Source organism: Marmota marmota, unplaced genomic scaffold, assembly GCF_001458135.2.
Source record: "Marmota marmota marmota unplaced genomic scaffold, marMar, whole genome shotgun sequence".
NCBI classification, from domain to species: Eukaryota; Metazoa; Chordata; class Mammalia; order Rodentia; family Sciuridae; genus Marmota; species Marmota marmota.
The window spans coordinates 9,391,968-9,463,306 of record NW_025999991.1 but is presented as its reverse complement, the minus strand read 5'-3'; the positions used below and the strand labels follow the sequence as shown (position 1 = coordinate 9,463,306).

Below are 71,339 nucleotides of genomic sequence, written 5' to 3'. Positions count from 1 at the left end.
GTGAAAATCACATTTGGAACTCTAGTGTGAAGATCTTAACTCCAAATCAACATTACCAGAGGGAATGATATTTGGTGAAAAATACATTAAACATTGGTACAAATTTGATGAAAAAGCCTATTCTCGTATAAGACGGAATGTTTCTGGTATTTTCTTTCATGAGATTTGTTTTCATCTAATGATATTTATCAAACAATGGGCATGCCTTGTCCATGTGGCAAGACCACTGCTCGTGGGACTTACTGATCCAACCTTTGCCCCAATAACCTACTGTCTCCACATCATCCTCACCAACTTTCTAAGCCCTCATGGTGGCTCCGCTGCAGGCCCAGCTCTGGGCTTCGCCAGCTGCACACGCCAAACCTCAGCACCAGCCTGCAATACGTCCTGTGCAGCTCCCATATGCAGGGCACAGCAGCTCCTTCCTCTGGTCCACACAGTGAACCACAAGAGCCCAAGTTCAGGGACAGAGCTCCTGACACAGCCTACACTGTCCTCTTGAGGTGGACTTGATGGCCTCGGGGTCACAGACAGGTGCAGCCTATCTGCAGAAGGTCTGCATGCGGCTTACCAGGGGAGCAGAGGCCACCCACTCCACAGACTCCAGGGGGCCTCTCTCCACAGTGCAGACGTGTGTAAACAGCTGAAGGATGACAGTCATCACTCTACGTGCACAACCATACTTTAAAACACATAGCTTCTAATATGACTTCTCTTAAAACTGAGGATTAAAACATCAAAGTTTTTTTTTTCTAAATAAATCTACTTTAAAATGTAGATTGCAGATATTCTTCACTATATTTATGGGGCCTGTTCTTATTTCATGAAGAATTGAACACATTATAGAACTCTACTGACCTCTTTAAGAGGTCTAGAACTGGTTGGCCTTTTTGTTTTGTTTCTGAATTACAATTTAGGAAGAAAATAAGACTGAAGAACGCTCTTCACTGAACCTGGGAGTTCCTAAGTGGGTCAGAGTTACTCTTGAACACGCATCTGAAAGGTGGGAACCGCAGAGGCCGCCCAGGGCCTGGGTGGGCTGGCACCGGGAGAGCTGGGCCTGGGCTCACACGTGAGTGCAGTTGGTGGACGGAGGGGTGTCCACTCGACTTCTGGTCTCTCTATTGTCACTGGGCGGTGATTCGTTGTGGACGTGGCACTTGAACACTTGCTTGTAGGCCTTCCTGAAGTTCTCGGAGAGAAACGCGTATATGATGGGGTTCACCGAGGAGTTGCTGTAGGCCAGGCAGTGGGCCGTGATCCTGAAGAAGAAGGAGGCCGGGGTCAGCGGGAAGACCCCGAACTCGGCCCAGAGATGGATGACGTGGTGGGGCAGCCAAGATATCCCAAACACCACCACCACCACCAGGACCGTCTGCGCCGTCTGGGGGAGAGAGGGGAGGGGAAAGAGAAAGAAAACTGTCTTTTACAACAGAAAGAACCCAGCGTTCTAAAGAGAAAGGAGGAATTCTGTACGCGCTTCCCTGGGATCAGGGAAAAGGCATCCAGACTGCTGTCGGGGTCAGCCTCCACTTCCTGTAGAATCTGTGTTTGAAACTGCATCGGACCTGCCAGTACCTTCCACAGCAATTCTGTGATTGGTGTGAAATACACAAGGATTGAACCGAACGTGCTCCGTGGTGTGGGGCAGAGAGGGACAGAGGCTAAGGACCTCGGCTCGCAGACGTGCAGGACGCGGCCAGTGCCTCTGAGCTGCTCTGGCCATGAAGCTTGGACGAGTGTGAACTTTGCTCCTGTGCTCACCTCCATGACACACCTGAAGACGCTCACTTCTCCTCATGAGCCTCGGGGACTCAGGAGCACAGTGACTGGTGCGCTGACCTTTCGCCAGGTTTGACTGCTGGACCACCTGCTCACTGGCGGGCGCCCACCTTCCCTCCCTGCTGCTAATTCAGAACTAATTCAGCGGAGTGGAGGCAGGGTCTGCGTTGTCCTTTGCGAATGACCGGAGGAGGTCGTCCCTCAGCGGTGCCCTGACACAGCGGACTGCACCTTGGTCCCTGGCGCCCATGTGCGTGGACGTGGACCATACCTTGCCAACTGGTTGCACTCTGAGAGGGCTGGGACGAAGCCCCAGGAGGACTCGGGCCTTAGGAGGACTTTACTGCTCACCACATGTTGAAAGGCAGCTCTAGATAGCTCACTTGTGACTGACTGAAAACCACCGCTAGAATTCAAACAGGAAACAAAGTTCCATTTTATTTCAGTGCCTGAATTAAGAGAATATTTTAAAGGCACCTACTGTATGGCACTCATACTACAGGATATGAGGAGCCACTGGGGCTCTTCCTTAAGAATGCAGCTCCAGCACCACGCAGGGCCTCCAGGCCCTTGAAGGTGGCGGCAGAACCAAGAGAGTCCTCCTGCCGACCAACCCTGACCATGGCTGGCTGCCTGCACCTTCCACCAAGTCCCTGCCACCGCCCTGTGAAGCGACCCTAAAGGATCCATAGGTTGTTGATGGGGAAACTGAGGCTCAGAAGATTGAGGCAAGTGCCCAATGCCCCTCATGGGATGCAGAGTCAGAGCTAAACCAGGCCTGTGTGTTCCCAAATCCACGTGCAGAGGCTGGCAGGAGGGGCCCACAGATCTCCCCAGGCACTTCAGCCCCTCTGCGGTCACCTGGGCTGTTTCTCAAGGACAGCAGGTGGCAGTTATGCGGTGGACAGAGAAGACAGGAATCACCTGTGCTCTGTGAGTTCATCAGACAAGGACACTCCTGGCCTCCCCATGTGACCACTTCCGGCCCCAGCCCTGTACCACGGTCCTCACTCTTGGTAAAGACAGGGAGCAGCAAAACATTGAGACACATTCTTGCCTCCCCTTGTCCAAGGGGCAGAAACCAATTGACCTGTCCTTTCTCACATACAGCCAGGGTTGTGCACCTCACATGTGGAGTGGTTAAAGGACCGCTAGATCTCAAGTCAAACTGCAAACGTCAGAGTCAGAAGGCAGAAGTGAGCTCACTATCAAGAGGCAAGGTTCTGGGACTGACAGCAGGTCTGTGCCAAAAGCCAGTGGTTCATGGCCTTTCGAATATGATATGACCTTGCTGGATGTGCAGGAGGATCACAAGTTGAGGGCCAGCCTCAGCAACTTGGCAAGACCTCATCTCAAAATAAAATAAAGACTGTAAATCAGTTCAGCGGTAGAGTGACCCTGGGTTCAATCCCCCATGTGAGATATATGTTTATACTGTACACACACATACATATATTATTACATATACCTATTTTATATATCTAGATCTCCTCCCTGAGCCTCAACTTACTCATTTGTGAAGATGATGAACCAAGGAAATGGTTCTTCGACTGTGCCTAGTCCATTTAAGCAGTAAAACAACTCAACTATAAAAAGCTGTGGACAGGTGTTACCGGGTGAAGGCTTGTTAAAGGCACTTACTGTATGGCACACAAGGCAAACGGAAGGTTTGCTCGCCTATGTAAGGGGTGTTTGCTGTCAGTCCATTTATCCATTAGACTAAGAGAAACGCCGTCCTCAGATGACTTAACCGAACAATCCAGATATGATTATAGCCACAAATTGATCGGAAAACATCCCCTTTGCTCCCCGAAGACAATCAGATTATCTCTTCACTTCGAAAAATAACAGCCCTTATCGATACTCTATCCATTTCATTGCTTCTCTTCAGAAATGTTTACTAAGAGCAAAGCTTAGGGCAGAAACAGATCCCAGCACCTTATGAAGATCCATATCTTATCAAGATCCACAGGGCAGATGACAGTGTGTCCTGAGTACGGAATATTTTTTACGACACTGTTTGTTTCCTTGTTTGCAAGTTCATAAAAATTTTGCCTTTAGATTTTTAGTAATTCCACTAGTTTTCTCATAAACATGAAAGAAAGCCACTTTTTTCTTGGTTAACGGTAGTTTTGAAATGTGACTGAATTATGACCTGCAATATAAATATTGGAAAGGATACCAAATAGGTATTTGCATAAATGATCATTTATCTAAGGCTCCTAAAAGCCTGTGATCGTGTACTGGTCCCACTAACTGCTCTCAGTGGAGGCTCTTCAGCACTTGACTGCTGCTGGGACCCTCATCCAGCACCACACCCGCTGGGCTGGTGTTCCCTGGCAGCTCACACGTCACCCTGCACATAGGCCCTGTGTGCCTGGTCCTCCAGAGCTCGGGCTGACTCCACCTCAGCATGGCTGGGGACAGTAGATGGTTTGGGTGCTCTTTGTCCCTTGAGCGGGTGCTGGTAGACCTGAAGGACAGGACATGGGGCAGGAAGAAGTGCCACACTGGTAGGAAACCACCTTTCTCGATTCACAGCTTCTTCCAATATGTCAAACTCCGAAAACTGAGTGTCTGGAATGTACTAGCTCAAAAGTCAAGATCTAGTCAGAATAATGCCTGTGTGCTAAAGCCATCCCTGGGACTTCAGTAGATCAGCATGCCATCAGGACCCAGCCCAAGGGCCTTGGAAATTCAGAAGTCTCCACCGGGGTCTCCATGGCTGATTCGGTCAGTAGTGGTTAGCGGACAGTTACCTGGGAACCGGTCTTTTTCATAAGCTCCACCAGGAGCTTGATGAATTACAATAAAAGTGAATCATCTCACCCACCTCAAGTCAAAGACAACCCAAGACGTTTCACTGAACACCCGCGGCCCCGAGGCTGGAGCAGCCTCCTTGTCAGAACAAGCAAGAAGAGCTGCTTCCCTTCTTTCCCTCTGAAATACCAGGGCAGAGGCTCCCCTGGTGGAAAAGAAGACTGACTGTTTTTCTTTTCTAACATGATATTTTTTCTTACAGAATCATTTTGCCTCTCCCAGAGACAGAGTTACGCCCAATGTATGTGCCACTGAGCTAACTTGCCAATTTAGAGAACAGAGTCCCGAGATTCTGATAGAAAAGTCATGGAAGTTGTACCAAGTTTCTGTACTAATCTCACCATCCTTGAAACTGGGTCATTAGTGTGGCTTCCTTTTGTTCCTTAAGCTAACAGGAGAAAAGCTGGTCTCTCTTGACTGCGGGACCCTCTTTTCGAGTCATCTGAGACATCTGTCCTTCTTCAAGCAGCCTCACGCACACTGTGCCTCCCGGAATTCAACTGGGGAGAAAATAACTAACATGAAAAGCATCGCCTCAGTCGCATAGATAAGGCCAACACTGCAGGAACACTTCAAATCGGAAAAACAGAAGAGAAAGGAGGAAAAAAAGCAGCTGGTGACGACCCCAGCCGTTGGAGGGACCTGAGACGCCTGTGCCCGACCTCAACCTGGGGCACCCACCCAGCACACTTGCACCCTGCTCTGAAGCATTGCTTAAGAATTTATTCTAGAATCCAGTCAGTCTCATGCCAGAAAGACATCTTCACGTCTAACCGACCGTAAACAAGTAATTCATCAATTACAGGCTCTACACTATTGCTTCTGCAAAAGAATCACATCTTCCCTTGTATTTTCCTCCAAATATGGAGAATAACTGCTTAGCATGTCTTTCTTGCTTCAAAATAATGATCAAATCCTTCTCAGCAAACTTGTGAACATAGAGATGGCCTGAACACTTGTGCCCTCCCCTCTGAGACTCATGCTGGACCCTGTCACCGTAGGAGGAATCAGCAGGCAGGGCCTTTGGGAGGCCACTGGGTCATGGAGTGCAGCCCTGCTAAGTGGGATTAGTGCCCTTTCAACACAGCCCAGAGCTGCTCCACCTCGGGAGTGGGCACAGAAAGCGCATCTATGAACAGGAAACAGGCCCTCACCGGATGCCAGAGCTGATGGCACTTGACCTTGGACTTGCTGCCTCCAGAAACGTAAGAAATACATGACTGTTGTCTGTAAGCCCCCAGGGTGTGGTATTTTGTTGTGTCATCCTCAACCAAATAAGAAAAACAGACAGAGCCCAGAGAAAGGAAATTTTACTCAGCCACTGAGAAGAAGGCCTAGAAAGAAAGGAGTTGAAAAGAGTGAAATACCAAATCTTTATCTTTTGGTCCACATGTATCGGAACCTGTGGCCATTGGTCCGCTCCCCACAGTCTGCATCACCTCCATCCGTGTCCACCTGCCTGCACCACTTCCATCCGTTCTCCCCGAAATGTGGAGGACGTGTGCACAGTAGCAGTGCTTTGCACTGAGACCCAGGAAAACACCACCGTGGGTCAGCTGTCCACGGCCAGGGGACAGGCCTCCTGTCCTATCTCTGGTCTCTCTTCTCCCTCCTCTGTCTCCCCTCTCTGCACCTCTTCTTTTCTCTGCCCTTCCTCTCTTCTTCCTCCCACCCCCTCCCCACGCCCCTCCCCTGCACCTCTCCTATCTCTTTCTCAGACACCCTCACCCCCACTCCACCACATCTATTTGTTCTATGCAAACAAAAGTCAATTAAATAGATCAGAAGAGATCTGACATCTGTTCAGAGGCTGCAAGGGGTCAGAGGCTGGGAGAAAGAAGATGAATTTTCTCCCCTTCATTCTTATACGGTAAAAATGAACAAAAGAAGACTATATATAAATATGTATTTATGTATATATATATAAATATATACACACATACATATGTGTGTATATATACATTTATATAAAATAATTGTTAAACTAACCATTCATCTTTCTGTTTTTATCATAAAATAGCACAGAAGGCTTCTAGTCATTTCTTACATTTTTTCTTTCTTTTAAGCACTTTGCTCTGCAACCCTTAAAGCTTTTCTCCAACACCTTTTCAAATACACAGAATAAAACTAACCTCAGACACTAATAAAATCTATAGACTACTAAGGAAATGTCTTATTTCATTCTAGTAACCATAAAATTTTTGAATCGATAATAAACATTTAGCATATGTTGTCCTCTCTATTAAAGTCTGATGAGCCCCTTCCTCCTGAAGGAAATCAACATCCCCCCACCCAGGATCTTGAAATGCTCATCACATTGAGCAAGACCTTGGGCTGACACGTCTGTTCTCTGGCACTCCAATTCGGCTCCCAAGGTCCGGTCCTCCAGCAGGTGGTCAGCTATAGATGACTATCCAAGGGGAAGTTATAAACCATCTTTCATTATTTTTAAAGAACTGTTTTCAAAAGTTAACTCAGAATGGATCAAGGAGCTTGATATCAAACAGAGACACAGCGTCTGATAGAAGAAAAAGTTGGCTACGATCTACATACGGTGGGGTCGGGCTCCAAATTCCTCAATAGGACACCCATAGCACAAGAGTTAATAACTAGAATCAACAAATNAAATGAATGACAGTAGAGGGGGTAGAGAGAGAAGAGGGGAGGGGAGGGGAGGGGAGGGGGGATAGTAGAGGATAGGAAAGGCAGCAGAATACAACAGACACAAGTATGGCAATATGTAAATCAATGGATGTGTAACTGATGTGATTCTGCAATCTGTATACGGGGTAAAAATGGGAGTTCATAACCCACTTGAATCAAAGTGTGAAATATGATATGTCAAGAACTCTGTAATGTTTTGAACAACCAACAATAAAAATTTAAAAAAAATTAAAAAATAAAGAACTGTTTTCTTGGGAGATGAGAAATGGGGTTCAGAGGAAACTAAAAGACTGGAAAAATGTAAAAACCCCGACATAACACAGTATATCATTAAAAACAGAGGAGGATGAATGGGATGGAGCTGCGTTAGGGGGTGCTATGGTTTTGATATTGAGTGTCCCCAAAAAGCTCATGTGTGAGACAATGAAAGAAAGTTTAGAGGTGAAACGATTGGGTTATAAAAGCCTTAACCTGATCAGTGCATTAATCCACTGATAGGGGTTAACTGGGTGGTAACTGTGGGCAGGTAGGGTGTTTAGAAGAGGCGGGTTGTTCAAGGCGTGCCTTTGGGGCAAATATTTGTCAGTGGTGAGGGGAGTCTCTCTGCTCCCGGGGGCCATACCCCCAGCTGCTTTCCTCCACCACACCCCACACACCCGAGCCATGATGTTCTGCCTCACCTCAAGCCCCAAGGAATGACATTGACCATTGATAGACGGAGAGCTCTGGAACCATAAGCACCAATAAACTTTTCTTCCTCAAAAGAGAGAGAGAGAGAGAGAGAGAGAAGAAGAAGAAGAAGAAGGAGGAGGAGGAGGAGGAGGAGGAGGAGGAGGAGGAGGACACCATTTTTTTAGTTTATTGTATTCATGTAACTTACCACTATATAGCACTTATAACTTTATAAGAACTTGTCAGATCTTAAAGAGGGGCCTAGAGGTTTAGAATTAAGCCCACATATTCCCCTGTTTAAACATAAAGAAGAATGAATGAAAAGAAGCCATGAGATGTCCTATTCCGTATGTTGACTTTTATTCTTAGGCACTTAGCTGAGAAAAGGCGTGGTGGCATTCCTAATGTAAGCTGATTTTGCTTCCCAAAAAATGTCTCAATGTTTTGTACTTTTTAACCAATTTTATGCCATTAGTTGTCAGCTCTAGGAACAGGTGGGTTTTAGCCACGTGGCTGTACGTGAACCGGGAAATCAGGAAGAAGTCTTCCTATAAGTTAGTAGATCTTCTTAGAGAAAATATGAATTATCTAAAAAATATATAACTTAATCAATATTTTTTTAAAAAGCAAAGCATTTTAAGATATTACTACTGAGTTGTGGGTTAGAAAGCCTGTATAAATTGTCCCGAATCAGATTGCCTGATAATCTCAGTCCACTGTCCAAAGTCATAATTGCATAGATGTTATCTGAGTAAGAGTTAAATCAACCTAGTGTGTGACATGGTTTTTCCTCAACATGCAAACATCATGAATCCTAGGGAGCTGGTGCTTCAGTGTCCTCGGTGAAGGCTCTTAGGCTGGCGGGGCTCTGGGGAGGGGAGGATGTGGGGAGTGGCATGGTCCCCAGCCTTCAGCTCTGAGCCAGCGCCAGCACAGGGATAGGGAAGAGAAGGCCAGGAAGGAGCTCTTGGGCTCTCGGGGCACTTACTCTCCCAAATGAGAAGCACCAGGGCTTTCAGAATCTCACCGGGAAGGTAGACAGAATAAAACACTCCACTTCCTCGCAAAAACATCCATCAGCACCCATGCACTCACCAGGTCAGCCTGCAGGTGCCCCCCAGGGGACCCCTGCCTCCTGCCATGGTTTGGATATGGAATGGCCACCAGAGGCTGGCGTGTTGAAGGCTTGGACACGGGCACAGCCGTGTTCAGAGGAGGGAAGTGATTGGATCGTGAGTTAATAGCTGAATGGACCTCTGGGAGGTGCTGGGAATGTGGGGGGCATGGTTGGAGGAGGTAGGTCACTGGGGGCATGCCCTGGAAGAGAGCTTCTTGTTCCTGCACCCACCCCACCCTGCTCTGGCCGCCATGTGCCAGCAACTTCCTTCCTCCATGATGTACTTCCTCACTCGGGCCCTGAGCAATGGAGCCCGCTACCCACAGACTGAAGCCTCTGAAATTGTGAGTCAGAAGGATCTCTGCCCTGTAAGTCGTCCAGATCAGGTGTTGGGGTCACAGCATGGAAAGTCGCCGAGCACACCTCCCCGACGCCCTGTAAGTTTGGATGTGATGGTCCCCTCACCAGCCTGACCTTCAAGCCACCTTCACAGTAAGAGCTCATGCCAGTGTCTGTTCCAAGGGGCCAGCACCCACCAGGTTTGGGGAGGGTGTAAGTATAATTAAAAACCAAAGTGAACGAAGCTTGCACAAGTGAAAGTTGCAGTATTTGTTGTGTTACCTTTTTCTTGGACGTTTCTGACTTCTTTGACATGTTCTTCAGCTTTTTATGCAAATGAGTAAGGACCTGCAAAACACAGACCAGTGAACTCAGTTTGCTCCACATTCAAAACACGTTGCCTGCCTGGTACTAACGATTACTGACATTGCAAAATGGCAGTACCATTGCTCATAAAATTGTTAAAACAGAAATACATGTTGGGCAGCAAAACAGCAAGTCTGAATTGCAGAGTGCACCTGTTTCTCCAGCATGTAGGAAGGACTGTCTGGGAAGACTGGTGCGCCCAGGCACGGTTTGTACCCACAGAGTCTTCGTGCAAACAGACCTGGAATTTCCTCCAGACAGAGCCACCCCAGGGCCCGCTCGTGCATGCTATTGGTCTATCTTCTGCCTCGGTTTCCTGGTCCATGTGTCAACCATCACCTGGGCCCTGCTGTATGTTGGGCACAATATCAGGTCATAAATACACTGAAACCTAGAGATGCACATGTGGGAGGTCATCAGCCAATGTGGACAAGCAGGTGATGTGACCAGCTGTCTCTTCAGTGCGGCCACACCAGATCACACTGGCATTCACTTCAGCTTATTTATTCTGTTTTCCCGTGAAGACCTCTTTCCACTGCAAACCTCAAAGCAAAACCCTGCCCACCAGGCCTCCTTTCATTGGCTGTGTGCTTTTAGACAACTTCATCTCAGGAACCCAGCATCACTGATGGCGGACAGCACATTGTGCAGGGCTTTGCAATGGATGTCCCTGTCGGGGAGCACCCTGGAGACACATTGGCTTCATTAAATTAAAAAACCATTTGTGTCTTCTCTTGCCAGTGTAATATTCAGAAGACGTGAAAAGCTTTGGTTATGTATAGGAACTTCCAAACTGAACTTGACCAACAGAGCCAACCCTGCAGAACTGACGCTGGAGTTCATTTTTCAGTCTCCTCCTGGGGACAACCTGCAGCAAGCGTTGTCTGGATGACTAAGGGCTTTAGACTGACTGTGGGTTGCTGACATGTCTCTCAAGAAGTAAAAGCAGCTTCCTGCCACTGTTGTGTCTCCCTCTAGCACCGCAGCATGGAAATAATATAAAGAAGTGGGCTTCCTGCAGCATCCTGCTCCCTAGCTACAAGGAGCACATATGGAGCCATCAGCCAGGTCCTCTTTGGGAAACCACAGGATCTGCCTACCAACCCTCCAAACCCTGCTCAGCTTGAGCAGCCGTCACTGGGGTGTGCATTTTTGGTTTCACATTCTCCACGATGCTAAAACATGTCTCTCCTCCTGAGCTGGCTCAGAATCGTTGATAGCAAAACAAGCCCTACTGTACAGGGGCATTAGGGATAAACGCAGTACATTGACAACGGGTAACTGTCCTGCCAATGGAAGTGGGTCCACAAGCTAGATAAAGGTGAAGACAGAAGGGAGCCTTCGCTACAGCATCAAGGAAGAAAGTCTCCAGGAGGAAGGAGAGGGCTAAGGCAGAGCCTGCCCCAGAAGACAGTCCTGGCCAGCAGGTCAGCAGCAGCCTAGCCACATGAGCTCACAGGGCAACAAAGGGCACTGAGGGCAAGGGACACAGGAGCAACCAGAACAGAAGCCACCCACCTGAAATCAGAGGGGCACACCCGCACAAGCAGCAAGCTTCACCAGGCTAGTGAGGGTCCACGCACACCATCAACAACAAAGGGCGAGTCACCGCTGAGCAACTTCAACACACCTAACACTGAATGCCGTTGAATGTTCAAAGGAGAAGAGTCTCGAATATACTGTGTAGCTGTTTCTCCTCAATAGCTCATGCTGTGAGTGCACATGACACATTATGATGCACCCTCACCAAGACTTGCATCAAAAGAGAAAGAAAGTAAGTGGCAATGGTTGCATTCTCTGGAAGATAATGCTGGCATGGTGTCATTTCTCCACATGCATGGCCCAGTATGGGGGAAGGTGCCCACCCAAATACCAGCCAAAGTCACACTGGGCACACCCTGGGATGTGGAGAAACCAAGGAGGGCTCCAGACAGCAATTCATGCTCAGTGAAGCACGTTTAGGAGGCGATGGGTCTATAGCAGCAGGAACAAAGCAATCCAAGGGGACAAAGGGCCCACCACCAAGATCCCTCTTCAGTCCACACACCCTGTGCCCTTCCCAGGACTTTCAGGCAAAGAGCTGCTCCACAAAGCACTTACCAAAGGTGATTCTGGAATCCACTTCTGTCACTATGTTAGACACACACACACACACACACACACACTGTAACCCAGGTGCCCTTCTGGCCGATGTGTGGGCATCAGACCTGCTCCTCCAGCAAACAGCCATCCTGATCTGAACACTCAAGCACCAAAATTCTTCATCGGCTAGTACACACTTAGGGCCTAAATCAAGGAAAGGCAGCCCAAAATAACTGATCTCCGGCAATTTAGCTCCTAAAGTGAATTTGCAAATATTATCTTGGATGTAAAAGATATTTTTATTTATTCTTGGAAGCAAACTATTTCCATATAAAAAATATCCAAATGATCATGCATCAATTATTGTTTTTATTTTTTTCAATTAAATTTTAAAACTTTGTGTTTAGTGTGACCTTTATAAATTCTAAAATGATAGTCCAATTTAGTCCCAAAATTTACCTTATCATTCATTTCTATGAAAATAATAAGTGATTTTTCTAAAGACTTTGGGGAATTGAAGAAAGCATGTCTTCAGTTCAAATATAGGGAATTGGGAAATTAAGAGCCAGATATTTTAAGAATCCCTTTGGCCCAAGCTTTTTGTCCTCCAGCAACCACCTATCGTCCCTTCCTAAAAAGTCTTTCTGAATGCCAGATATTTGTATCCAAGTGGCTTTGGCTTGTCTAATGGTGAAGGTACTCTGAGGGGAGGATGCAGAGCATTCTAGGGTTCACTCCCCAGTACTGCTATCATGGGACTATTAAATCTACACTTGACTTAGTTACTCAAACAGAAACAAGTTGTGCCAAAGAAGTTTGCTTCACACTTCCAACACTCCTTTGCCTTAATAAAATAGGGATGATAGCTCCTCCATAGAGATGTAAATTAAGTGAGATAATGCACATTTCAGATAACTGTGCTGTTCACAACTGTTTTTGTTTTTTTGTTTTGTTGTGTTTTTTTGTTGTTTTTCCAGAAAACTAAATAAATAAAATAGCCAATAGCTAATAGCTAAGCTCCACTTAATTTCCAAATACTACCTCGACTGTTTTTCCTTATGTATGCCTTTTGGTGCAAGCTATTTTTTCAAATAATATCCAAAAATATTATCATTCAAAGTAGACATAATCTACATAGATGGTTCAAATGGGGGATTCGGGTGATTCATATTAAACATGTTTCCTGGGGAAAATACCTTATGATTGAATATTAAAAGTGGCTATTGTTCTATCTTCCGTAGTTACTTATGGTCCTGTAGCCAGCCTTATATGTCAGAGTCAGAGAGGCTGGGAGAGATGAGTTAGTTGGGAACTTCAGAATTTGCTTCCCAAGGGTTTTTTTTTCTGATGATGATGGCACTTCCCTGGGAAGATACTGGGGACCCGGGAGTTCACCCTAAGTACTGCTGTCAGACGACGATTACACATACTCTTGGTTACTCAAACATAAACAGGTTGTGCCACAGAAGTTTCTGACTTTTTGATCCATGTCAACTCTTCACCCTGAGTAATTCAAGACGGAGGAGGGGAGCGTGGATCTCTGTGGGATCTGTAAGGCAGGATAAGTACTACCCCCCCCCAAGGGAAGAGAGGCAGAAACTGCGCCAGCAGCGAGTCCTCGCTGCTCCTCTCCAGCATGGGGATTTTAGAGGACCACCTGAAGCCCTCAGCACTGTCCACACCTTTCTAAAACCTGATGGACATGGGGAAGTAGCACTCCCCGCCCCTTCCACCAGGGCCCTCTGGAGACTCCATCGCGCCTCTGAAGAAAACTGCTTCCCCCTGGGGTTTGTAAAGCTAAACTTCTGTGTAAAGCAAAATCCGAAGCGCTGTCCCTAAGAGCAGCGGCCTCAGAGAGCGCGCGGGGAAGAGCGCCCCGCCGTGAGCCTCCCAGCCGGTCCCAGGTGAAAACTACCAGAGGGTGACTGCGACCCCATCTGCGCAACTAGCCTGCGCTCACAGGCACTGAGCTCTAGCGGTGGGTCCCACCACGGCGCCCAAATTACTGCCTCGCGCTGGCGGTTTTTGTTTGAGTTGCTGCAACACCCGGGGTTTCTAAACAGCAGAAGTGCAAGCGCGCTCCGGCCACAGTGGGCTTTACAGGCCATAGTGCCCAAGAAGCAGCGAAGGGTGGACAAAGCCGTTCTACCCAAAGTCTAGAGAGCAAACCCTCCCAGCCCCTGCAGAGGAGAAGGCAAACTGGAGTGGGGAAGGCCCCCCGTATAAATCAGTCTGCACCCGACCTGGGAGAGGGCAGGGGGCGGGGATGCAGAGAGGGGTGCGGAGACCAGAGGAGCTACAGGGCCCCACTGCCCCTCCATCCATCCTCTCCCTCCAAGTCGCCGCTCCCACCTTGGCGTAGCAGAAGCAGATCAGCAGCAGGGGCAGCAGGTAGCCGAAGACGAAGGTGCACACCACGTAGGCCCTCTTGTGGCTCTTGTTGGTCCAGTCTTCCCAGCAGAAGGTCTGATTGCTGACGTCCCGGTGGAAGAGGCCCTGGTGGTAGGCCACAGGTGAGGCCATGGCAATCGACAGTGTCCAGATGAAGCCCACGCCCAGCAGCGCATTGCGGGACACCCTCAGGGAGGAGGAGCGCCGAGAGTGCACAATGGCCACATAGCGGTCCACCGACATCGCGGCCAGAGTGAAGATGCTGACCAACATGGACACCGTGAAGAAGTAGTGGATGAACTTGCAGATGAAGGCGCCCAGCACCCAGGTGGGCAGCACGTACACGGTGGCCTGGAAAGGAATACAGAAGAGCAGGTAGGCCAGGTCGGCGATGCTCAGGTTGAGGATGAACAGGTTGGTGGTGCTGCGCGGCTTGCCGGGCTTGCTCCGCGCCAGCACCGTGATCACCAGGCTGTTGCCCAGCACGCCCAGCGCGAAGATCAGGCTGAACACCACCAGCGTGACGAAGTTCTCCACGCCGATGCCGAAGAGCGGCGGTGCCTCCGAGGAGGGAGGTTCGGGCCCGCTCGCGTTCCCCTCACTGAAGTTCGCAGTCGCCAACTCCATTACCCGCTGGGGAGCAGGGTGGCGGGGCGCACAGAAAGGAGCGCTTGCCTGGGAAAGCAGGCGCTGGGAGCCGCCGGGGATTCCAGCCCAGAGCCCTGAGCGCGACTTTCCTAGGGATCCTCCCGGATGAACAGGACTAGGGGCGCTTCGATCTCGAGCAGTGTATGGCGTGCCTTTGTGCCGGGTCTTGCGGACAGGAGGCGCGGACCCAAACCGGAGATGGTCGAGATCCCAGAGGTCCCCCAGACTCCTGGGTGCCTCCGACCGACCGCTGCGCGGTCACCAAGCTGGAGAGGAGGGAACGCGCCTGCTGCAGTCTGCAAGTGGAGAGAGCCCTCTCTGCGCCTTACGGGCTCTGGGTACCTGATGGCTGTGCTCCTTTGCCCCTGGAGTGGCTCCAGACCATACTTGTTGCTCTGAGCCTCTCCCTCCCGCCGCGCTGCACTTAGCTGTTAGGGGTGAGGGCTCCACGCGCACCCACGCGCTCCATGCCACCTCTCCAAGGCGCTGGCTCTTCCGACTCACTCCCAGTGTCTGCCTGGCGAGTTGTCCACCGGGCGAGCGCTCTCTAGTTTCCTCCCGGTGGTGGGCAGAGTCGGGTGCTCTGGGCTCTGCTGCCCTGAAGGGAGTGAAGGTCAACCCAGTTGAAGTCTGCGTGCCCTGTGTCTCTCCCTTGTCCCCCCAGAAGTCACGGTGCTCGGTGCTCGGCAGAGACTGGAGGATCCTCACGGGATGGATCACCGCCCACCTCCACAGTCGGGCAAGGTACTGACCCGCCTGGAGAGCGCGAAGGCGGCGGCTCGGGATACTGAGCAGCCAGGGAGGGCAGCAGAGCGCGCTCCTGTGCGCGCAGACAGGAGGCGTGGGCTGCGCGGGCGGAGGGTCAGTACCACTCCTTTCTCTGTGAGGGAGAGCGCTTGCGCCCCGGGAATGCACCCCAGAAAATCGAGATTTGCCACCGCTTCGTGAAATTTTGTAAAACACGAATGGCCTGAGATCTTCATAAACGAGTATGAGATTAGAGCGGAGTCTATGTGTATATACGACTCCACCACCGGCGTGTTTCCACATCATGGACAATCAGAAGAAGGAGAAGGTTATACCCCATTTATAGTGTGTCAAAATGCATTCTACTGTCATGTGTAACTAATTAGAACAAATTTTAAAAAATTAAAAAGGAGAGGGTGTGCTGTGTACACTTTACAATGCCCATTTGAGTGACATAAATAGAAGTATTGACAGGTGAAGTATTTGTAAAGTGACATAGCGTGTTTAGTGTGGAGCCACTGCTGTGAAATGTGCCTACACCAACGAGAAATTGAGCTGTTTAAGGACGGTAGGGGTAGCTAGCATGATTCTTCTTTGTACTCTTGGTAGCTCCCAAGGAGAAAGCTAAAATTGATTCACTAGGTACAGTGTTTATATGATTTATCTAGGTTTCCTTTCAAAAAGGGGGTGTTTCCAGTGTTCTCCAAACAGAATGAGTGTCCATTGTGTGCTTGACACAGGGCTGGAAAGGATGGGTCCTACAGAGACTCGCAGGGCACAGCATTCCTGGAGAGGCTCCCTATGCAGGAGACATGAGATTTGGGTTTGGAACCAACAAGTGCTGTGAGAAAAGTGTACACAAAGATGAGACAGGAGCGTCTTTGGCTGCAGGTGTTTGGAAGTAAGTACCATCTCATTTCTGCCTCACTGGCTGCCCTCTGCCTCGTTTCAGAAAGATGTTAGAGCAGTTCATTAAACATCTATTCTGTACTCCACCTGTATTCTCTCCACCCAAACAAGGGATTCCTTTGCAAGGAAAATTATACCATTCACACATTTTTTCAGAGGACAAAATTGAGCATGGGAAACTTGCTTCTGTGAGTGTCCTACTGAACCCAAGGACTCTCTCAGCTGACCTGAGAGGGCGCTTCCTTGGGCTGTTGTGTTGCCCGCCAACATTGCCTTCCTTTCTCAGGTACACGCTAAGATTCTCATGTTGCCTGCTGCATTGGATGGCTCTGCTGCATGAAAAGCTACATGTAATGTGACTTGAGGGAAAGCATTTTTATTATTATGAACTATTCCAACAAGGAACACATACAATGGAATGATAGCAACTCACGGAATGATGAACTCACGGACCAGCTTAAAAACTTTAAAACTTATGGAAAGCCTTGCAAATCACTTTTATATTCCCCACTCACAGTCTCCACCCAACCACCATCCCACATAACCAGATGTGCTGTCCACCAGTCACCGTCTTCCACGTTTGTGGCCCACACATGCTCTTAAATGGTATGTGAGGGTGGATTGGGGCTTTCAGGTTTCACTTCATGTAGTTACATTATGATCAATGCTTTGTTCTGGTTTTTCCTACAACAGGTAATTTGCCTGTTTTTATCCTAGACACATCATCATTTCTTGCATTGTATTTGCACTTTATGTCTTTTGTATACTTCCTACATCCAGCAAACTCTTCAAAACAGCACATAAATTTATTCACTTTATTTATTTTTATGTGGTGTTGAGGATCAAACCTAGGGCCTCACATGTGCTAGGCGAGTGCTCTACTGCTGAGCCACAACCCTAGCCCTGACTTTTGTGTTTTTAATATCTTCTCTTTATTCACTTGTGTTTTATAATTTCACTTCAAGATTTATGATGATTTTCACTTTCTATCCCCCCCACCTTTTTAAGCTTCTGAAGCGCGGATATTTTTCATCAATTCTGGAAATTTTTCAGTGCTTGTCTCTGCATATTGAGTTCCCCTTTTCTGATACTCTCCTCTCCTGACTCTGACAGACATGTCACTCTCTTCTCTTGATCACTTGCCACACTGCTCATCTCTTTATCTGTGCCAATTTACTGGTATTTCTCCAGCTGTGCACCCTCCAATTCGCTGCTGCTCCTGAAATCTAACAGGGGCCTCTCTTCCACTGTGCCAGGTCTATTTGAAGTTCCTCCTTCTCACTTAACTTTTCCGGTTACCTCTCCCACTTATTCACACACTTTGAATGTGCCTCTTCATATTCTCAGATTCTCATGCCCCAACTCCTTGGAGCCTAATTGTGCTTTCTCTTCTATGCTCAATCCTGTTCTTGTGTCTTATTTATAATTTTTGGTTTTGTCTTTTAAATTTTGCCCTATAGATTTCTGTTTAGCCAGAATGTATCTGTGAGGATTTTTTGAGCCCTAACTTAAGAGAACATGTCTACAGTCAGGAGTGGTGGCCATACCTATAGTCCCAGTAACTTGGGATCAAGAGGCAAGAGGATCGATTGCAAGTTCAAGGCCAGTCTGGGCAACTTAGCAATTTGGAAAGACTCTGTCTCGAAATTAAAAAAAAAATTTTTTTAAAAAGGACTTGGGGTATAGCTCAGTGGTAAAGCACCCATGGTTTCAATGCCTAGTACAAAGCAAATAAATAATAAATAATTTTTTTAAAAAAACAGAATATATTCCTATAAAATATGTTTATTTGCTTTGAACATTTGCCCCTTGGCACCATCAACTCAGGACATTTTAAAGTCAGTGCCTCTACGTGACAGGCCTCAGGACACACAAAAGCAAACTCAAACTCTAGAAGCCACACAGAGAAGTAATGGGGACACGTATTTGCAGAGATGCCTGTTCCTTCTGGCCACCGAGTTTTCCAAAGTTGTCCTTGGGTAGGGCATTTGGTTGCTCCAGGTACTTCTCCACTCTTGGTAGGAGTTCATGCAACCTGCCTTCACCACGTGGCTCTCCATGGTCCTCTGGGGGCCAGAATGGGCCACAGTCATTCCCTTCTGGTTTTGCTACAACAGAAGAACAATCTCAGAACCTACAGGCTTGCTCTTCAGTCCCCTGGGGTGTTCCGTCTCTCCTTGTCCTGCTGGGGGCGCTCCTTGTCCTGCTGGGGGTCTCCTTGTGCTGTAGCCCAGGCTTGGCTGCACACCAGAGCAGGAGGTCGCCTGCATGGTGACCCAGGTGCAGCAGAGGAAGTGGACACTTGCCTATGGACTGCCCCTGCTGCAGCTAGAAGTGATGACATCTCTCCCTTTGGCATTTGGGTGGATCCTGCAGCCATGGCTGAGAAATGCCTGGAAAGCAGAGCTGCACACGTGAGCACTGACTGAGCTCATTGCCATTGCAGGAACAAGTTTGGGGTTCAACCAAGACAAGGAGTGGGACCGTGGCCCTGAGAGAAAGCTTGGATCCTTGAAGGGTTGCACCTCGGGCAGAGGAGCAAGCCCTGAAACACCCAGCACATGAGTGCACCAGCAATTTTTATGAGGTTAAGCTGCGGGGACAAACCGAAATTCTATTCTGTGCGCATCCAGAAAACAGTCTGGAGAAGCAGTCCCTGACTTACCTGGGACACGGAGTGCTGTACCAGAGCAATGGCATCCCACAGGTCTCTCCAGCCTGCAGCTCCAGGTGACTCAGCCACCTCATCCTGTGCCCTAACGCAGTACTTCACTCCATTCATCCGTCCACAGAAGGAATCCAGTTACATTTAAGTCACCGCACAGTTGGTTCTTTTAGGAATGAAATGTGGGAAATTTATAAGAAAGGATTATTCTGTGCGGCTTTTTCTGAACAAATGTGTCTTACTTGGTGTGTGTGATAAGCACACAGAAAAGCTTATACATCATAACTCTATGGATCAGTGTATCTTCAAGGGCCCCCCTGTGTTCGCTGAAAACTGCATTTACACACCCCTTATAGAATGCAAGTTGCTGTGCTAGAGCCAACTGCAAGAAGGGGCCTGGAGCTTGCTTCTTAAGGAGGTTGTATCTTGTAACAGAAGTCTCTGAGAGGCAGAAAGCATGACATCCCTAAATAATGTAGGCTCCTCTCGCCACGATCCTCGTTAATGTCATCAAGTCAGGCAGAATGTCCCGGTGATGGTCTGAACAGTTGTCAGCACCACAGTGAATTACTTCCTCATCTCAACTGCAAATAAATAGGGGTGGTGAGGGGCATAGCTCACTCCAGCACATCACCCGCCCACCACGCAGCAGCAAGTCATCTCCTGCAGCGCAGACCTGTCTTCTGGCTAATTAAGCTGAAGAAATGGCCTATCTCCCACTTACATAATTGAGATTTTTATCTGTAATATGTGAACTCATCCTTCCTGAACTTGTTTGACTCCTTTATTTTTTTTATTTAATGCCACTCTTAATTCCAGTATTTAAAAGGTGTTATTGACTTCATCTCTCCAATTATCTTTGTAAATTTACTCCCTAACCCCTTTATTCCATTGCTAAGCTTTGCACTGAAGCAACTGGCCTGTGACCACCATCTTTCCTGTTAGGGAGAGCACGAGGACAGTTTCCTCCGCTGGCCTGCATTTTCCCCCACTTCTCAGCCTGACAGCTTACGATGACCCTGTCCCAGGAAGCGTGGCTTCCAGACAGTCCCTCCTGGCTCAGTCCCACCTCTAAGTAGTCATCACACCTGACATGTCACAAGGGGCAGAGATAAGGGACACACCCTTTGAGTGTCCAGAATGCTCTGTCCCTTAGCATCTCCTGATTGGCTGAGAGGAGAAGTGATGGGGAGGGGTCAGCTTCACACCGAGGCTCAAGGTCACCTGCCAGTGCTTACCCACCATGAGCCTTCATCTCCTCACCTGAAAACCAAGAGTGACCATCCTGGAGGTGAATCGCCTTGAACTTGTCCTCTGCCTCTCATTACATTCAACAAATGTCTGAAAGTACATAGATGATACAATGCTCAGATTCTATGATGCTAATAGGTAATTTAGAGAAAGCAAATAGTTTACTTACGGAAAGTAATGTGTGATATAGCCAAGCACAGAGGGTACACCTGTACTCCCAGTGGCTCTGCAGGCTGAGCCAGGAGGACTGTGAGTTCAAAGCCAGCCTCAGCAAAAGCAAGTTACTGTGCTGGGAGCCTCGCTTCTTTAAATACATTTATAAATAAAATACAAAATAGGGCTGGGGATGTGGCTCAGTGGTCAAGCGCCCCTGAGTTCAAAAACAAAAAGAAAGTAATGTATAAAATAAAGAGTGAAAATCCATAACTATATTTTAATTTTTAGAACATTATTGGACAACAGAGCTGGGGGGACTTAACCACTGCATCCTGTTCTGTCTCTGTCCCCAACAGGTCTTCACACCTGCACACCCCTGCAGGAGAGCGAGTCAGTCCTCCAGGACCCACACGTCCCCTCCTGCCCAGCTGCCCCAGGGAAGTTGGCAGGCGGTGTCCGGTGTCAACGTGGAGAAGAGGCCTCACCATTTCCTGCCTGCCTCACTTTATCTCTGTGTGCCTAGGCAGTAGGGACCCTGTCCAGCCCGACCTGGCTTCCAAGGGGGCCGTGGAGAGGGCGGGTTTTCCTGCCCCTCGGCAGCTGGGCCAAAGGCTGCCAGACAAAGACTCAGGCCTGCTCTTAGGAGAGCGCTGGCCCTGGAGCAAACCCCCTGCTCCATGCAGGACAATGGAACCCACTTGACCAAGGGTCCCAGCAGGTTGATGGGGTGGAAGGCAGCCACAGGGGGACAGGGCTGCTCCCACCAGGGACATGGCTCCAAGGGGACAGACACTTCCTCCCATGGACCCTGGTGCTCTGTGCCCTGAGGTACCTCCTCCAGTGCTTCTGCCAAATGTGACAGAGTAGCTGTGGTCAGTGACATAAGTGACAGCACCACAGAAAAAGGCTCCAGGACTCAGACCCCCCCAGGGCTCCCCGCAGAAAGACTCCAGGTCTCAGACCCCACAGGGATCCCCGCAGAAAGGCTCCAGGACTCAGACCCCACAGGGCTCCCCGCAGAAAGACTCCAGGTCTCAGACCCCACAGGGATCCCCGCAGAAAGACTCCAGGTCTCAGACCCCACAGAAAGGTGCAGTCCTTCGGGTACGAGTCCCACACCTCATGCCAGTCATCCTGCCGGCCAGCTCTCAAACTGCCCAGGGAGACATGCAGGTCTTGACTTATTTCTAAAGCAACAGCAGATGTAGAGAATTATGAGTCCAAGGACCTTGGGGGGCTTCATGGTGGCTCTCTGGTCAAGGAAAATTGTTCCCGTCTGTTGTATTGCTAAGGAATTCAACTTGGGCCTCTCAAAAACGCCGTGGAGTACGTGGAAGGGTGAGGCCAGGGAGCGGCCAGGAGCTGCAGGCAGACAGGAGCCAAGGAGGTGCTGGCCTAAGGGGCGTGGCCAGGCTGGACCCACAAGGTCCCTACGTCCCCAAGGACGGGGCTCCTGCAGGGACCCACTGAGCCCCAGTGCTCGCCCCCGAGGTCCTCTGCCGACAGCCGTGCCCAGGAGGTGCGAGGGCTGAGGGAAGCTGTTCTCCGTGGCTGGGTGGCTCCAGGCAGCCGCTTACAGCTGGGGTCTTGCTCCTCAGCCTCCTCCCTTGTACATCAGGTGCGCCTCCGGCAAATCAGAAGTAGAAAGTAGACCCCGTGCGGAGTCGTTTCAGAACAGTAAAGAAATGCTTTGCATAGACTACTGACCTGAGGGGTCGCCGAGGTTCACCTGTGAGACAGTGCAAGAGCCTCAGAGGCTAAAGGGTTAGAGTAGAGAGGGGTGACCCAATCGGGGATTAACAGACGCTGGATCAACTGAGGGTAGGACGGAGGGTGGGACTGGAGGAGGGAAGTCCGGGGGGCTGCCTCTGGGGCTTACATTTTGTCCCTGGGGAGCAGAGCTCTCTCTGCTTCCTGGTAGACTTGAGCTGCTTTCCTCCTCCATTCCCTTCTGCCTTGATGTTCTGCCTGACCTCTGGCCCACAGCAATGGAGTCCGCCGTCTGCGGACTGAGACCTCTGAAACTGTGAGCCCAATAAACCGTCCCTCCTCTGTGTTGTTCTATCAGGGCTTTTGGTCACAGCAAAGAAAGATGACAAAGACACTGCTGTTTTTAAGTTCTGTACCAGTTCTGTTTGTGAATGGCTGTGTCGTCCAGCATGCTAGTCTTTGCTGTGTTTACAACGTACTGGATTCTATTATTCTAAGACACCTGCCTTCATCACGTTCCACCTCTCTCCACATTATGACACAATCAACGCTATGGATCTAACACCATTAGTACAAACACCATCAAATTGCTAATAACTAAGTCAAACTCAAGATTTTGAGTTTTACCTCTCATTAAATTTCAACTTACCATCAGTCCAAATTTATTTACCTAAATTTATATTAAAGTGGATTTCTATTCCCTAGACAGGCACCATCTTATCAGAAGAAAGAGCCAGGGATTGCAAGAGGCCGAAGGAGAAGGCAGGCAGTTCAGCCCCGTTTGGACGATGAAATTGGCGCACAGCCCAGGTGGTCCAGGGCACAAGACTGTGCACAGCACCCGCACTGCAGCCGGCCTTGGTTTTGCTGGGTGTGCACACGTTACTCCCCTGTGGAAGGAGACTGCACATAGATGGCCCCGTACGGGCTGCAAGTGTAGGAATGGGAGACCCACTGTGGGCTGGTCACGCTGCAGTGCTGCCTGTTGAAGTGGACTGTTCAATAACTGTTGGCCAGAAGCTTCCCTGAGAGAATATGGGAAGATCAAAGTGCATGCTGAGGAGAGTTGGCCTAAGAACCCAAAGCCACTGCCTGGACAACTGTCCCATGTCCCAAACCCCACAGCTGGCCACCATCACTCCCTGAGATCAACAGGTGCCAGGATGCCATGTTAGACAGCAGCACCAGCTCTGCTCTGCACCTGGCGGTGCAGGAGGCTGGGGCTCTGGTCTGTGCTGCCACTGGCCAGGCACCAGCTTGTCTCACACCTCTAATAGTGTGTATGTCATCTGTCACCAATTAACATAAGTAATACTGTGATTCCAACAAGTCTACTTAACAAAAGCTATTTCACTATGCGTAATTTAAATCTATGAACGGACAAGAAATGTGCACACAAGGGAATAGTATTCAGCCTTAAAAAATAAGGGAACCCCATGTGTGACAACATGCAAGAATCAAAGAGGACACGATGCTCAATGAAATAAGCCAGTCACTGTGTGATTGCAAGTGTCAATAATAGTTATAGAAGCAGAGAGCAGAATGGCACCGCCAGGGGCCGGGCCAGGCAGCAGGACTCTCCCTTGGTGGGTGAAATGCTTCTGTTACACAGACCAGTGAATTATGCCCCAGAGCTGACGATGTGGTACTGTGTAGCGCAAAGATGTAAAGGGAGTGGAGTGCCCGGTAAGTGCTCTTGACAAACACACCCACAACATGACACAAAAGAACACCAATAACTCTGAGGAGAAGAGGTCATGTTCGGGGCCGCCGTGGTGGTGGTGGGTCAGAGGAGTATGCACAAGTCCACGCTCTCTGAGATGGACACATTAAATGTGTGCAAACTTGTACTTAGTAAAACTAAAAACAGGAAGGGAGAAAGTTGTTTTTGCTTTAGAAACTCGAACGAATTTTCAAAACATATTAATATGTGCCAATAAATCACTTCTTCTCTTACCATTCCTGAAAATGTTTACCATTATAGTTCAATATTCAAATTTGGGGTGATTTTTTCAGGTTAAACAGAAATGACTCATTGATAATCCAAAACAACTATTTCAGCAAAGTCAGATCTCAGTAACTCTAAGGGATTTTGAGCCCTAAGTTTACACCGTGTGACTTTAATTTCTCACTGTGGTTTGTCTACACATGCTCTATAAATCCTCCTCCTTTGCCTCCCCTTCAAAGGTCTTAGCAAGTCACAGATAATGGCAGCCATCAGAGCATCTTTAGTTCAGAACTAATTCCAGGATAATACCGGAGACCGACAGGTAATATGATGAATTTTGACGTTCACGACTGTGCTTTTAGCAAAGAGCTAATATTCTAAAGTATGGGGAAATGTGCGTTTCACTTGCGGCCTCGAAAGCTTTCAACAGCCTCAGAAAGGAATACTGGAGTTGGATTGATGTCAGAAACTTGAAGGGAATGAAATAAACGAAGAAGAACCTAAGCATTTCATGAAGCACTTCAAAAATTGACACATTATAAAAAGGAAGGTGGTGTTGGAGGAGCGTCCTCAAACCCCAACCTCCTCACGTAAAGAAACAGGCAGAACTGCTAGAAATATGGATAGATATTCCCACTGCCCAAGAGCTGAGTGGGACTTGACAAAAGACACCCCACCCAGGCTTACACCCGCTAAGCATCCTTATACATCCAAGTGCAGCAGAACCAACATCAAATCTTGGAAGAAACGGAGGCAAAGACAAATCAGAACGAGGTGGATGCTTTGGACAGGTGGGCTCTGAAATAAACTGGTAGAGAAGCAAAGTGGATTCTTGACCGCCAAAATCTTAATAAATTCAGAGAACAAAGACATAAGAATCAGGTTTAGAAAACTGTGCTTCTCAGTCAGTCGCCTGGGGAAACCCTGAGGGAACCCAGGGCTTGAGTGGAAGCGACGTGGAGCCATGGGAATGTGCTTGGAAGGAGGTGTGGTCACCCACGTGGACGGGGAAGGGGCACCAAGAGCAATCCACTGGCCACACAAGTCTCTGCCTGAGCTTGAGAAAGGAGAGAAAACTGTGTAATGAGTTTAAGAAACTGACACTCCTGTTCAGTATCAAACAGTCCAGAAAAACCAAATATCCCAAGAATAATAAAGAAAAGGGTAACAGGAAACAGAAAAGGCAATCAAAACAGACAGCAAAAAAAACAGAGATGTCATTCCACATGCAACTCAAAGCAGTCCTCAAAAGGGACAGCAGTGGTGACAAAATCACCAAGGAGATGACAGGAGAGCCGTCTAGGAGCGCTGGGGAAGAGCACGGGTGCAGGTTGAAGGGAACCACTCGGGGCCCACTTTAACACCCACCTAGAGAACTGGAGAATCCTGAGACAAGAAAGAGGCAGACCGTGTGACCAAGGCAGGACTGGCCTCCTCCACTGGCCAGTGCACCCAGCCAGGTTGCTGACCAAGGCTAAGACTCAAAGACTCTCCAAAGACAGTGGTGCGGGACTTGGGCCTCACGCTGTGAGACCCGCTGAGCATGTTAAAGGGCTAGGGTTCATGAAAGTGGCACCATGGCCGTGCAGAATACACAAGACGCAGGCTGCACCTGAGGATGTAGGCACCTGCTTCTCTTAACAGAAAGACCAGGCCCAGCAGAAGCTCACAGAAAGCAGACTTCTGCCACAGCACAATGGCAAGCCATTGGTGGAGATACGCTGCAGAGAAAGAGTCACGTGGAGTGACAGGTGAGCTGGGTCCTCCTAGTGACCCCGCCTTGGCACTCCACCTCAGGGGCTCAGATGGGCATCTGGGTCAGTCCAGCCTGGCTCTTCACCATCTGAGAGACTGGAGGAAGCTGGTTCCTCTTGTCTTTCCAATAAAGCAAAGCAGCATTTGCAGCATCTCAGTCAAAGTCCTGTTCTGCAATCAATGCCCGAGAGACAGCGTTTAAAAGTGCACTTGCATCTCTACATAATGTTGATATAAATCTTAAATAATGTAAAAGGAAGTCCAGCATTACAGACAGACAGAATGCATTCAACAATTCTGGCAAAGAAATACTGATTAGTAAGTTGGCTTATTACAATAATCCAATAATGGCTTAAGAATAAGAAATAGTTTAATCCAATTTGTTCTAGTAATAAAGATAATAGGATGAGTGAGGTAAAAAAATGTAAAAACAAATCCCCATTTCTGATCTTAAAATACCCTTCTATTCCTTCCATGATAAAAAGTGTATCTAGGCCAGGGTCCGCCCAATACTGCCCAGAGAGACCCCAGGGACGTCCCCCTTGGCATCAGAAATGAGGCAAGGATCCGCCTCGTGACCGCCTTGCCCAGCGTTGCTTTGCCTGCTTCCACACAGAAAATAACGACCCGATTTCAGCCACTGAGTTGGTCACAGGAGAAAAGAACCAGACAGTGGAGAACGTAGGGATCAGAAGGTCACCGGCTGTGGGAGGGTGAGGCGCTGCGTCTGGAAGGCAGATCTCGCACTCTGGACAGCCGTGGGCGCTGCTTTGACCATCACCACGGCCGCAGTTAGCCCTGCGGGACGTCACCGATGCTCTAAATACGCAGTGCAGGATGTTGATGGAGGGTCTGTTGTTCACGGTGAAATTGAAAACTGATAGCATTTTTTGTGGGGAATTTTTAACTAGCCATCTAATAAGACGGAGTATGAGCTTCACCTTAGGATCTGAAGACTGCTCTCAATACTGCGTTTCTGAAACTAGGTACCAAGCACACGACTAGTAAAAGTGACAATAAAGAGCAAGGAGGAAACTAACCTTACAGAGAAGCCTGTAAAATGCTGGGGAGAGGCCACTCACCACCGTCCTGCCGCCCCCTGCAGGCACAGACCCTGGCCACACAGGGGGCCACACAGGGAGAGGCGGCGTCCCTCCAGCACTGAGGACCCACCTCCTACTTCACAATGCAAACCCTTATAGAGAAAAACAGGAAGGCTTTTTAAAATTCTTCTACTAGACAAGGGCTGGCAAAAAAAAAAAATAAATAACAGTATCTGGCCAAGAAAGGGATCAGAACTCCGTCTGGTCGCCCGTCACAGAGTGCTGAGGTAGAGAAGATGGAACCCCGGGACAGGCGAGCTGTCACCTTCCTGCCTGTGAGGGGTGTCTGGACACGTAGAGGAGGCAGCTAAGATCGGTGGAGACTGAAGAGCTCAACACTCCTGTGACTAATCAAAACGTGAGGAGACACTTCCTTGTCTACGCGGGCAGGTGACACCCTGGCACCCGAGAACAGAGAGGAAGGAGACAGAGCTGCAAGACCCACTTGCCCCCCGCACCGCGGCAGCTGGCACACGGCAGAACGACTCAATCCCCTGGAAGAGTCCTTTGCAGAAAGGGCCAAGTTTTCTAGAACCACCACATGAGCAGTCCAGCGAGGGAAGGGACCGGAGCGGACCGGCCTTTAGGAATGTGTCTCGCTTCAGTGGCTCCGTGTGAAAGAATCTCACTGGTGCTGCCCTTGTAACACCAAGAGAACTGAACACTAGCTACACACCTGCCTTCACCTGGGTGAATCAACGTGACAGGTCTGTCCCAGGGACTTGTCGATCCACTGGAAAGAAAACAGCGCCCACGTGAGGAACAGCAGGAGTGCGATAGGAGAGAAAACCAGGCTGCCAAACACCGCCAACAGCCTGTGCATGTTCTGCGTGTGAACGTGTAGATTTGCACATGTATGTGGTTATGTTTGGGAAGGGCGAAATGTAGGCAGACTCAGAGCACACTCCCACAGGGCAGAAAGGAGGAGGGTCTTTCACTTTTTACTACACACATTAAGCATTGTTTGATTATTGAGCAGATATTTTGTGGTTTTTAGTTTTACAAAAGGAAAGTAAATTACTAAATGACATAAACCATGCGCAGTAACATCCCTTGCTGCCAGCCGGGTCTCTGCAGCCCAGAGCCTTTGCCAGCTGACCAGGACCTCTGCACCCTGCACAGATAGACTCCCTCCACCTGCAGCCCAGCACAGACAGGAGGGAGTTGGATCTTCCCATGGAACCTCTTCACACACACACACACACACACACACACACACACACACACACAGGCTTCCTTTTCACATCACGGTTTTACAACGCCCCCTTGAGTTCTTTCTAAAGAAATATCTAGAGATAAAAGGAAAAAATACTGGGGCTGGGGATGTGGCTCAAGTGGTAGCGCGCTCGCCTGGCATGCGTGCGGCCCGGGTTCGATCCTCAGCACCACCTACAAACAAAGATGTTGTGTCTGCCGAGAACTAAAATAAATAAATAAATAAATATTAAAATTCTCTCTCTCTCTCTGTCTCTTAAAAAAAAAATACTGAAATAACCCAGGTTCTGATAACCATGTGGTTGTTTCTAAAAACCTAAAGCTACTCCAAGAAGTGATAGAGTCTTATCTGTCAAAAACATTTAGCTGAAGAATCAGGAAAGGTCGAGTGTGTGGTGTTAGAATGACTGAACTGAGAAGTTTACCTGGTGACACAGTGTATTCACTTGACATGTTTACAAACTCAGCACAACCCAACCACGAGCAGCTGGTCACCACCCAGAGCTGGGTTAGAACTGGCGCTGGTACTGAGAGGTCGCCTGTGAGCTTGTTGTCCACGGTGGCTGAGACCAAAGTGACTGAGGAATACTGTCATCCTCCTGAGAGAAAAGTAATGAGGACAAGTAAATAAAAGCAAAAGTATTTTTACTTTACTCTTTCACATCATTCTTAGGTTTTAATTTGAAAAAAAAAATCATTTCTTTGCTTTTGGGACCCTGAAGAAAGAGGAAAAATACTGAATAAATGTAAGCTGAACAGTAATTGTCGTTCCATCAAACTGTCTCCTATAAAATACACAGGCATTTTGAAGATGGGTGATCTCCTGATGCCACCCTGCCAGCTGTCAAGGAGGGACAAGGAGCATAGGGAGGTGTCTGCCTGGGACCTAGCATCGTCACAGTGCTGGGGACCTGGCATCGTCACAGTGCTGCCAGCGCTTCCTGGGGGTGCCCCCCCAGCATTTCCACTCTGGAACCTAAAGATCTGTTGCAGCACCCTCAGGGCACATTATAGATCTCAACCCCTGTCAGTGACTCAGGCCACAGATTTTGTCACTCTATCATTTTTGCTCTGTCCCCCTGGAACCGATCCTCTTCTGGGCGGGTGCCAAGGTCCTCTCAGGACAGACAAGAACAGAACTTCTGTGGTGGACTGTACCTGCCACCAAATGGCCTTTCTCTTCACCACCTAAACGACGTCTGTGTGTCCAGAGGAAACCAAGGTCCTCGGGAGGGAAGTCTGGGAGTCACAGTCCTTGGGGGGTGGCTGCCCCAAGTGCAGTTACTGGAAAGAGACGACGCAGGAAGGGATGGGCCCTTCAGGTGGGGTTCAGGAGAGCTTGAGGGAGCCCAGGTGGGAGGGACAAACACCTCGGAATCCCTGGACTCTGCCCCATGGTACCGCTCCCTCACCAGAGGCCACTGCCCACCCCGGCTTCCTCACCTGAGCAGAAGGTGCCTGGGCAGTGGGGACCGGTGCATCTGCAGGTCAAGGAGGCCAAGCCGCCACCGTCAGAGCTGCTCTGAGGCTCCCAAAGGTCTCACGCCTCGCCCCCGCCGTGCTCTCTGGAGCCACCTGGGAGGGCAGCAGCCTCCAGGAGCCACACAGCCACGTCCTCGTAGCAACCAAGTGTGTGGCCAGCAGGCTCCCAGCTCGCGGCTCTCCACCTGCAGCTCACCCTGAGCCCTCAGCAGTGACGAGCCACAGGAGGGGCAATGGTGGCTTGTCACACTGCCCGCAGGCCACGCTCCACCCCTGCTCCTCACCAAGACAGCTACTGGCCTTGCGCCTAAAAAGGAGGCATGCCACGTGGCCCTCTTCTGTCAGGACTCACTTCCCAGACAACAGCGTCCTGCAGTGGCCCCTCGCTTGTGGCCACCTGCCCAGCAGAGGGTGTCCACACGACAGCCCTTAGCACTGAGTCCCCACCAGCTTCCTGACGGCTGTTCATGCCCCAGTGCTGGCTCCACGTCGGACCCAGCGGGTTGGGGCTGAGTCCGCAGAGCCTCAGTTGCCGCTCCACTGTGACTCCAGGCGAGGCATGCTGCCAGCCTGGGGGCTCACCTGTAGGACTGCCGGCCCCGGCAGCGAGGGCAGCTCCTCCCTTCCTTAGGAGAGCTGGTTCCTTCCGTCCCTTCTTCTCTGTCGCCTGCACTGCATGGTTGGTGTGTCAGAGCTGACTACCACAAAGCAGAGCTTCGGATGGAGCACAGACTCACGAGCATCGGGTTGGTCTAAGGCTGTCTGATGTGAGACAGTATCGGACGTATCCGACACCTTCCAAGTTGTAAGTGTAGAGCTTTACTATGTCCCCAACCGAAATGCGTTTAAGACAAAATTCCCGTTGTTACACTAGGATAGTCGGAAGGTATGATGTTTAAATGTTTCCAACACCTTTAAATGTCTGCCTCTGTGATATCAAACACACCTGGCCCCCTCACTCCACGCAAGCTCCTTGGGTAGCAGTTTGTTCCAGGAGCTGAAGGGAGACGTGGCCACCCACCTGCTGTGCTTATACCGGCTTGTATTACAGCAGGAAGCACCTCTGTGACAGTCCCCAGTGGGACTGCCCGTGCCTTCTAGGTGAGTGGCCATGCAATGTGAGAATGCTTTTACCTCTGACAAATTGAGAGCTGCTTCTTCAGTCTTTGCCAATGATCTAAAATTAATAAACGGTGGCACTTGCCCTGTTGATAAATAATCACAAGGCAAACCAAGGTGCCCCACCCCAGCAGCCCTGCATGGCACAGACCCCCTAGGGAGACCTGCAAGGCCACTGACCTAAGTGAAACAGACATTTGCACAACAGATTAGTACAGTTTGAATTTGCGAAACATGACATGAAAACCATTTTTAAAGGCCTTGTTTCATTTGTTCCAAGTATGCCCTAAACTTTTTTTTTTTTTTTTTTTTTTTGCCACTGAGTCACATTCCCAGCCTTTTCATTTCTTTAAGTCAGGGCCTCACTAAGTTGCTAATGCTAGCTTCAAAATTGCCATCCTCCTGCCTCAGCCTCCTGCGTAGCTAGGATCACAAGTATGCACCACTGCACTCAGCTAAACCTGCTTCTTATGTCCTGTTTTACCCCTCTTTAATCCGACTCCTCCGGAGGTAAGAGTGATTGCCCTGAAGCAGAAACATTCTTTTTCCTGGAACCCTTTTGTCCTCAGGATGAAGTCTAAAGTCCCTAGAGAGCATGAATCTGCCATGTTCCCTGTCCTCTCTCCAAGGCTGATCTCCCAGCTGACCCTTGGACACACACAATACTGCTCCATCGATTCTTCCCTCTCTCCTCCAGCTCATCGCAGGTTTTCTAACTTGCTGGGGTTTGCATAGACTCTTGTCTTGCTCATTGCTAATGGCCTTCAGACCTCAGTGTATGGAATGTGACTGCAGGAAGCAACCTCCTAGCTTGGGTCTGTGCTAAATGTCCAAATCATGTACCTACCCCAGCTCTGCTCCCCCAGCAAGGAGCCTATATCACTGTTTCCTGTTTGCTGATGTGCCCCTCGAGATTGGAAGGCGTAACCTTTAAAATTATTTACCACTGTGTCCTCACCACTGAACACAGTGTCTGGCACTTGCTAAGTGCTCATTGAGTGTGTGGTGGGTGGGAGGAATTGGCAGATGGATGGATGAGTGGATGGTCAGGTGGGTGGGTGGGTGGTTAGATAGATGGGTGGGTGGGAAGATGGATGAATGAGTGGGTGAGTGGATGGTTGGGAGGATGCATGGGTGGGTAGTTAGATAGATAAAACCCAAGTACATGAAGAATCTCTAAATGTTAACAGTATCTCAAAAAGATCCTGCCTAAAAACTGTCAACAATACCCATGCTACCCACAACGGCTGTGTTGCCTTAAAATTTCCTCTGCCAGATTGATTAGTCCATCACCTATAAATTCAGCTTCACAGAGTCTCAGGACACAGGCAAGATGTAGACAACTTCTTAGTCAAAGTGGAACACAAATGGCCACGAGTTCAGTTTCCAATACAGTCCTCCTCCTCGGAGCCTCATGAGCCCAGGCGTACTGTCCAAGTCCTATTGGCATTCTATACTGCTGAGCTCCCATCAGAATTGCCCAGTAAGCCCCACTAACAACAATCTAAGTCTTCCCAGCTGGCATCTCTAAACTTTCCAAAATCCCTCCCACAAATTCCAAACAGCTTCAGAAACTTCCGAAGCACATGATCAGGTTAGTCACAGCAACAGCCTCACTTCTCGGTCCCAGTATCCATTTTAGTCAGTTTTTTTTGCTGCTGAGACCAAAAGATCTAACAAGAACAATGCGGAGGAGGAAAAGTTTATGGAGACCATGATTTCAGAACTTCAGTTTATGGTGGGCCGGCTCCAGAGCTCTAGGCCCAAGGGGAGGCAAGACATCAAGGTAGAAGGGGGTGGGAGGGGGACTCCTCATTTCTAAACCACAACAGCTTCCTGTCTCACTGCAGAACAGAACAACCATTGTGGATGCCACTGTGCCCACAGAGAGGGGCACCGGGCACCAGGAGTTCCTCTGCCATCTACTCATAGTCCCCCATGCTCCATCGTCTTTTTGCTGAAAGTATGAAGAAGGAGGCTTCTACATTCATGCAGGAGTCGTGACCCTCCCCAACCCCATACATTCAGGTCGACACATGTCACATGGTTTTCAGGCTACCAGATTTTTAACATGCCTGAGCCCTGTTTAATCTTAGCATCTGAGACAATTCAGAGTACATCGCACGTCTGCATGCACCACATCATTGAACACACTACACAGTTGTACACACTACATTATCATACACACTACTTTGTCATGTACATACTATTGCATATTATTTAACCTTGAATACATTCAGACAGTGTATAAGTTATTGCATACTATTTTGTAATCCGTTAAGTGTTGATTGTACTGAGTGTGTGTATCATGGCTTGGAAGGGGCAAGTCCATAATGAAACTGGGCTGATGGAGGGGAGCCCAGAGCAGCATCGCAGGGCAAAATCAGGCAGTGGAGACACACCGTACACTGGATTAAAACTGGGTTAAATGGCAGGTAGGTATGGAGAACTTACACTTTTTCAGGAGTATTGGAAAAAAGTGCAGTTTTTAAGATCACTTTCAAGAAATTTTTATGCATAGGAGGCAGTCAGAGAATTATAATTTTAAAGAAAGAATCACATATTTTGTTACAAAGAGAAACAGTTAAGGACTCAGAAGAGTGAAGACAATGACTTGAATCAGGGATTCTATAACAGCAGTACTGACACCGCTGGTGGCAGAGTGTGATCATCAAGTGGTTCCTGGCACCTGATCAGTTACAGAAGCTACCAGCAGGTGGGCAGCAGAGGCCCACCCTCTCCCAGCTTTGGGGCTGTAGGACCTCAGTGAACACTGACATGGCCTCTTCCTCCTTCAGATGAGGAAACTGAGTCTGAGGAACAACATCATTAGCCTGAGATCATGATTCTTCTGAGCCATAAAGATACAATAACACTGTGGTGCAATTATAAATACTGGATTCATGCAGGAGTCAAAAAGAAACGCTGTCATATAACGTGTAGCAACTTTAAGAAGGTTGTCTTCATAAGACAATCTTTTGTCATTGAGAAATTACTGTCCTGAAGTTTCAAAGCAAAACTTGTCCACAGGTAGCACCTGTAGATACTCAAGATAATGGACAGAAGGTTACTGCCAAGCTGCAGAACATCTCCTGGGCTCTCTCAGCACAAGACTCCTCCTTAGTTTGCAGGGTTACAATGTTTCTTTCATTTTGCAGGGTGGCGACCAGCTGGTGACTCCCCACAGGTGTAGCAGGCAGGAATGCACTGTCTCCATTCCTCATCCTGTAAACCGGGAAGGTAGAGTTAGCCTTGGGTGAAGCTCCTAGGCCATCATGGTTCTCAGTAACAGTGAGTGTCCATGATGAAGAAGAGGCAAGATGTGATGTGGAGAGAAACAGCTGAAGTCCACCAGGGCCTGCCTCCTCATCCGGAGGTCTCGCTGGGCAGGACGTGCTAGCCCGTGAATGGGATGTTACCACTGACAGACCAACAGAACTGTGTCTTGGTGTTGAGCACGGAGAACCTGTTAGTAGTGTTTATGGCAATACCAATGGTTGTTGTTTAATTGTTGTTATGTTATTAGTATGCTTTCTAGAGCCATCTATTCCAGGTCACCCTAACCATCCTCAGGTCTTCATTTGGTTTGACATTTGTGGTTGAAGAGGCTGGATCATGATCGTGTGACAGTTTTGCTTAAAAGTTCTTCAAATTCAACTGAAAATGACTTAATTCCATGGCAGACACAGTGCGACACGAGGACTGGTGCAGTGTGGGTAACTGAACGAGAACCTGTGGTGGACAGAAATGCAATGGAGTTAATGAGCAAGAATGCTCTAGGAGCCGAGGTGGACCACTGACCCTCCCCACGAGGAGGAGGCACTGAGTGGGAGACTCAGCAGCTTAACACATAAGACCCTCTGTGCAAGGGATCCCACACTGTAGACATGATCTGTCACCAGCTGATCTTTGCAGGTAAAGGTTTCCAGGCGTGCTCTGAGCTGGGCAGGACATAATTGATTGTCCCATTCAGACATATGTGCACAGCTGTTGTTCTGTAGGGATGAATGTTCTTACGATGGTTAATTGTATGAAGACTTTGATTCCTCTCATTGCTTTTTCTACTGACTGCCTTTATCCAAGCCTCTCTGACAGGCCAACTAGAAGTTCACTGACAGGTCCTGGTGTCAGGACTGCGCCCGTCATGCTGGTGGACCTTAAGACACGAGCACTAGGCTGAGGAGACTAACTCGGGCAGAGTGGCTTCATTAGGGGGCGTTCAGTTTTCCACACAGCGCAGCCGTGTAAGGAGCATCCAGAGTCCCGGGGACTCTGAAGAGACTCTCTTTGTTCTACAGGTGACATTGTTCCTAGTAATCACTACCCCAAGTGTCACCTGGCATTTCCCAATGTGCTAAGCTCAGAAACGTCATTTATTCAGTCCTAATACATGTGTACATCTTCCCACACCAGGAATCTCTCAACGCTCCTCTGTGAAGCATCGTTCATTTGGTGAACTTCCTCCAAAAGCTGAAGCACCTTAGCAATCGTTGCCTTTTGTTCAAGAGTCGATTTTAGGTGAGAAGACTCAGAGGACGTGGAATAATTTTACTTTTGACTTCAGATGTGATTAGCTTGGTGGCTAGTCCTGGTGATTCACCCTGGGTGACCTGAATGCCTCCAGGTCCTCATGGACCAGACGTCATGGTGCCGCTCCCTGGGCCATGCCACCAGTGACTGGTCTGGTTTATCATAGTAACTTCTAATGGCTCCACGTTTCCACTCTTCTCTAGGCATGACTCAGGAATGTCCTAGGATCTTGTGTTCTTTGGCAAAGCCCTCCTTCTGAGCCCTGCACTGGGGTGGGACAGGCCACGGGTACTCATAGGACTGCAGCCTGAGGCTGCAGGAGCTGGGCTGTGCTGGAGGCTCAAGGGCTTGTTGTTTCTTGCCTGGCCCACACCTTTCCAGCTGAAAAATAAGGGTTTTTAAAAATAAAATGCTTTAATTAAAATAAAGAGATTAATAAATGACAGGCCACATAGATGTGGTGCAATTAAGCCCCCTTGCTGGTCTCCACTGTGAATGCAACCTGCAGAGGTTTTAAGGGAGACGAGACACTTTGAGGACGATCACTTAGCCATGGCCCTTGTACAAAGTACCCAGGACCAAACCTGTTGTCATGGTTGCATGAAAGCTGCTGTCACTGGAAGAGGTGCTGCCAAAGAATTCAATATGGTCCCAGAGAAAATGGCCTATCAAAGCCAGCCCCAATGAAGGATGATGAGAAGATTTCTCCTAACATCCCTAACGGGCCCTTCAAAGCAGGCTTACCATGAGCATCCACATGCCTGACAGTGCAGGTCTCCGCAGACAGCGCACACCATGGAGAGTCTCCTAGGAAGATGCACAGGCCTCAGAGAGAACCTGAGTAGCACGATTTCCCACGTAGGTGAGACATGATCAAAAACACCTGCATTTCCCTGTCCAAAATCTAGCAATTCCCAGACCTACCCAGAACTACTTCCTTGTCTCCGGCAGGAGCACCCTCACCCACCAGCACCCAAGACCCTCCCAGGGGGTTCTCCAGTTCAAAGCTAGTTTCATCAGGACCCCAAAGTCCTCTGCCTTTTGCTCTGGGCTGACATTTGTTCTAATAGTGCCAAAGAAAACATGGGTAGAACTGCTCATGCCTCAGCATGCCACGAGGAGGCACCACCTGCATCTGCACTCGGGCTGGCTGTACCCGGAGCACACGTGCAGCAGGAGAGGGCTGCAGGCAGCAGCTTCACGGCAGAGAGAGCTGGCTTAACTAAGCTTACCTCCTCGGTGTACCTTTTCCATGCTCTGCATCACCAAATGGGAAGTGCCCAAGAAGCATTCTGCTGTGGCAGAAGCTGGGTGGCCGCTCAAGGAAGGGCTTCGTGGTGGGCACATTTCTGCTGGAAGAAGCAGGAGGTGGATGGTATGTTCCAGCCCACAAAGGGCCAGTATTCCTGTGAGAGAGAGTAGAGGACAGGAGGCTTCAAGTGAGACAATGCTACGTCTGTTGGAAGAATCACGTTAGAGATCTAGAGTGAAATTTTGGATTTTGGAAATCTTGTATCTGTGTCTGTGAGCTGCACAGATTTCAAACATTTCTTGTTTTCTGGTCAGACCAGGGAAGATGCTCAGGAATGTGGGGTTTATACTGTGAAACAAAATGTCAATATTAGGAAGAGCTGCACATCTCAGTGCAAGGAGTTTTCTAAGTGGCAATTCTTGATGTTACAGATTGTGAACAGGGAAAAGAGGAATTCAAAGGCAAGAAGGACACATGGGTTTTAACAGAGTATGAAATGTTCATTAATATGGTTTCAGATCTCATGTTGCAGCTAACCATTAAGCAACTGTGACTTGCCAAGTTTCACTTAGGATCAAAGGAAAACACCCACCTATCTGAAAGGGCAATTCAATTGATCTGCCCCTTTTCAACTACTGATCCATCCGTGTGAGGCTGAATTTTCTTTATAAGTTTCAACCAAAGTAGCTTAGTAGATAAAAGGCAGAGCTGATGTGAGACTGCAGCTGCCTTCTCTTTTTTGTACAAATAGCATATGAATATGTAAAAATCTTCTAACAGACCAATAGGAAGAGCAACGATGCAATTTTTAAGTGGACTAAAGTTATTAAGAATTCACAAAAATTGAAATACAAACAGCTCTTAAACATGGAAAATATTCAAAGTCACTCTGAAAAGTTAGATAATATGCAATTTCTCATAAAATCTATAAACATTAAAATGTTTGATGTAACACCACACTGAGAAGGGAAATAGGCACTATCATGTATTATTGTGTCAATGTAAATTAAAGCTAACTGTAAGGTAGCAAAATCCCCAGTAGCTGCTACAATTAAAAATGTACATAGCTGGGTGTGGTGGTAAAATCCCAGCTACTCTTGAGGCTGAGGAAGGCGGATCACAAGTAGGAGGTCAATTTAGCAAGATCCTGCCTCAAAATAAAATAATGTTTTAGAAAGGGCTGAGGATGCAGCTGAGGGATAAAGGGCCCTGGGTTCAACCCCCAGTAGGCCCCACCACACACACACACAAATACACATGAGCCTTTCCATCCATCTGTGTCAATCTTATGCTCTCACGTGTGCAGAGGGATATAAATGGAATAGACTTGCTTTCTTTTCTCTAGCAAAACAGTGCAGTCAAGCCAGGTGCCCTCTGCAGAGGCCAGGTTGGAGACTGGTGCCAACAGTCGCATGAGGGAATGCTATCTGACTTGGTTTTGATGAACAGCTATTACTGCACTGATATGCAAGGATCACCCCAAAACACCATCAAGATGCTGGTGTAGTGGGCACCAGGAGTGTTGTGTGCATATTCACATCATGTGCACACACACACACACACACACACTCACACACCCCACAGACATGCTGACTGTTCCTTATGGGGGCTGACAAACCACAGCACATCGGGCCTGCTGCCTCCCACTGTCTGTGTTGTACGCCCACCAGCTAACAGCATTGAAAACAAATCCAAAAGAGAGTGGTATTTTGTGGCACACACAACCCAAGATTCCACGCTCCTGCACAGCTTTCGTGTTGTGTGACCACACCCACTGGGTTGCACACGTTCTCTGGCTCCTCTCACACCACAGTGCAGAGATGAGTCCTGACAGAGGCCAGGCAGTCCTCAAAGCCTGAAGTCATTTCTTGCTGGTCTTTCATGGGAAAACCTTGTGGATCAGCTGCACCCAGCAGTAGAGCTGGCTGTGGTTAGGGTCTGAAGGAGGAGGCCACGTCCACCCCTCCCCCCGGGCCTGTCCTGCAGGGTCATTGTAGGCGTGGCCTTGCCACCTCCCTGCCAGCAGTCTCAAAGGCTGCTAGGTGTGTCGTTGTGAAGACACTGTGTCTGATGGAAACAGACTGAACGGCTGGAGGTCAGAGGTTTGGGAGGAGCACAGGGTCGTTTGAGAGCTCTACTCCCAAGCCAATAACTGAGAGAGAACCACTTAGAAGCAGTGGAGAGATCGCCTGCACCCGTGCCCGTGCTGAGCTCATCTGATGCTGCTGGGAACCCAGTTTCTAAATGCCAGCCTCAGGCAGCTGGCTAGAGAAGTCACAGGAAGAGGGTGAACAACCCAGACCCATGCCTCCCACCAGCTGTGAACATGAGAGACGGCTGAGAGATGTCGGTTTTTAACAGGCATCTCCAGGACTTGGTCAGGGAACACTCTTCTGATTTGCACATATAAATATTCCCTTATTGCTTAAGTTCAGGATGGTGCTCAGAGAGCCTTGAACTTGGGCTCACAAGACATTCAGGTTCATACTACGTCTAGTCAGATGAACCTGAGCAAAGTATGGGACTCTGAGCCTCAGCTTCTCAGTATGTCTGTAAAGAGACATATTATGTGCCTGATTTACAGAGGGGATGGCATTACTATTACCACTATTGTGAACAATGTAGTATTCCTTGTTAATCATCTCTGTCACTATTATAACTCATTTGTAATAAAGTTGGACATATGAAGAACTTACTATGTGCATTCTCACACTAAATTTCCATCTCAACCCTAGGTGCTGAACACTGGTAAGGGCCCCCATTCTACTTTACATAGGATGGACTTACCACTGAAACTGAATGTGTTGATTCTGAAATTGAACCCATCGGCTCGGATGGGGGGACCTGTCTTGACCAGGTTCTTCTTAAACACTTTCTTAAACATCTGGCTGAACATTCACAGCAAACCATCTCCTCTGATGGGAAGCAGTCTTCGCTGGGTGACCAGCCAGAGCACTCGTCCCACGATTGCACAAGTGCTTTCTGTCACGCTCTCTGGAGTGGAATCTCTATGGCAACGACAGTCATCACGGTGCAGGATCCAACTCTGAGATGTCTGATCTTAACCCCACAGGGGGAGCTTTGTGCCCTGCGGGTCCTGGGCCCGGCACTCAGTGGGCAGATAATTGAGTTGCTCAACAATAGACCCACCTCTTTTCATACACCAGGAGCTGTCAAACCTCCATCCATCTACACAATGCCCATTCAGAGCTACCAGCCTGAGAGCAAAGCCCTGGACTCTGTGTGGAGCCACAGTGTGGCCTGCTAATGTGTCCAGGAGTGTGTGCAGATAGTGATCGTCACCAGGATCGTGCTGACCTCTGCCCCCAGAGGGATATGTCCTGGGGAGTTTGGTGGCTGCCCTGATGAACATGTAAGTCACTGACATCTAGAGAGCAGAGGTCATGCAGGATCTGCCACACCATGAAGTCCACCAGCACCATCTCAGGACTGTCCTGGTCTCCACAGACCCAGGTGTTCCCCCCGGGGATTCCAGCCTTGGTCTTGGGGTGTGCATCTCCACAGCTTTGAAACCCCAGGTTATTGCTGGTTCACATTTGCCCACCAACAGCACCTTGCCCTTTCCTAAATAGATTTTTGACAGAGATAGTGTCTTCATAGAAAGTGTCACGTTATGTGCACCTCTAGAGTCCTTAGCCTTGCGAGGACGTGGGTCCAGGGATCAGGTGGTACTCCAGGTATAAGTCACAAGCAGTGCCAACATACAAATGCCAATATTCCACCCCCAAACAGGAATTTGAACCTGTGTCTCAGGCAACTTTTTTAACTAAAAAAAAATATCTCAGAGTAACCCCCAGGACCAGCATGATAAGAGGGAGCATGAATCTCGGGAGTGTGACCCCAATCTCACTGAGAGAAAGGAGCACACGAAGAACTCTCTGACATGTAGTGAGTCATGCAGCACCCAGCTGCTCCTCTGCCTTGGGTAGCTGTTCTTCATCAGTCCCTCACACAGCCACTCAGTACCTGCTACCTCCAGACTGCGATAGAAATGGGATGTAAACATGGAAGACAGTCCCACCTCAGGGGACGTACATGTACAGCCCTGTAGCCTGATAAAGGTCCCTGTGAGGTTTATGGGCAGACCTGTTACCTGAAGAAGACCCTATGAGGTTTATGTACAGGCTTCTTACCTGTTAAAAATCCAGTATAGTTACATGTACAGCCCTGTTACCTAATGAAGGCCCTGGGAGGTTTATATCCAGCCCAGTTACTGTATGATGATCCCCTATGAATACTTCTACCGCCCTCTTACCTGATAAAGGTCCACAGTGAAGAACTTGTGCAGCCCTTACCTGACCAAGGTCCACCATGAAATACTGGTACATCCCTGTTACTTGTTAAAAGGCCATGTGAGGTACCTGTACAGCCCTGAACTTGATAAGGCCCACTATGGGGTACTTGTACAGCACATCACCTGATAAAGGTCCTGATGAGGTATGTGTTCAGCCCTGCCATCAGAAAAAGGTCTGTGAAGTACTTATATAGATCCTCCACCTGATAAGGTTCCACTGTGAGGAAACTTTAGCCTGTTACCCGATAAAAGTTCAATATGGCATGGTTAAATGATAAAAGTGTTTATGAGATTTATATACAACCCTGTTACCTGATAAAGGTCCTTACAAGGTCCTATGTACAGTCTGATTACCTGATAAAGAACCAAGAAAAGCCATGTCACCTAAAAAAAGTCCTCTATGAGGAAATTGTATAGCCCTTTTATGGAACAAAGTCCCTATGGTGTTTAAGGACTACCCTGTTACCTGATAAGGTGCACTGTGAGGTAAACATATAGCCCTGTAACATAATAAAGGTCCACTATTGCCGCAGTCTGGCTGGGCACAATCACCGAGCCGCCACAAAGCACTTGAATCTACAAACAGGAAACTTTATTGCCTGAACTCCAACAGCATTCCTCGCACACTCCCCGGGAACTCTCCCGAACACCACCCACGCGGCTCCTTCTGGAACACACCACACACCAACCGGAACTCCCTCCCCCGGGCTGTGGGCGCACTCACTCTCGAACCCACGAGAACTCAAGGGGAACTCCAAAGTAGCCGGTGCCGAGGTAGCAAGTGCCATCCTATTACTGGACAGTAAAGGTCTAATATATAATTGAATCCATCCAGCATCATCTTAATGGCTCGCCTCTCAACCATTACTTCTGGCAAAATGCCAGGGGCCATTCCGACTCGGCTGTGGCTCTCAACACACTATGAAGTTTATGAACAGTATTGTTGCTTGAAAAAGGACCATATAGGGTACCTGTACAACTGTGTCCCCTGGTAACAATCCACTATGAGATACATACATAGCCCTCTTAACTGATGTAGTCCCTATGGGGCTTAGTTACAGCCGTATTACCTGATAAAATCCCTATGAAGTTTATGGACAGCACCATTAACAGATAAAGGACCCTAGGAGGTTAATATAGAGACTTTTTATATTATGTAGTTCTACTAAGAAGGACTTGTGCAGCCCTGTTACCTAATAAGGGTACTTATGAAGTTTGTGTACAGCACTGTTAGCTGATAAAGGTCCACTACAAGGTACGTATACAACCTTGTTACCTGATAAAGGTCCCTGTGAGTTATTTGTACACCCCTGTTACCTGATAAAAGTCCACAGTGAGATTCCTGTACAGACCAGATATCTGATAAAGGTCTCTAGGAAGTTCCTGTGCAGCCCTATTTCCTGGTAAGGTCCAGTATGAGGAACATGGAAACCCTGTTACCTGATAAAGATCCCTAGGCAGTACCTGTTCAGCCCTGTTAATTGATAAAAGTCCATTAGGGGGTACTTGTACAGCCCTGTCACCTGGTAAATGTCTATTATAAGGTATAAGGTAACAGCCCTGTTACCTTATACAGGTGCCAATGAGGGTATTGTCCAGTCACATTACCTGAAAAAGGGTGTAGGCACAGCCCCCTGACCTGATAAAAGTCCACTGTGAGGTGCTCCTACAGTCCTGTTACCTGATAAAGGTCCACTGTGAGGTGCTCCTACAGTCCTGTTACCTGATAAAGGTCCAGTCTGAGGTGCTCCTACAGTCCTGTTACCTGTAAAGGTCCACTGTAAGGTGCTCCTACAGTCCTGTTACCTGATAAAGGTCCCTGTGAGGTCTGTGTGCAGCCCTGCTGCCTGATAAAGGTCCACTATTAGGTACTTATACAGCCCTGACATGTGATAAAGGTCCTATGAGTTGATGTACCGTCCTGCTACCTGATAAAAGTCCACATGAGGTTATTGATAATTGATAAAGTTCCGGTATATGGTTTATGCACAGTCCTGTTATCTGATAAAGTCCACTATTAGGTACCTGTACAGCCCTATTACTTGATCAGGGTGCTGTGAAGTTTATGCACAGCCCTGTTACCTGATAAAGCCCACTATGAGGTGCCTGTTAGCCCTGTTACCTAATGAAGGTGCACTGTGTGGTGTTTGTGCTGCCCTGTTGATTGATGTAGCTCCCTATGAGATGCATTTACAGACCTTTACCTGATAAAAGTCGCTGTGTCTTCAGATCCGCTTCTCCTGTGTTCTGGATTTCTGGGTTTCTGTGCTGCCCAGGTGGTGAAAGAACAGAGAGAGAACCCAGGCACCCTGTGTACCAGGAACCAATGATGACGGCTGGGCGGACAATGGGTGGATTCAGGGGAAGTGGCTTTTCTCGAAGCTTCTTTTCTGGGAGGTGAGTGTAAGAGAAAAATCCTCCACTGAGACTCAATGTTGGACAGAGAGCCTTGAAGACTGGGAAGTTTGGGGTACATTAGACAAGGGTGAGGAACAGAAGTAGAGCTGAGTTTCCACCTAGGAGTGGCGGAAAATACACAAGGTTGAAAAAAATCAAAAAGCACTGGGAAGCCGGGCGCGGTGACACACACCTATAATTCCAGAGGCTCGGGACACTGAGACAGGAGGATCGCAAGTTCAAAGGCAGCCTCAGCAACAGCAAGGTGCTGAGCAACTCAGTGAGACTCTATCTCTAAATAAAATACAAAATAGGGCTGGGATGTGATTCAGTGATGGAGTTTCCCTGAGTTTAATCCCGGGTAAAACAAACAAACAAACAAAAAAAAACTACTGGGAAAACCTTGGCTTGGGGAACCCCAGGATTGGAAGGACAGCCTGCCTTGAGCCAACCCAAAGCTATTCAGCCCAATAAGCTGGTACACAAAAGTCATGGTCACTTGCTGTGTATGGGAGCCCCAGCTAGAAACACGTTGGTACCTCCAGGAGACTTCAGGGCGAACTCTGAGCACCCAGACCCATGGGTTCAGGGATGAACCTGTACGTGAATCCAGCAGATGCCAACCAGAGATCTAAGTGGAGTCTGGCAAAGCAGGAGAATCTCTGGCATAAAACCCACATTGCCTGGGTGCCACTGATCAGAGAGGCTGGAGAAGCCTTGCTCCCCTTCCACTCCATTGAAGGCAGCAGTGAGCAGGACCACGGCAGGGTCTGAGCTCACTGAGCTGGGAAACAGTCCTTGAGAAGCCAAAAGAACAGCAGCACTGGCAAGGAACGGACTCCCCCTTTCTACAGCTGGAGCCTGGGGAGAGGAGTGGGGTACATCCTAGGAGTGTGTAAATTCATCAACACCCCAAAACTCCCACATAATAAAACACCACAAGTCCCCACCCCTGGGAGCTTCACGCGCAGCAGCTCGTCACAGAGCATCCCAGACCCCAATACCCAGGAAGTCGAGCTGGGAGCACCCCCACGCTCCTCACAGCATCCCTCCGAGAAGGGGAGGCGTGTTTGGCAGACAGTGGGTACTGGACACGGAAAATGAGAAACCCCGAGGCAGTGTGGCCTGGGAAAGGGAATGAAAAAGAAAGCCATTCATTGAGAGCTTCCATCCCTCCCCAGACCAATCCTTCCCAGATGCTGGCCTTGGCGGGGAGAAAGTGTCTCATCAAACCTAAAGTGACAGTCTCTAGGAGACACTAACCTCTTCCAAGATGACTCCTCTCCAGGTGCTGCACCGACCCCCGACCCAACACCTCAGATTCCCAAGTGCCCAGATGGACACACACTAAATCACCCACAACCTACACAAGCCCAGTCCCCTCCTGTTCAGTGGCTCATTTTCCACCCAGAAAGTGGGTCCATTCCCGTAGGTGTGGTCCGTTCTTGCCTCTGGCCTGTTTGTTCCAACGTCTTTCTTCCACTGTGCTGTCGATGGAAATGATCGTATCATTTCTGATTATTGTGGCAATCCACATTGTAGATTTCATTGAAAGAACTGTTTGGTTTCATGCTCTGAATTGTTTGCATCAGTTGTTGCTGTTATTTGTCTCTCCCTAAACTAGGAGGTCCCGGAAACCTTCAGGGACACTGTCAGTCCACAAGGTAGGAACTCTGCCTCCTCAGAACCAACTGTTAGATGAGTAGATAGACAAGAACATAAAAAAGCCAGAGAACAAATTGCCTCAAACAACCCAGAAAACAGACTCCATCAACAGCACAGTGGAAGAAAGTAGGAGAAGGAGTTTAGAATGTCCAGAGTTAGATGGATCTGCAAGGTAGAGGACGATGTAAGGAAGAAAATACAGAGAGCAAAGGCTCACTTCAATAAAGAGACAGAGATTCTGGGGGAGGGGGAAATAAGCAGAAATGCTCCAAAAGAAGGAATCAATAAACCAAATCAAAAATTCACTGGAGGGGCTGGGGTGTAGCTCAGTGGTAGAGCACCTGCCTAGAACAAGTGAGGTGCTGGGTTTGATCCTCAGCACCACATAAAAATAAATAAATGAAGGTATTGTGTCCATTTACAACTAAAAACAAACAAAAAAAATTTTTTTTTAAAGAGAACAAAAAGAAATGTACTTTAAAACCAGTTCATTCAAAGTATCACCATCAGACTACACCACTTGGAAGACAGAGTCTCAGGCAATGAAGACAAAATGTACATCTTAAAAATAAAGTTGACCATGGAGAAAAGATGTTAAGAGACCATGAACAGAACTTCCAAGAAATATGAGACAACAGATACAGACCAGTTACCTGAGGTTCATGCTCAGACCATTCGCTGGAAAGCTCTCTGTGAGGGCCATGGACAGCCCTGTTATCCACGAAAGCTCTCGGTGAGGTCTGGTACAGACCTGTGACCTCACAAAGGGCTCCTCCGAGGCTTACGTAAGCCCTGACACCTGATAAACCCCGACTAGGAGGTACCTCTACAACCCTATTACCTGGGGAAAGTCTCGATGGCCTTTGTGCCAGACCTGTCACCTTATAGATGTCCACTATGAGGAACTCACACATCCCTGTCAGCTGATAAATGTCCCTATAGGTCTATGAACAGTCCTGTTACCTGATAAAGTCCCTGTGTGGTACTTGTTCAGCCCTGTCACCTGCTAGATCATTATGAGTTTTATGTACAACTCCTTACCTGATAAAGGTCCATGATAACGTCCTTCCACAGCTTTATTATCTGATGAAAATCCCTATGATGTATATGAACATCCTATAAATGTACAAGGGGTACTTAAACAGCCCTGTTACCTGTTAGAGGTCCTGGTGGGGTGTATGTTCAGCCCTGTTACCTGATGAATGTCCCTGTTTAGTTTATGCACAGTGATATTACCTGATAAATGTGCCTACGAGGCTTATCTACAGCCCTATCACCTATCACCCTATCACCTAATAAAGGTCCATTGTGAGGTACTTGTACATCCCTGTTACCTGACAGAGATCTACTATGAGGTACTTATATAGCCCTGATACCAGATAAAGGTCCTGTGAGGTTTTCATACACTTCTGTTCCAAGGTAAAGGTCCTTGAGATTTATTACAGTTTGTTTCGTAAGGAAGATCCACTATGAAGGACTGGTACAGCCCTGTAACCTGATCAAGGGCCTATGAGGTTCATTTACCGCCCTCTTACCTGATAAAGGTCCACTGTGAGGAAGCTGTCAGCACTGTTACCTGATAAAAGTCCCTCTGAGGCCTATATGCAGCCCTATTACACGGTACCTATACAGCCCTGTTTCCAGGCAAAGGTCCCTATGAAGTCTAAGTACAGCCCTGTTATCTGAAAAAAGTCCACAATGAGGTACAGGTACAGCCCTGTCACTTGATAAAAGTCCCTATAAGGCCTATGTGCCGCCCTATTGCCTAATGAAGGTCCCTATGATGTTTACGTACAGCCCTGCTACCTGATAAAGGTCAACTGTAAGGTACTTGAATAGTCTTGTTACCTGATGAAGTTCCACTAGGAGCTATTTATACAGCCCTGTTACCTGATAGAGGTCCCCATGGGGTTTATCTAACAACTTTGTTCCCTATTAAGGTCCATGAGGTACCTCTCCAGCCCTGCTATGTGATGAAGTTCCCTATGGGGCCTATATACCCCACTGGGACTTGGTTAAGGTCCCTCTGAGGTCTGTGTACAGACCTATTACTTGATACAAGTCTCCATGAGGTACCTGTATAGCACGTCCCGATGAGGCATATGTGCAGCTCTGTTTCCTGACAAAGATCCTTATGGGCGGCCTGTACAGCCCTGTTACCTGCTGAGTGTCCCTGCGAGGCATTGCAGACCTGTTGTTGGTAAATGGTCACCTTCATGGCATGGCAGAACAGGTCTACCAACACTTGTACTTTCAGGACCATGGAGCAAGGGGCGATTATGGTGGGTAAATCAGAGTACATTGAAGAGTGACTTCATTCTTAAGTGGGCATGAATTGTACTTTTAAAACTTTGGCTCAGAAATCAGGCTGTTCTGGAACCACATGGGGGTTTATATGCAGCCTTGGTCAAGTTATCTGCCTTCATTTCCCCCTGTCAGAGCTTGGTTGAAGATTAAAGGAAACCACACATATAAATCCCTGAGCACGCTGCCTGGTGCCCAGTGAGGGCCACATAAATATTAGCCCTGAGGCAGCATTCTCAGAGCTATTACTGTTACCACTGTAATTAGTGTTGTTGAGGAACGAGATTAAGTTAGGCCTCCCACTTACAGTTGTAAATTAAAGAAGCGGATCGCCTCGTAGATTAGCCCACAAGGAGACGTTCTGTGGGCTGTGAGAAAGCCGGAGCTAGTCCAGGCTCCGAGAAGCCAAGGGCAGAGTCCCTCTCTGCTCTGAGATTGGTTTACCCAGGGATCTCTGCTGGAAGTAGCTCTCTTACATACGCAGACCTCGTAGAATGGTCTCTGGGAAACTCAGGGTTTTCTTTTCCAATTGCAAAAGGAGACCATCTCTTCTCCTCCCACGCACAAAGAAGGTTTTCCTTCCTACCGCTCCAGATGGAAGATTCCGGAATGTGCCCTGGCTGGCCAGGCAAGCTTCCACATAGCCTGATTGATGGCAGGGTGGGGACAGGGATCCCCAGGGCCGAGGCTCAGACCTCCATTGGCCACTCCACTAGACCAATGGCAGCGAGGAACGGTTCCTTAGAGAGTGGAGGTCCGTTGAGGGGCAGCTGGAAGAGAAGCTCCTCACAGCCCAGGTGCAAACAGCCATGGAAAGCACCATCTCTGGGGGCATCAGAGTCGGGGTCTTTGGGAAGAACTGGAAATCTTCCTAATTACGCCCTTCAGAGCATCTGCCTCCACCTCCAGACAGGGCGGCTCCCAGGACGGCCATGACCCTCTGCCGGGAAAGCTCTCTGGTCCATTCCCTGGGAGCTGCCTGCTGATTCGCCTCCTGAAAACGCAGCAGAGAGCACCCCCTGCCCTTTACTTCGTCCCTCAGCCCAGGAATGGGAGGTCCACCACAAAGTCAAAACAGGCTGCAAACAATTTTTCAACTGAGACACAAATGACTGATTTCCCCAATATGTCAAGACAGAGACTAAGAAAGGACCAATAAACTCACAGCAAAGATGGTTCAAGCCTGGGAAGAGGTGACTCGCATAAAGGGTTGGTTCTGCGGGAGGAAGCCCCTCAGCTGAACCCGCTCCCAGGTGCCTTGTACCCACTTAGCAAGTTTGAAAGTGTGACAGGTCAGTGGGGATCGGGTCTGAAAATGGAGGCTGGAAAGACAGTTGACACAACCACAGACCCCTTGACCAGCCACCTCCCACAAACACCCTCACATGCATGTGACATGACGTGTGTTTAGGGTACTTCTTTACAGAATCATGTTATAAAACACTAGAAATAACATTAATCTTTCTCACTGCCTGTTTAGCTTGTCACTGTGACCAAAGCAGCCAACAAGCAGAACTTACAGGAGGAAAAGTTTATTTTGCATCATGGTTTCCAAGGTTCCGTCCAGGGTCAGCCAGCTCCATTGCTCTGGGCCCAGGGTGAAGCAGAAAATCACGGTAGAAGGACGTGGAGGAGGAAAGCTGCTGAGCTCAAGGCAGCTGGGCAGGAGAGAGAGGGGAGACAGGACCCCAAGGAAGGTGCTCCCTTCCAGGGCACACGTCCAGTGACCCTCCTCCTTCAGCCAGACCCCCACCTCTCTGTATTTACCAGCCAGTCAGCCCATTCAAAGTAGGAAGGACAGATGAGACCCCAGCTCTCACGGTCCCATCGCTCCACCTTTCTATTCCTGCACTGACTCAGGAGCTGTGGGGACACCTCATGTCCAGCACTACAGAATGGGTAAATGAGCTACATCCACGGGACAAAATTCCATGCCTATGTCTTAAAGTGAGTATGTTCGTTATTTTGGTCTGAACATGCTACTGCAGCAAAATACCTTAAACTGTATGGCTTACAAACCACATGGATGTGCCCATGGTTTTGAGTGCATAGGAGCAGTGCCTGCTGGGGGCCTGTTTCCTGCTCAGAGGTGCCCAGCTGCTGGACAGTGTCCATGAGGCTCTGGCTCCATGGCCCAATCACCCCTGAAGACCCTTTGCTAACACTGCCCCCCTTGGGGTTAGAATCTCAACATGAATTTGGGGGATACAAACATCCAGATCATAGTATCCCTCCAGTACTGATATGCTGTCAAATGTAAAAAAAAAAAATTGAAAATGCACGGGACAGTTTATAAGCGTTGTGTGTATGGACCTTACACAGTACAGCGGCTGAAGGCGGAGGGGAGGAGCACCTGCGGGTCCACCGACAGCTGCTACTCACTGAGTGACAGCACTCAGGTTGCGTGGCAGAGCCACGTGACTAGGTGTCCTGCGGGAGAGCTATATTTCATGTTGCACTTGTTTAACATAAATCCCCAGTTGATCCAGTTGTCCAAAAACATCTCACCTACAGTGCAGTACCATAAATAAATGAGACGTTGAGATTTCAGATTTACATTTTCAACACTCATATCCACACCTATCAGCATGTTGGAACATATGTGATCATCTCACATATGTACATATGTACCCTTCTGTGTATGGACTTACATGCATCAGTAAATATTTACATAATGAGAACGAATCTAACTACCCTGAAGATCAGCAGGCTTTTCTTCTAAAGACTATTTTTATCCTGACATTATTTTTTTAATTAAGACATTTTTATTTTAATTCTTTTTATGTAATTTCTGTTAAGAAATTCCTTTGCAGTCATTTTGTCAGTCTTGTATATTATGAAATCACAATGTTTCCTAGGTAACTTAAACTCAGTGGCTTGTTATCCTGCCTAGAAAAATGAACAACATACAACAATCAGTCAAGATTGTTGCTTAAACAATCATCTTTGGCCAATGAAATGTCACTGGGGTGTGAGAACCAGGAGCCACTCAAGCCCACTCTGGTGACCCTGGATTCAGAAGGGGAAGAGGAGCTGCTCAGAAGCATCTGCTGCAGCCAGGAAGTGCCATTCCCAGACAGCTGGTCTCTGCCTGCAGGGCTGTGCTCCTGCTCCAAGACTCCTGCATCTCTCCCATCTCCACCTCTCTGCCCACAGGGTCTCTGCCAGCCCTTCCCTGCCTTCCTTCTCCCTGCCTGACTGTGATGAGCCTTTCCTCCCCAGGTGACAGAGGAGGGAGGCAGAGAGGCAATTATCTCAAACAGACTGCAGGTGAGCCACACCGGGGTCCAGCATCCCCACATCCAGGTCAGCAGGCCCAGAGGCTGGATGCTGCAGCTGCTGTGGACAGAGGCAAACTCAACAGTGTGCAAACCAACAGTCACATGGCTGCAGGACCAAAGGATCCAGAAGGATTGTTCCAGAAGCTGATTGTTGCTTCCACAGGTTTATGCGTATGTCCTTGGACATGCTCTCATACTCTGCCCTTACAGGTTCTGATGGCCAGCGGCTGCCTTCAGATGACCCTGAGTCCTCAAGCTCAGCACCCTGCCTCTCCCCATCTGGCCCATTCCACATGCTCCCTCCCCACACCCACCTTAGGCCTCGGTGCTCATTGAGATGATGAAGTACTTGTTTTTGTTTTTACTTTTTGAAGAACTTGGGAGCCAGGCTCATTCTGCGTAACACTGGAAGGTAGGAAAGAAGACGTGTGAGCACTTGGTCTAATAGCCTGGAGGAAAGCTTGTCCCCTGGCCATCTTGCCTCCACCCCAGTAAGCAGGGATCTGGAAAGAGCCCAAGTTTGTCCATCTAAATGAAAATAGTTGATGGTTTCCATTTCATTTACCTCTCCCAGTGACATTTGCATTTGATCATGAATCAAAGCTTTAGAATAAGGTGACAATGTGAGAATGTTAGCACCTCCACCTGAGGCCAGTAGAAAACTCAAGTCATTGGGAGCCCAGGGGAGGGTTTTCTAAAGGCTTCCGAGTTCTAGCCACAGTCTGCCTTCCCCTCCACTGACCTTGCCTGCACTCTCTTGATGTGGAAGTATCTATTGCAAGATGAATAAACTGAACTTTTCACAAAACTGGCTATGATTGCATCTGCCAGGGCAGATCTGCAGAGCTACCCATCAGCACGGCATCTTCTATGAGTTTCCACAGTAGGCCAGAGATGATGAAATAATTTTGTAGAACAGCATTTGAAATTTTGCCTTCATCCATATTTTTCATGAGAGTCAGCAGAAAACTGATTGCATCCCTGCGAGCAATGAATAATTTGGCATTTTAAAGAAGTTCATAGGCACACATTAGCACAGAGAGGCCATTAGATCCAGCGTGCCAGGCAGACACATCCCAGAGGCCTCTACAAGTGCTTTATTTTTCAACTTGAACAAATGCTATTTTTTAAAAGCATCCAGATTTCTATCCTAAGGGCAACTGTTTCTTTAATGTTCATAAAGTGTGGGAGAAAATGAAAAAATGCATTTTAGTATTCACATATACATGTTCCCCAGCAATAAAAGTTAAGCATTCAATTGCACTATGACTCCAAGAGCTGCAGGGAAAGGCCCCATGTACAATTTTAGTCATTTATATTAGAATGTCCATGTTAGTCAAGAAAGTCTGCACAAATTTCTAAGATATCTCAGGAAGCACTGTCAGTGCCTCCTGCAACAGATGAATTTTATGCATCAAGTTGCTGGGTTGTATCCCCAGTTATTCCAGTTATTCCAGGTGACTGTGGGTATTTCATGGTATGATTGACACCTGTAATCAGTGGCTTCAAGTTCAGGAGGTGACCCTGGATAATGTGGGTGGGTCTCATCCAATCAGGTGCGTCATTCCGAGCAGAGACTGAGGTCCCCAGAGGAGAAGTGATTCTCTGGATAGCAGCATCAGCTCCCCTGAGTTTCCAGCCTGAGCCTGGCTGTGGGTTCTGGACTGGCTGGACCCTCAACCATAGGAACCATTTCCTTGAATAATTCTCCCGATGGATGGATGGTTGCACAAGGACACAAACAGACATCGTGCTGCTGGTACTGTTTCTCTAGGGCACCTGGCTGGCTCCTTGTCCTGTCATGATAGTGATGGGGTCACACACCACTCCTGAGGGCCTACAGGGCGAAAGCTCAGTGGCACGAGGCCCTAGGAGTGTAGACTCTCTGTGGCACCAAATCAGCATCCTCAAGACATAACCCCAGTTTCCCAAACAAGATGCCTGAGTCACCCCAGTGGCCAGAACAGCCCAGACAGCGTCCGAGTTGGGCCCTGCTTCAGGACATAACCTGAGAGAGATGGTGGCTTGTTGTCACTGCAGCTGTCTTCCCTGGAGGATTAGAGCCAGGCAGATGCAGACGGAATAGACACACTCAAGCACGGTACAGAGGCGGCCAGGCTTGGGTGCTTTCTGTGATGCTCCTGAGGAATGACGGGAGCAGCACCCACTCCTAACCAGCCTTACTGAGCTGCTCTGCCACCTTGCTGATTGCACATTCGCCTCATTTTCCAGTTCACAGCATCCCAGGTTCACATGCTCCACTGGACACCCTGCCTCAGAGCCCCAGTAGATCCCGCCAGCCAGTGCCCCTCACATTTGAGATAGAACAGGCAAACTATGGCTCTTTGGAGGTAGCTCAGGGCCGTTGCCCAGAAGACAGAGGTATTCTAGTGAAGGCAAGCAGGCAACAGCTGCCTTCTCCTCCCACCCCAACTCCTCCCCTGTAGAGTAGTTACCTGTGGGCCCCAATGTCCAGCGTCTGCACTTTCATAAGGGCAGGTTGGAAACAGATCATTAGAGTGAACCAGGGCACCTTTCAGGAATCTGATGGGTTTCATTCTCTCTATATGAACTTTTGTACGTTGGCTCTGCTCAAAGCAAGGACGTGTCTATGATGATTTTATGTGGACACTCTCCGCATGGTCACCAGATGGCTACTTCAGAAGGGGTGAAGGAAGGCCTCACGGAGGAGGAGCTGGGCTTTGTTTTAATGGTGGGCAACTGCATTTAACATGGAATTTCCCTGGTATCCGTTTAAAGGTCTACAGCAGCACTGAGTGCACTCACCACCATCCAGCTCCAGAACTTTCTCATCCTGTGAAGGGGAAGCCATGCAGTGGGCAGCGTGACACCTACGTCACCAGGAGAGGGGTGGTGATGGAGAAGAGCATCCAGCAGAGAGCTGACCGAGGCCTGATGCAGAAAAGGGTTTGGGCAGCTCCAGCCACAGTGTGAGGATGGAGGGGCGGGGTCTGAGGCGGCAGCTGAGGGGAAGGGCCTGAAGGCAGGGGAGCCTGGGGCCGCTCCATTCAGGACTGAAAGGATCCTGGATGGTGGTTAATGCCGGTACCTGTGAAGCCCCAGGGAGCTCCGGATCCCTGACGCAATGGAGATGCAGGATGCTGGAAGCCTGGGTGGCAGCGGGGCTGTGGGCCTGCTTTCCTAACCAAAGTGAGTCTCTGAAAATTTTCTTTTGGTTCCATAAGAACAGTCATATGTAAACGTTCCCTCCCAGAAGCAGGAATGAGGGTACCCAGATTAATCGGGCCAACCGGCTGGCCCTGCCCTGTTGGTCTTCGCCAGATTCTTTACAGGAAGCAGAGTTAAAAGCCAAGTGCATTCCCTGCAGGAAGAACAACTGGGTTCTGCTTCACTTGCATGATCTAGTCATTCCCTTGTAATTGGTGATGGCAAGTGTTCTAAAACACCGGAAAGCGTACCCTGAAGGCTGGGGGCATGTTGCTGTCAGATAACCACTGGCTCCTGTTTCAGCTGGGCTCTGGAGGAGCGAGGGCACAGAAACATCAAGTGCTTTTCCCAGAGGAGACCCACGAGTGCCGCTGGGGAGGCCAGTGGAGGTGACCTCCACTGGTAGGGCTCTGCCTGTCAGACCAGGGAGGCCTGCAGAGGCAGGTGATGGGAGCAAGAGGAGGCTCAGCCTGGAGTCCCACTCAGATTATCAAGATTCTCTCCAAAGTGTCCTCTCCACTTCAACCCGTCACATTCACCCACTGTCCCCAAACCGCCTCTGCTGCACAGGTGCCACCCCTTACAGGTTGGCGTGCCTCTGCATCTCCCTGTCCCCTGTCCACTCACTGAGGTCTTCCTGGCCTTCTGGCAGGGCTCACTGGCCACTCTCTGGGTTCCCAGACTCCCCATGCAAACTGCTGTTGATGACGGACTTCACCACTGGTCTCAAGATGGTCACTGCCAGACGGGCTCTGTGACCGGGACTTGGGCCCTGAGCCTAGTGCCTGGCACGATGCAGCATGTCGCTCCCACTCAGAAAGGCCGGCTGCCAGATGTGGGCTGGCACCTCCAGGAGTATAGCAGCAGATGGCACCAGCTGAGGGGGGTCCTGGGCTCTGAGAAGGCAGAGCCAACAGGGCCTGAGACTGTCCCTGGCTGGACCCAGGAGCTGGCCCAGCTGGGTGGGGCCCTGGAGGGGACAAGTCTAGCACCAGCTCCGGGCCTACTCTCTCCAGCAGGCACCCACAGCCCTCCGTCTGGTCCTCCCGACATTTCCTCTGCTCCCTTTATCCCACCGCTGGGTGTCTCTTGCCACTGCGTTACCTGACAGCCACTGTCCCAGTATTCTAGGGGCCTCTGGAGGGCAGAGAGGGTTTGACATCAAGGTGTGGGCAGGGACGTATCCCCAAGAATCAAGGGAGGAGCCTTGCTGCCTACAGCTGCCTACAGCTGCCTGTCAGTGGCCCCAGGTGCCCTGGGCTGTGGCTGCACTGCTCTGCCCCCGACCAGTCCCAGATCCCCCTCTGTCTGCTCTTCCTGCCAGGGACTCAGCCTTTGGACAGGGACCACGAGATGACCTCAGCTTGGCTTGACTACAAGGTCCTGTTCACCGGTGGTATGTTTTTATAGGACTTTAGGGGACACAGTTCAGCCCACAACGGTGATGGTTCTCGGGAGGAATAGGCTTCCACCACTGGGGACACACTCCAGAGAGCCATTCTGGGGGGAAGGCCGGGGGCATCTGGGCACCAGCAGAGGCAGATTTGGGCACCTGGGCAAGAAGCAGATGGAGACCAGCAGACCCCACACAGCCAGGGCTCGGCTGCCCACCCTCAGGGCTTCCCCACTCCTCCTCTGGCTGCTGAGCCCCTCCGATGGCCCACACGCCCTCAGGGATGACCTCTGACTGACTCCCAGAGGCCTCTTCCGGGTCTCCCTCTGGGACTTTCTGGGCTGGCCTTCACAGCCAGATGGCTCTGGACTGTTGTTAACCTGACATTTATCCACTTGTATGGAATAGAGTCCTCAGCACCTCAATCCCTGCTCTGCTCTGCCCCCTGGGCTGTCCCGCAGGGCTCCTTCCCAGCCACAGGCGGGGGGCTCACCACCCTGCCTCCTCTGCAAAGGCCGTGCTGTGGGATTTAGTCACTGAGCAGGATACTTGAAACACAGCGCTGATCACACTGTATTAGGGACTTTTTTCTTATGCTGTAGTTCCTGAAATTCACTTGCCTGATTCTCTTGCATTTAGTGCCATACGAGAGTCTGCCAGTTATCCACTGTGTGGTGAAACAACCAACCCTCAACCACAGGCGGATTATCTGCTGTGTGAAAACCCCCAGCTAAGTGTTGATTACAGACCAGGAATGGAAATGGAGTCCTTTTGTAATCAAAATATGTTTATTAAGATAAATTCTTTGATGAGAAAAAGAAAAATCAAAACTCTGAAGTCCACTGGAAATTATTTAGATTAATTAACTTCCTTTAGCTTGGGTAGTTTTCAGTTCAACTCAACAAAACTTCCTGAGAGTACGTCAGCACAGAACACTTTGCTAGTGAGGAGCCCTGAGGCCACGTTCCTGCCCTCTGGTGGTCAGAGCACAGTCAGAGCCCGTGACTGCAGCATGGCTCTCTTAAAAATGCCAGAGTTGGGACATCTGGGAGCTTCCTGGGTGTACATCCCTGTGCTGAGCAGCTCAGTGCTCATCTGACTGCCACCAGTTTATCCTGAGCGTGAGATCACATGGTAGGAAAATTGGAAACGAAGTTGACCTTTAGCATAACCGCATGCTTTTCCCTGACACTCCCCACTTCCAACTTCGAATTCCCACAGCCCACTTGTGCCCTTCTCTTTCGGACACCTTTTCTGAGAAAAGGACCAGATTAAGTGTTTTTATATGATTATGGAAACATTTATCTTAGGAATGCCAGGTACACATTGCTAGACCCTCTGGTCTTTGAGAACGGTGTGAGGCAGCAGCCCAAACCACATGGAAGCAGGATGTTCTGCCTCCTAGCAGCTGGCCCAGGGGACACAGGGAAGGTGTCCTGCTCTTCTTCTTTATAAAGAGGCTTCTAGGCCCCAGCTGCCTCCTGAAGGGCCAACCACTTCCCTCACAGGGGCTTTGAGTCATGAAGCATACCAGGGTCTCCTCCAGCATCTCCCCGCATGCTGCTTTTCACCTCCAGGGAGAGGCTGGTGGAGCCCCAGACCTGTGGCTCCAGGAATGGAGTGTTCAGGAGGGTGATGTCCAACAGCTGCCTTCCTGTCAGCGACAGGGTGGGGGAGACGCATCCAAGCAGCTCTGAGGAACAGGGTTCTCTTGCACTGGCCCTTCTGGGTCTCTGTTTGAGTGGACTTTCTTTGCCCACCTCATTGACGCCAACCGTGGGCCCTCCAGCTCTCCAGCGAGCACCAGGGTGATACTGATTCCTGTGCAGGTGCAGCAAGTGGCAGCTCTGTAGGAACCACAGCGTGTCCGTCCCTTCAGGTCCTTGTCCACCACCCTCACTGTAAGCAAGTCCCTGCAGTCAATCGATCATGTTGGCTGGACCGCGTGGGGAGGGTGGACCGGGCCAGACTCTGCGTTCACCTCGGTGTCCTGCTGTGACACGAGGCGGGGAGTTACATCTGGCATCTGGGCCATCTGGCGCGGTCTGGGTTGGGCAGGTATCAGAGGCCAAAAGTCCAGTGGGCAGCGGTTCAGATGCAAAGCAGTGCGGGCAAAGCCGCGGCCCCGAGAGCTCGCCCTGGGCCTGGGTCCCCGCGCGTCCCAGGAGTTGCGCCAGCCGGAAGACCTCGGGGGCGCNGAGTTTAGGGGTGGGAGGTGACAACGGTCCCAAGAGGCCTCCCTCCTGGCGGAGAAGGGGTGTAGTGGGCAGGGGAGGGGTGGGCTGGGGGTCCTTTCCAGCCAGTGCCTCTAAAGGACACACCGGTGGCCCCTGGACATCCTTGCTCTCGCCCTTCCCCCCAAGGAGAAGCAGTTTCCCTTTGAGCAATGAGGGCGGAGACTAACGCCTGGGTCCTGGCTTCCGCCTCCCGCTGGGCTGTCTCCTGCCCCTGAGCCTGGCCTGTGCTGCCCCGCAGCCCCCCCTGGGCACATCTGCAGCTGGCACCTGCTGCTCTGGTGCCCTGGTCCAGTACTCTCAGCCTTCCCTCGGCACCCTCCTGGGCTTGACAACAGGGTGGCCAGGTTTCAGGTGGCCCCACATCCACCTGCTGTTCTGTGGTCATTCTCTATCACTCTGCGCCTTTCGGGATGCCTGTGGGCCTGGCAGGACCAGCGTTCTGGCTCCTACTCTTAGGCTGGGAGCAGTGCTGGTGTAGCTTGTGAACTTCCCAAGGCCGTGCCTTGGTGAAAGGGGCTGAGCCGGCCATGACTTCGGGTGGTGGGAGAGAGACATGGTTCAGGGCAGGCATCTGCCTGTTCTGACCACAGGACACCTGACTAGGAAATTTTTCGAAGGAAGGGAACTTTGGTAGCATCCCATTTAAGACTTACGTTTGTTGCAAATTTTATCCTGCTGAGCTGAGGGAGCATTTTGCAGAAGGTTACAGATTGGTTCCCGAGATGGTTCTGTTTGAGGCTTACCCCTGCCCAGTGGCTTCCTGGCAGGTGCCTACCAGTGATGTGGGTGCCTCCCTTAAGGTTGGGGTCCTGGGGAGCAAAACTCAGCTGAGAGCCTGGGACAGAGCCACACACCTGTAGTGATGACAGAGCCCTGTAAAGGTGTCCACAGCCTAGTGGAGCAGGTGTCCACAAGCCCAGGGAATCTCACATCCTGGGGCTGATTTTTTTAAGTGGGGGTAAGCAAAACCTGAGGCAAAGAATTCAGTTACAAATGATGGGGAATGTTGGTACCGCAACTCCCAATGATTTAACTTTTCTAAAATGATCACTGCCATTAACTTGGGGTTAAACAAAAACTCTTTGGTTCAAATTCACTTTGAAAATCGTCCTACAGTCATGTATTTCTGCCTTAAGAAGAGAAGGTGTATGGTGCTTGTTTTAGATCTGGTGTTCGTGGCTCTGCCGTGGTTTTGAAGGCCCGTGTTTCGCTTTTGTTCATGGTGGAAACAGGTGTGTGCACAGATTAAGTATCCACAGAAGCCAAAGGAACAGGGATGCATCCTTCTGTGAATTTCCTACTTCTGCCTGAATTTTTAAGCATTCACTGAAGGTTATTTTTTGTGAATTCTAGTTCTTTCTGGGTTCTTTTAAAACGTGTCATGCTTCAGCTTAACAGTGGTCCCTCGGCCTGTTAGAGTACCAGGTAGCATCTCCCAGTCACTGACAACAGCCAGGAGCTTCTGAGAGCTGTTTGTCATTTCATTTAATTGTCATAATTGCCCTCCAAGGCTCTCATCTGAGGTCACCACTCTATTAATAGCCTGGTCCTGACTGACCCGGGGGTGAAGTCCGTTGCCTTAGGGGCACTCAGCTGACAAGAGACAGCATTCAGTCCAGGGAGACTTCCACAGCCCCAGGGCTGCCCTGCCTGGCCTCAGTGAGAGGACACCTTGCAAGGTCCCCTGCGTTTCTCTTTTACAAATTCCACCCTAAGACGTGACCACATCCAATAGAACATGCTTCCTTTTCAGAGCGTCTTGACCATGAGGGAATTGTCATCTGTCCCTGTGTCATCCCTCCTTGGCTACCTTTGTTGTCAAGAAAAAAGGGAAAAAAGTATTCCAACAACAGTGCAATTTTAAATAAGCAGCAAGACACTTCTGTTGACCCATTAATGCACTGAAGGGGGCGGGCACTTGTGAGATGGAAGAGGCAACCGTACAGGGAGCCCAATGCCCCAGAGCAGAGATGGCATGCGGGCAGCTGGGACGTTTTGCTGGGCAGATTTAACTGTCAAAACCTCTAGTAGGAAGACTTCAGCCAGAAAACCAGAACCAGTGTATCTTTATTCCCCGTTTATTGCAGTGGAGCGGCCGCTGCTGTGGAGGGCCATGGGCAGGCCCACAGTCTGCAGGACAGCAAGGATGGCTGCAGAGGAGGCTGCTGTCCACAGGCAGGACCTCCTGCCATGGCCACAGTGATGACTGGGGATGCAGGGTCCACAGCTGGCATGGTGCTGGACTCGGCGATGGTGAAACTAGGAAGCTGTGGTTCTGAAAGTGGCTTCGTCCTGGGCTCCCTGAGCAGCACCAAGTAGCTCTGAGGCACCCTTATAAAAACTAAAGACAGGCCAAGGCGAGAGTGTCTGAATATACAAAACTTTCAGAAAGTCAGTAATGTACAACAGGCGGCCCCAGAGTAAATGTGTAGCTGCACAGTTTCTGTGGTTCAGGAAAGAAAGCCCAATGGACTAATATAGTACCTAACGAACTTCAACCCGTCCGCACTCAGAGAAGTAAAAATCAGAACAGCTTGCCAGGGGGAATGAGGTTGACCAAATCCTGATATGTGCAGGCACAAAATCAGCACAGACCCAGTACTAGGTGTGACAATAATGCACCAATAAAGACTAAAGAAAACCAAAGCAGCATGCCAGGTGCTGTGGTGCACACCTGTAATCCCAGGTACTGGGCAGACAGGAGTCCCAAGTTCAAGGCCAGCCTGAGCAACCAAGCAAGACTCTTGCCCCAAAATAACATACATGGGGCTCGGTGGTAGAGTGCTTGTGTAGCATGGGTGAGGTACCGGGTTCAATTTCTGGTTCTAAAAAAATAAATAAAACAGCAATCTGATACTTTTTCACGAGTGTCGTACTGACGAGAAGTTTACGTTCTGTCTGTGCCACGCACTAGGGGAGAGGCAGTGAAGAGCTGCACCATGGGTGGGAGGGGAAGCAGGACAAATGCTCCGAGGAGCAGCCTGGACAGGCTGGGCAGGGCCCTTCCCCAGTCCTAGCAGCTTCCCTCCTGAGTGCGCCTACCCCCTGGGCGGCACCTGGTCTGCAGCAGGGGAGCGCATCGTGGAAGCCACGTGAGAGCTGTGTCCAGGGAGCTGCAGATGCACATGCGGCCGCAAGAAGGAGGTCAGAGACTCCGTCCTCCTCCTGCCCTCCCCAGAGCACATCGCCTCGCGGCTGGAGACGTGCGTGTGGTTCTGTGTCTCTTGGCCGTCAGCACAGAGTCTGACAGCCAACACAAGCAAGGTCGGCCACGTGCCTGTGCAGAGAGCCCCCTGTACCCTCCCAGCCTCGCCGATCCCTCCACTCTCCTCCCTAAGCGTCATCCTCTGGAAAATGCTGGAAATACACAGGCCCTCTGGAGGTTGGCTTCTCCCTCGCACGGAGGTGCCCTGGCCACTCACCAGCTGCTGAGTGCGGCTGAAGCTCAGGCCGTTCCTTCTCACCGCCCCGCAGTGCTCCCCGATGGAAGGCCACATTTGTTCAACCTTCTCCCTTTGAAGGGCACTGTCTCCAGCTTTGGTTCCTGCACATGAGCCGCTATGAGCGTTTGTGACAGTTTTTGTGACAGTGTGGTTTTCACTTCTTGGAGATAGTTGCCCAAGAGGGCCATTGCCGCTCCACATGATAGCACGGGTGTGACTTCTTAAGAAACCGCTGGCGCTTTCCTGAGTGGCTGTATGTCCCACCGGAGGTCCTGAGTGACCCTATCTCTACGGCCATCCCCCTTTGGTGTTCCCTCTGCACTGCAGGGTGTCAGGTGCTCTGGGGGGGCGCGTGTCTCCAGGGTTGGGGTGCAGGGCCATCTCCCGCATCACTGCCTTAGTCCTCGTCAGTGAGGACCGCTGCTCTCTTTTGCCTGTTTTCTCATTGGACCGTGGCTTTTCGACGGCTGGTCCTGGCTTGGGTCTGCATGTCTTCTGGTCACCAGCCCGGTGGCTGCAGTCTCGTCCCACCACTTCAGTTTCTCTCCACCCTCTCCAGCAGCGGGCCTTCTGCACGGAAGAGGATTTTCATTTTGATGTGTTTCTCTTTATTAATTTCTCTTTTGTGGACTGTGATTGACATGGAGTCTCGGAATGCCTCACCTAGTTTCAGGCCCGGAACATTTCTTCTGTCCCCACCCCCGTAGGATCACGTAAGCCTGTGATCCATTTGGGGTAAATTTTTGTTTCACACATGAAGTTTAGATTGAGGTTTGGCTTGTCTTGTGTTTCTCTGCCGGCCAGTGAATGTCCAGTGGCTAGGGGACTGCTTGATGGAGAGATCCTTGCCCCTCTGGATTCCTTCTGCACCATTCCAAGGGTCTCCTTGGTTGTCCATTCATTCCATTAAGCTACATGTCCATCCCTCTGCCTGCACCACAGAATCTCGAGGCACAATCGGGCAGAGGGAATATCAGGGAAGCAGTGTTTGGGCTTGATTTTTATCACAGACCAATGCTGAACCTAACATTATTAGCACAGGAATTCAGTGTTGTCCTGTGCTGTGTGTCCTCACAGTGTGGGTGCTACAGGGCTTCAGCGAGGGGCAGCACGGTGACACTGTTGGGCACATCCCCACCTTCTGGAGTGTCAGCTGACGGTGTCTCCTCCAGAGCTGGGAAGGGTCAGAGTCCCAGGACAGCTTCTCCAGCAAACAGCATGCAGATGCATGGGGTCCTCCAGGGAGACGCCAGCCCACACCCAGGGAGCACCTCCCATGAGCTCTGCCTGTTTCCACCTGGCATCTGATCAGAAAACCCCAAACACAAGAGGTCAACACAGGCACAGAACGTGCATGCCTGGGCCAGTTCAGGGGCCTAACAGGGGGCGGACTGGCTTGGTAGCAGGATACCCAGCCCCCAGGTGAAGCGCCTGCCTGGCCGTCCGTCCCACTGGGGTGTCCAGTTCTCTCAACGGGATCAGCTGGCTTGTGCTTCTGTTGGGTGGTCTGCAGGCACCTGCACCCATCTCTCAGAATTCTCATCAAATCGGAGTCCAAAGCCCCGCCTCTGGCATACCACACCACGTCCTGGGGACTGGGCCCAGGAATATGTATGTTAGTGGGCTCCCCGGTCAACTCAGAGCCTCTGACCCAAGTAGGAGTGGGTAGCGAGGGCCCGTCTGTGCGCAGGCTCACACAATCACCCGCCGACACGTGCTTTATGTGCTCAAGAGACCCTGTATGCTTCAGCAGTAAACTGCACATATGTGGAAAGAGTGACTCATTGATGCAAAGTTTTATGTTGGCAGTATATTTTTGTCTGTATCACTTATTTTTGATCCTTTCTCCACGTTTGGAGAATAGCATTTTATTTCCTGCCCGTGGGTGCTGCTGTAACTGACGAGGAATATTTAGCTTCTCGTACTCCTCACTCAGTTTCTCGTGCAGCTGGAAGTCAGCATGTTCTCTAGACCTGCTATGGAAGCCAAAATTAGACACCTAGAGCACATTCCAGCCCCTTCCAGACAATTCCCCGCCTGTCTTTGCCATACCGCGTACCACACTGTGCACCTCAGGGTGAGTCAAGAGAAAACAGATGCAGTTCCTACCCTCAAAGTGCTGATAGCTTAGAAGTCCACAGATACACTGCCCAGGGCAAACATTCGCAGAGTGTGCAGGACTTCTGGAGGGGGCTTGCTCTGGCAGAGAAGGCATGCCCAGCAGTGTCTGAGTGGCGATCCGTGCCCCTGGGGAGCGCTCCAGGTCTGCAGCCTGCACTCTCCCGGTGGCTCCCTGGGATCTCCCAGGGCACCTCTCTAGCCACCCTCACGGCTCTTGCTGGTCTCCGGTGCATCCCATGGACACTGTCCTTCCTGAAGCTGCCTCCTTAGCCTGTTCCCAGGCTCTCTCCCTGTGCGGTGTTGAGAAGTGCTGGCCCTCTTCTCCAGTGTTCTCTTTGTCCCCATTTTGTTAGAAGGGGTGAGAATGTCCCATAGTGCACTGATATGCTGGGGAACTGTTAAAAGTTTTTATTCACCCAAATTCCTACCGAAGCCCATTGGCCTAATATTAGCTGCAGGAATAGGTAGGTGGATTCTGCTAATTACCATTATCCAACTGACGCGTAGCAAGAGCCTGGAGTTTTCAGAAGTCGTGTGTCTGAATCTGTTCTCTGCTGATCAGAAACCCTCAAAACAATTGAGACATGATTTCCTCAGCGTAAATTGTTGCTTAAAAAATCAAGTAACTTAGGTGGGTTACTAATAAAATAAACAAAAAGATCCTTGCATACTTTAGGGTTAGGGTTCTTGCATGTGTGTGTGTGTGGAAGGTGGGACACGGGGACAGGGTGTTTGGGTTGTTTTATTCTACTTCTTTCAGATGTTTGAAAACATAGTAACTTTGGAATATCTCAAGACTTGGCTGCATTTCCTCCCTGAAGTGCAGAGAGGCGTGGTACTGTGGAGGCAGACGAAGTGCACATGCCCCTGGGTCTTGCTGCTGTGTGAGAGGCTCTGTGGCTCTGTGAGCAGATGACGAGTCTTTCCTCCTGCCACTGGGTTCTTGTGCCAACACTTATGTGTGCTGAGAGGGATTAAAGCAGATATTAAAAGCTAGTCATTACATGAAGGGGAGGTGGGACACGGAAGGCACAGATACGGCACATTAAAGCACACGGGAAACGTCCTGTTTCGAGGCTCTCCAGGTGACGGGGGACGTGGGCTACTGAGTGAGGAATTTAGAGAGAGGCAGTACCGGGATAAAGCGAGCTGTAGAAACTTCAAGTGAATTTTAATACAAGGGGAGATTGAAACCTGGACAAAATGTTGTTTATTTCAAACAAAAACAAACCAAGCCGAAAGCTGCTCTCCTCGTGGTCGAATGTGACATGGCCATCTCACCGAGTCCTGTGTTCCAAGCTCAGCCTTCGCTTGCTGCCCACCACACACGTAGAAGGATGTGAAGCTTTTACCCTGGGCTCCACCCAGAGAGCTGTGTGCCCGACCTCCTTCCACTGAGCTACATTTCAGGACCCACCGTCCTCCATTGGGTGGTGGCTCTGAGGGTAACAGTCCTGTTCTTCCAAATCCGAGTGTTTCCCGGTCTTCCTTTTGGGAGATCGTCCCAGCCACTTTGCCTACAGTTCTCAGTCTCTGCTGTGACGGTTTCATGGTGAATTATGTGCATTTCACAGAATGGAGCCACCTCTGATGAGTCCAGGGGAAGCACAGGACATGAGAAGTGCAAATGCTGTAGGTGACCTCCCGAGCCGCAGAGCCATCTACCCGCCTGGAACACACTCAGGAGGCCTCCAGGAGCCTGCCGCCGGTAGAGGCCTCTGCCACAGCCTGTCCCGACCTAAGGAGGGGCATCTCGTGTCACCTAGGGGACTCTGCTTCGATTGAACACAGTGGTTGTGTGACTCGCACGCCAGCAGAAAACCACGAATCATACCAGAACCACCAGAGGTCAGGGACCACCTGTGTGACAGGGAGACTCGGAGATGCAGAAGGTGGTGATGGGCGGAGAAGAAGGGCAGGCGAGCCACCCTTCCCTCCTCCCAGCCGGTACACCTGCGCCTCGCCCCACGTGGCAGCCCCAACCACAGCCAGAACCCGCCATGCCCCTGTGCAGCTGTGCAGCTGGAGGTCACCTGGCACCGCTGGTCACAGCAGCACCAGAGGCTGTGTGCAGTGACCTGTTCCGGAGGTTCCTATTTCAACAGCACTGGGACAGAGCTTTCAGGAGAGTGTTCTATTCCCAGCATGAGGACTTTGGAAAAAGGATCTGATTCATAGGAGACGCCTCCCCCGGAGCTGTCGGATGTTTCAACATATTTAACCAAGACTTGTCATGGTGATGGTGTGCTGGGTGCAGTCATCTTGTCTGATCGAGGCCGCCCTCACCTTCCGAGGGGCAGCGTCTGCTCTGGAGATGCCGGGAGCCAGGCGGCTGCCAGCAGGACCTCTGTGCCATGGCCACGGGCAGTGCCCCGTGCTCTGGGGGTGCTGGCTCCGCTCCCTCCTCGCTCCAGCACTCTGCCTCCCTGGGGCCTGGGGCGCTCAGCCTGGTGCTCCGGGAAGGAGGCGTGTGGTCTGCAGACCAGCCAGGCTCCTCAGACATCCTGCCCAGCTCCCCTCTGTGCCCAGCCCTGCTCCTCGGGAGGGGCTCATGGTAACAGCGGTGTGCCAGGCACAGCATCTGAGGCAGGTCCCTCCCTGGCAGGCCTCCTCCTGCCCTGGAGTGTCCCCAGCTTGCCTGGCTGCGGAGCACACAGTGGGCCTCGCACAGCCCTAGTCAAAGGCCATGCCACAAGCCCATGAGCAGTCTGATGGCCTCAAACTCATGTGCAGGGGCTGCTGTGTGCTGGGCACACCTGGTCAGGGCACCAGGGTGGCTCTAGGGCTCTGCCTGTGCGTCCCTCATTCTCTGCACCGTTCTTACTGAGCGTCTGCCCATTGCTGGCCCCAGGACTTGGATTCGTAGCCACACCACGTTCCTTAACAAGTGTAACTAGGGAGTCCACACCTGTCCTTGCAGTGATCACAGCAGATGCTGGGGGCTGAGCCTCCTGAACCAGGCCCCCATTCCTGGAAGTAAAGTCAGGTAGGCTCAGAGAGCAGTGGGCCTGGGGAGGGGCCTGCAGCAGGATCCAGGCTCCTGCCCCCATCCATTTCTTCCCATTCCGTCGCACTCTGGCCCTTTCAAGTTGGCTTTGCATTATCTGGATGTCACCCTCTGTGTTTGGATTCTCTGTTGGGATCAAAGAAGAAATTATTTGTTGACTAGTGTAACTCTGGAGTCGATGTGATTAAGATGCTTTTAAAAAATAATTTCAGTGTAGACATGATTTACCAGTCATGCCACAAAATTGTGAATTTACTCTGCCAAGATGTTTGCAGTTTTCAAACCCTAATCTTCACTTCTTACAAAAGGCATTCCTGGAAAAATCTTGATTTTTGTGGAGTGATGACATTACAAAGCCTCAATATAGAGGTAATAAATCATTGCTTTTGAAAGTCTATGGATCTTCTAGTCCCAAAGACGACATTTAGATATTAAGCGGCATGCAGAAAACCCTCACCAAGTTCAAGTTCAAAATGCAGGCTTGCTATCAGCCTCATATGTACGCTGCACACCTGGGGCTTGGTTATTGAGTTACTCTCTTAAATCCACTTTTTCACTAACAGAGTTGTGCAAAATACCTGGCTTAAAGACACATTCCCAGAAGGCTCCGCTGCTTATTGTTACTCTGATAGTTTTCATACGAAGAAAGTAAAATATAAAAGCTTCCTCAAAGTGCCTCACGTTTTTGTCATCAGAACAGACATGAAGAGGGTGAAATGGGGAGGAACTGCCCCTCGAACATTTCCACAGGCCTATTTTCCTTAAAAGTCCAAGACTTAATGCACAGAGAACCCTCTTTCTGTAGCACCAAGTCCCCTGGTCAGTTCCGGCTGCACGACAGCAGGAACACAGCTCAGCTAGACCAGGGGCTGCTGCCGGGCCTTGTGGTGGCCACTCTGTGGGCTTGTGACACATGGTCTCCCTAACCCTCATGCGCTTCGGCTCTGAGAAGTGGGGATTGTGAGGGGAGACAGCCTGTTGGGAGCAGTGGGCACTCGGCACAGGGACACCTGTGTGTGTGCCGCCTCAGTGGCCTGCGCCCAGACCCCGCGTGCCTCTCTCCTCACTTTGCTGTCTTGGGGCGGGCCTCCCTCCCCGTTCCTTAAACATCCTTGTCACTTGCTGCATTCTTGAACTTTCTCTGCATCTCAGGAAGTTCAAGACTAGCCAGAAAAGGTGGTGTGCCCCTGTGAAGATGCAGGAGCCCTTAGGAGGTGGGCTCTGAGCTGCGTCCTCTACAGGGCCAGAGTGGGGTTGACCTCACATGGCAGTTTTTCCCTCTGATTGGAATCTGCCAGGTTCTGGAAAGGTCCGGGGAAGTCACTCAGTAAACTGCTGTGTGCCCATGCAGACGTGAAGCCTCTGCAGATGGGCTCTGAGCCAGGTCCCCTGCCGGGAAGTTCTAATTTCCCTGGTTATGATCTGCAGGTCTCAGAGCTCCAGCCCTAGGACCCTTAGTCCTATTTTAGGAAGGGTTAGGTTCTTTTAATCATGACATCTCCTGGGGCCAGGAGCATGTGAACTGGCCTGTAAGGGGCCTGCTCCTTGTCCTACACACTGGCACCAAGAGCCATCACGTCTGACGTCCAGGAGGCTGAGCCGCTCTGGAGCAGACGTAGGGCTCACCGAGCCCAAGAAGCACTGCTGCATCCCGGCATCGCTGACCCTGCTGAGAGCAGCGCCCTCCGCCTGCCAAGGCCCAGCCCTGGGTCATGCTGGACATGTGACCCGTGGTCATGCAAAGTCGTCCCTGCTCTGCTGGGGAGGGAGATGCACATGGGTGGGCTGACACGGGGAAAGGCCCAGTCCAGTGGCGTGTACCCCAGGACTGTAGGATGCTAACCAGCGGTCTCCACAGCACTTCCAGGAAGTGAAACTTGCCCTCGCGGTTTACAGATAAGGAACGTGGGCCGAATGCCCAGAGCCAGCCAGGGAGGGCAGGAACCGCCCTGCTCGCTGGGGCATGTCTGCCCCTCCAGCCTCCACAACTTCCTCCCGCCTGCCCTGGGTGGGGCCGCCACGCAGGCATCTCCGTGACGGGGCCCACCAAAGCCAGCAGAGGGCACGTGCATTCCTATGAGTAAGACCAGTGTGACTACAGAGCGGCGATGACACGGGGCCAAGGAAGGACAAGCACGCATGTGCCAAGGGAGTCCTGCTCCCCGCAGCTCCCCAGGGACCCTGCCCGGCCTGGGGCTGCTGGGAATTCCCGATGTGCTAGACTTGGGGCCACATGGCTCCAGTCCCCACCTGGTCACGTGGCTTTCCTCCCGGCTTCCTCCATGTGTCTGTGACCAGATCCTCCTCTATTTGTCTTGTAAGAGGCCCGCCCTCACCCTCAGCTAGATAACCAGGTGAACCTTCATAGACCTGTTTCCAAGTAAGTCTCGTCCCCAGGCTCTGGGACAGAATTTGGACATATCTCTTGGGGAACACCACTCAGCCCACATTTCCTGGGAAGGTGCCCCAGCCTCAATGGCCAGGCTGTGTGCCCACCTTCCCAGGCTCCACGCATTCTCCATGCATGTGCCTTCTACCATCAACATAGTTTTTACACTTTATTTTAAATGCTGTGTTGATTGCTTTTCTTTATCAGACTCTCTGTGCAAAGAAAGCAGAGAGCATATTGGATGTCAGCAAAGATTAAACAGTAAATAGGCTTTGTGCAATCTACGCTGGGATAGTCACAGAAGCTTTTAAAAACTGCCAACATTATCAGATTGTATTTCTAGTTATTCCTAAAACACCAAGAAGCAAGAAGCAAGAGTAAGAGGAGGAGATGCCTAAGAAATCTTAGTAGGCTGTTTTCTGATACTGTAATGCAATACCTGAGGCAGATTGACATCATAAGGAAGGGGGTTATTTAATTCACAGTTCCGAAGGCTGACAGTCTGGACTCTCGTGCCAGCTGGCAGGAATGTGTGGTAGGCTGGGGTCACATCAACCCGCAGAGCCGGCAAGGCTCTGGCTCTTAGGACAACTCACTCACTCTCACTCGAGAGCTGCTCTAGCCCTCTCCAGAACAGCACCCCAACAACTAAGCACCCACCAGGTCCCACCTCCCAGAAGTCCCACCACTCAGCACTGCAGGCTGGGGACAGCTCCCGTGTGAACCTGGACACCTGAACCACATCCAGGCTGCATGAGGGCAGAGCAGGCTGCCGTCATTGGCTGTCACCACCCCATCTGGACATTCACAGGGGACGGTGTTTGATGTCCCCTGGGGACTGTCTGTGCGTAGGGGTGGTAAGTGGGGCCTCCTGTCTGACTGCTCATGGAGGACTCTGGGGACTGGGCGTCAGCTCCCTCAGGTGTGGTGGACGGCCTGCGACAAAGGGGCCATGCTGACGCTCACGTGGGGCCATCCAGAACCTGCCCAGAGGGAGACGGAGCATGCCGCCCGGCCCCGCTGGGCAGAGCCTCAGCTGCGCCTCTGCAGGGCTGGGCTCTTGGAGATGAGTCAGAAGGAGCCCCAGGGAGAGAGTGGACAGGAGGGAGGGGCCACCCCGACCCAATAAGTAGGCCTGGGCACCCCTGTCCAGGGAGGCAAAGAGCATTGCTGCCTGTTCCTCTCCGCAGGACTCACTCCTAAGTTCACTGGGCCGAGAAAGGGGCCCATGGGCATTTCTGACGCCCAGACAGACAGCCCCAGGTGTGTGCCAGATGTGAGGGGCTGGGAGAGGGGTGGGTGTGGCTTGCTGTGGCCACAGGGCACCTGCTTAAGTTGTGGCCCATTCTGGTCTGTGAAAAGGTGTTTTCTGTGTGTGTGGTTGTGTGTGCACACGTGTGTGCATGTGTGTGAGTGTGTGTATCTGTGTGTGCATGCATGGAATGCATGCATGTATGTGCTTGTATGTGACAGTGTGTGCATGTGTATTCTTGTTTGCTAGTGTGCATGTGCATGTGAGTGTGAGTGTGTGTGCATGTGCATTTGTGTTTGTGTGCATGTGTGTGCACTGATGTCTGTGTGTGAGTGTGTGCATGCATGTGTGCGTGTGTCTGTATCCTTCCATGGTGGCCTTGCTGAGGGTGGCAGCTGTCCCCTGTGTTTTGAACAGAGTGGCCCGAGCACTGGTGGCCCGAGGGGTGACTGTGCACAGAGGGCGGGCGAAGCCTGTGGGTACAGAGGAAGGGGAGGAGGGGCGGGAGACGGAGGGAGGAGGAGGGGAGGACAGGGATGCTGAGGGAGGGGAGGCTCCTCGCTTGGCTTCTTTTTCCTTCCGACCTTGTATCTCAGGCCTGAGATCCTGGCCTTGGGGTCTGCTCTGAGGTCTTCACAGTAGGAGAGGCAGAGCTGCCCTCGGACTCAGGCTATCGCAGCCACATTTTGGGTGGGGGTATTTTATCTGCAGGAGGACAACATGCACTCCTCTTGCTGAGCCGCACCCACCCCCCAGGCCAGCACCAGCTCTGATCTCAGGAGCGTCAGCCACTGAGGCCACAGAATGTCACCCTGCAGCCCGGGGCTCCGCCCTGGGTTCTGGAGAAGAGGCCTCTCGAGAGGAAGCGGCCTGCCGGGGCTCTCTCTTCCTCCTGCTCTGTAGCCTTCTCGAGGCCCACTCTGTCTTGCCCTCAGTACTCCTATAAAGGCCACGAGGGTGGCCCTCTGGACCTTCTGCTCCTCCTCTTTCACCACCTCTAGCCGGGTTTCCTCTTTCCAGGACACTGACCTTTCTGTCATCTGGACTCCACACGGCTCTCTCTCTCAGGAGTCCGCACACAGTCCAGGGGTCTCAGAGCCCGACTGAGATTTGCAGATCCACCACATCCTTTCCTAAATGGCTTCCTCCTGGAATGGATGCTAGGTGACCCGTGACTATGAAAGCCTGGTCACACACATGGGCGGTTGCTCAGTCACCCCTGGGCAATACTCTCAGTCCAGGGGATTCCCACATCCACCATGGGTCACTTGTGCTGGGCGGTGCCTTGTGCCAGAGGAGACCAGAATCTAGGAGCCAGAACTTTGACGCTGAGGTCCACTGCAGGTCTGAAGATGGGGCACGAAGTCCACGGACCTCTGAAGTCCAGTGCAGACCCGGACCCACTGATGGCTAATAGCCAAGCCAGTGGGGTATTACAGACACGGCCTCAGGGATTTCAGAAATCAGAGAAGACAGAGAAAGGTACTCTGGGATTTTTAAGTCCTGTTAGCCCAGGTACCCACTATGATTCCTGCTTCCTGAGAATCCCTGTAAGCAGAGTGTGCTGAACACATTTTTTTAAAATCAGTCATAATTTGAATCCTTTGCAATGAATCACTCTGT

General features: G+C 50.1%; 1 protein-coding gene and 2 long non-coding RNA genes across 3 annotated transcripts in view; all 3 read right to left on the bottom strand.

Annotated features, from left to right (window-relative positions):
* The window catches only part of Galr1 (galanin receptor 1), a 21,131-nt gene extending 5,266 nt beyond the window's left edge, over positions 1-15,865 (bottom strand). Inside the window, exons 1-3 of the mRNA XM_015499564.2 lie at positions 14,195-15,865; positions 9,677-9,742; positions 1-1,384 (exon numbers count right to left, since the gene is read on the bottom strand). The exon at positions 1-1,384 is cut by the window's left edge and continues 5,266 nt beyond it. Of these exons, the coding sequence (XP_015355050.1) occupies positions 1,067-1,384; positions 9,677-9,742; positions 14,195-14,860 (1,050 nt within the window). The 5' untranslated portion in view covers positions 14,861-15,865 and the 3' untranslated portion in view covers positions 1-1,066. The remainder of the gene's footprint in view (positions 1,385-9,676; positions 9,743-14,194) is intronic.
* A 16,955-nt stretch (positions 15,866-32,820) lies between these two features.
* Positions 32,821-51,253, bottom strand: LOC125617865. Its single transcript, XR_007348986.1, has 4 exons — positions 51,000-51,253; positions 36,704-36,877; positions 36,216-36,278; positions 32,821-35,852 (listed from the first exon to the last, which is right to left on the bottom strand). It is a non-coding gene; the product is annotated as an uncharacterized LOC125617865 (long non-coding RNA).
* A 13,606-nt stretch (positions 51,254-64,859) lies between these two features.
* Positions 64,860-70,933, bottom strand: LOC125617860. Its single transcript, XR_007348980.1, has 2 exons — positions 70,746-70,933; positions 64,860-66,201 (listed from the first exon to the last, which is right to left on the bottom strand). It is a non-coding gene; the product is annotated as an uncharacterized LOC125617860 (long non-coding RNA).
* Between the last annotated feature and the right edge of the window lie 406 nt (positions 70,934-71,339).